Here is a 72,089-nt window from a genome sequence, read left to right as displayed (position 1 = left end):
GGGTCATATAAAAAGTCTCTGCGCTTTTATAGTACATTTTGAACAAATATTTTCTTTATTGAAAATCAATTTTAATCAAGTACATACTGATGATTATTATCTATGATCTTTTGCTATTTTTGGGGTAGCTTCATAATTCCATAGGTATAGGACTCTGCAATTTATCGTCGAAAAACTTGGCCGAGTGATTTTCAGCGGCTCTTTTGTCAGCCAGTTTTTTACCATCAAGAGAGTTTCGCAGAGACCGAAGAAATTGGTAGTCAGACGGTGCAAGGTTCGGGCTAAAGGGTGGATACATCAAAACTTCCCAACCAAGTTCCATCAATTTGTTCTAAGTCATCAAAAATGTGTGTGGCCGCGCATTGTCATGATGGAACACAATTCCCTTTCTTTTCTCCGATTCTGGTCGCTCTTTCTGTATTGCATCGTTCAACCTGTCAAGTTCTGCATGGTACAGGGCCGAATTGATGGTTTCGCCAGGTTCTACCAGCTTGCAATTTGTGTGGCACCCAAACATTGAGCTTCTTTTTGTAACCTGCTCTTTTCAAATGATTGCAAACTGTCATGTGGTTGATGTTTAGTGCCTCTGCTATTTCCTGACAGCTTATGTGCCAGTCTTGCTCCACGAGTTGCAGAATTTCATCGATTTTTTCAGTGACTGGCCAACCAGAGTGAGGTGCATCTTTAATATCGAAATTTCCGGAAAGGAATTGAGCAAACCACTCCTGGGTCCTTCGTTCACTCACAGCATTCTCATCATAAAATTTTTCGGCATGTTTTTGCAGCATCAGTTTGTTATCACCTTTTTTATAGTAAAAAAGCATCACATAACATATTTCTTCAGATATTTCACTCATTTTCAAATCAATATAGCATTTTACACAAGCAACGAATTAGAAAACTATTTTCACAAACAATGGAAGGTGAATGTCACCTTTTAAGCACGTTTGCTTGAGACAATCGGGTGAGTGTTGCCGGATGTATAGACATCAACGCCATCTAATGGTAAAAAAAAGTGACTTTTTATATGACCCAATACAAATATGTATAAATATATAGAAAATTTTAGATTTCATAATTTGTATAAAATTGTTTTCTTTAAATTTAGAAAATGTCAAAACATGAATATTTGTATCATTTAAAACTTTTTTTTTTTTTTTTTTTTTTTTTTCTGGAAGTAACGGTTGTGATCGTAAAGACCGTATAAGGACTTCTGTGATGTACGGTGTATGTAAATAGCATTTAAAATTAGACAAATTTATGTAAATAGCTTATTAACTAGAAAATTTCAGGATGCATTATTTTAAACACTAAAAACAGATTAAAAATAATATAGTAAATTAATTCATGCACCCTCTTCCCCCCCCCGAAGCAGTTTTACGTGGCTCTAAATTATATTTTAGCTATGTGTTTCTTGTAAATATGATACTTAAAGTTTGGAAGACATTGAGATATGCAGAGTTTATGTATGTGACTGTTTTAAATGAATAAGTTGGTCTTTATCACTGTATATTTCTACTAGCTGAAGCATCTGGCACTGCCTTAGCTTCATTTAAGAGGATGGGGGTAGTTTTTTAAAAATCTCAGGTAGGCAGTGATTGTTCTCTTATTTTGCTTTATAATGAATTGTGCAAAATTTTACTAAGCTCAAATAAAATGGTAGAACTAACCATGGTCCTATATAACAGTTTAGTAAGAACTGATGCTTGTTTGTTACCACTTAAACCAGTGCTTAAATTGCTTTGGAGCCCGGCTCTGGTGCTTCTCAATTTTTAAGGTAAATTGCAATTTTAGCCGGAGCACACCGGAGCCCTAAATAAGATGAGAGGGTACTTCTTTTTATAAAACTGAACCACAATTTAAAGGGGAAAAAATTTTTAATTCCTAATGTTTTAGTTTAACAATAAGCAGACCTCACAATATTGTATTTCCCTAGAAATACGAACTCATGAACATGAGACGTTCAAGTAAAGTCCCCTCACTCACATGCGGAAACCTTTCCCTTTAAGAAGAGCAATAAATTTAGGGGAGTTTGTTTAGGAATGCATAAATTTCTTGCCATGCTACTGTATCTAGTGTATTGTTATCAATGCTTACAGTTGGTTATCCTCGCAGGAAGGAAAATTTGTGTTCTTAAATGTGCGTCAAGTGACAGCGAGTACAATAAGAGGGAAATACTGAGATAAACTGCTCAAGCACATCTTGTACATTGTCTTCTCACAGTATCCAATAATGGGGGGGAAGCGTAACCAGCAACTTTATATTCATCCTTAGGAGTCAGATTCAGGACTCATTTTACCCCTGACTCACATCTGCTTGATGGCTATAATTATATCAGCAGAGAGCCATGGTCAAAGAGAGCATTCTCTCTCACCAAGATTCTCCTCATTTTTTGTTTCCACCCACTCATACCCTCTTTCTGTTTTGCCCTGAAATTTTTTTCAGCTATAAAAGAACTTTCCCCCTATGATCAGAGTTTAAATTGGGCCGGATCTCAGCTAAGGTGCTTCTTAATTTTTATAATAAATCATAATTCTAGCCGGAATACACCAGAGAAAGAATACCTGAACAAGAAGGCTGTGGCACTTTAATTACTTCAATCTTTAATTATTTCAATAAATAATAATTATCAATTAAATTTTAATTATATAATAATTATTGATTAAATAACAATTTATAAACATTAATTAAATAGCTATTAATTAATTTTGTAATAATTGACTATTTTAAATTTATTAATGAGTTTAATAGTCATTTTATTTATATATTTACTCTTGTTCCTCTTTGCTAACGTTCTTCCATAGCGCTCTGGCACTTCTAATCTTAGAAATTAAGCCCTGAAATTGTATTTGCCGGCGTATAAGACGCACTTTTTTCCTTCGAAAATAGGTCTAAAAAACGGGGTGCTTCTTATATGTCGATACTACTACTCATTTCACAAGTTTGTGAATGGTTCAAAGTTTCATGGGGATGCTGCGAAAACAGAGGTATGTAAATGGTACATAGGACAATTTGTTGTATGAGAACCCAAATGCTGATTTAAAAGGGGTTTCAAGTGACTCTTCACTTAGCTCTGGAGATGAGTGTCTGGGTTTTGACGGAGGTGAAAAGGTGTTCTGTCCCAGATGAATTGGGTATTGCAGAAAAGATTACTTTATATTTAAAATACAGTACATTTATTATAATGATCAGTAATAAAGTTTTATCCTTCAAAAATGTGTATAAAAAAGGGTGTGCATCTTATACGCCGGGCAAATACGGTATATCTTTTTTCGGGAAATCCACATCAATTTTGGCAGATTTCTTCCCCATTTTCGAAATACCCCACTTATTTAGATATTCGCGAATAGGGAAAAAAACAGTTTTCTGTTCATGTGAATGCGAAACTACTATATCCACGGAGAAGGAAACAAAACGGAAGAATCCGCTAAAAATGGAGGGAAAAAACAGCTGATTCCTTCGCCCGACTCTTTCTGATATTTCCCTCCGTCCTCCACCCCTGCCCTGATTTGGCCTCCGAGTCAAAAGAGGTGGTCACCCGACCAACCGGATCGACTGCCTCACTCTCTCTTTTTCAGTTCAGGATCTTTCAAATTCTTGGTACAGCATATTTGGCAGTTTATCGCTCTTTCATTATTAACTCTCTTGCCGTTTTTAACAGTAAGAAAATGAAGGGAGATAACAAAATTAAATGGAGCCTGCTTTTATATATTATTTAATAATCATTAAGTGCAATATAAAAGTTTCATAAATAATTGTTCTAAGCTAATTATAAAAAAAAGTGTTTTATACATACCCGCAGCCGAAATTTATTACATGTTTTTCATAAAATTGAAGTGCAGGACCTCTTCCGGGGGTTTGTTAAAAATAACCTTAATAGTATTTAAATGACTTGCGCGAAGAATTTTAAAAAATGTTATCATAAAATTATCTATTAGTAAAGGGGGACTTATTAAAAAAATAAATGTTGAGATATAGCTTAAAATTTAAACATTCAGCGTAGAATTTTATATAATTCATGCAATTAAAATACAAATAACTGATGACATTCCATAAATAATTTACACAGTTTTATTAATGTACAATACGTCACGGAAATTTGACTGAAAAAGGAAAACAAAACGATGTCAGTGGTTAAAATTAGGAAATTTCTGATTGTTTTTCTTTTAGTTTCAAAAACAGAACAGCTAGTTCTCTCTAGATTAACTGTTTTTAAATGTGCTTGATTAGCTTCGGGTATTGTCATTAAAAATCTCTATACAGAGGTTTAAAGTACCTAATGCGTCAACTTTTTTTTAAATGCATCGTTCCCCCAGCTATTAAATTAAAATTACTTGTATAGTATAAATAAATAAAATTGAAATAGGGTTATATATATTTAATAAAGAAAAACTTTAAAATTTATTTAATAGGACTTCAAGTAAATTTCTGTGCCATTGCTGCAAAGGTAATATTTAATTTAATATTACGTTTTAGAGAATATAAAGGAAATTCGAAGTGAAGTTTAGAAAGCAAATGTGCACTATTGCGGTTATGCTTTTCTTTTACATTTTAATTGACAATTGCGGTTTTGCAGCTGAGGATGGTGGTTCGGTAAAACCAGCGAAACTAGTCCTGTGAAAATTTGAAAATATAACGCTGATTTTTATTGTTTGACTTCTGAATTAGTATTTGTTCGGCGTGTAATTGTGTCTTAATTCTCTATTACTTTATTAAATTATAATATCTATTTTTTAATTTTAAAACAAAATTATCCCAATCTTATTTTAGCGCAATATGCTGCTGAAAATTAAACAGTTATAGACAAAAGGTAAGAAATTTAGAACCAAATCCACAAAGACTCATAAGAAATTAAATTCAAAATCAGTAAATTTTAAAATTCCCATGAAATATTTAACTAAATCAATCAAAGGTCAGAAGAATTAAAGAAATGTGAAAAACAAATCACAAAAAACATAGGGTGAGGTATTCAATTAAATCTGATACAGCGTTATCAAGAGGAGGTAGATTAGACTCAATTAAATCCCAATAAAAAAAAAAAACCACATTAATGCAATTATCTTCATGATGGGCGATCGCTGTAATTGATTCAGGTACTACAACGAAGGAGTGACTTACAGGTAGACGTGATCATACATACATCACATAATTTTATTTCTTGAGAAGCATAATCAGATTCACAGATTATCATGTGCGTAATGAACACTCTACAGTTTTGGGAAGCTTACATTTTCAGACAATGAACGAGAGACAGCAATTCACCTCAGCGTGGTAGCAGAGCAATGGCAAAGCGGAATGTAAGTACTCGTTTAGCAACAGCAAGATATACTGAGTCGAAACATAATCATGAGAATGAATGGAAATACTCTTATTAAAATTCAAATATTGCAAAGTAAAATAAAAAAAAGCCAATAAAGAAAACTAAGAATTACAATGTGAAGTCTGCATGAATTCCAATTAACGAAGTCGTAATATTTAAAGATTAAAAAAATTTACATTAAAGTTAAAATCAAAATTTAAAGTTTTTGAAAATTTTGAAAGCAACTGAAAAATTTTTTTAAAGTACTTGAAATAGTAAAAGGAAAAGAGACAGATGGAAAAATTGCTCTACAGGCATTGGCTAATAATAGCTGAAATTCATAGAACTGAGAAGGAAAAATTGCTAATAATAATTATAGCCATATATATATATAAACGAAGCTTTAATGAAGAAATCTAATTGTAGTAAATTATTCCTCCTTTTTTACTTTTTAAATTCTAAAAGTCTATCCAAGTGCAAATAATACTACAAAAGCTTTATATGCGTTTTCCAAGGAATGAGCATATAATTAATGATTACTGAAAGGAGTCAAGTTTAAGTTTTCTCTAACATTTCGAGCACAAGGAAAAAAAAAACTTTTTGCAGCCATAAAAACATTAAATTTGGTTAGAAGGATTTTAACTTGGAAAATTATTGAAAATAATTGCTAGTAAATTCTTTATAAATTACTGCATTTTTAGGCTACTTTTATTTATCTTAATCAGGGCTTAATTTCTAAAATCAGAAGTGCCGGAGCCCTACGTTAACCCGTTAGGAATGATATGTAAAAACTGGATGAAAAAAAATAAATAAATAAAACACTAAATTACGAGAAATTAAAGTTAAATATAATATAAAGCATATTATTAATTGCTATTAAATTAATTATAAGTAGATAAATAACTAATTAAATAAGTAATAAATACATTATAAAAATTAAATCAGTCGTGAAACAAATGTGATATGAGAAAATTAAAAATGCGGTAGGTTAAAAAGATAAAAAAAAGTAAATATTGTAAACAATAAATTTCGCACTTTTCGTTATTGTAATATATGCTTTTAATTTTAGTTAATCAATGCTGATCTTTATATCTGAATAAAAATACTTATCCTAAATAATTTTTCGAAAGAAAAGAAAAACTAATAGTTATATTTTGATCATTAAATTTTATCCAAAAAGTTTAATTTTTAGAAATGACCATTTGAAAGTATTCCAAACCTTACGTTTCAAATTACGGAAAAAATATACCGAAGATTAATTAATATATGCACCTGAAATTAAAGGAAAAGTAAAATGAAGTATCCGATAGGCTGAACTATGTTACATACTGTAGAGATCCGTTAAGTAATGTAAAATCTACTTCATATCGTTTCGTACGTATGGAAAGTAACGATAAATTTGATAAATTACTCTCATTTTCCAAAAGCCGAGTAAGAAAAGAAATAAATACACTTTATGTGCATTATAATACACTATTTCAAGGGATCGTAGGTTAAAAAATGTTCTTTTATCAGCACAAAAATTAAATATTGTTACGGATTTTGTATTTATTTAGCTATTTTTAATAGAATTTGTAATTAAAATTGTTCTGTATTTCTCTTCACTGCAGCACGAGACTTATTTGAAGAGAAAGCTACGCCGGAAAAATTTAAATACAGGAGCACGCGCATTTAATAAATAGATATCTCGTAAATTGTACTCGTTTGCTATCCAGAAAAATCGAGAAAATACCGGAATGTTCTCGTTCAGGATCAAAAAGCTTTTAAAAGCCGAAGAAAACATTTCAATTCAGTTGTTTACTTAGTGCTTTTATAGATTGTAGCGAATGCGCGGTGAGATCGGATTAGCTTTCTCAGTGTTTTGAATTGGGCTCTATTCAACGTGTTACTAGTTTAAAATATAACTACTGTGAGAGATTGCGATAATGTACAGATATCTCTGAGAAAATTTCAGCATTTTGTTTTTATTTGTTGTGATAAGTATAAATTTTATTCACTTTTCATCAGACTTGTGCATTCAATTTATTACGAATCCGTACGCACGCAACAATATATGTAAACTATCGCTGATGAGAATACAGATAATGGTAAAAAGAGGGTGTGAGACGCGTTTTGAACGGAAATGACCGGTTAAGAAGTAAGGTAGAGTTGCTGGGGGATCGTGGAGAGAGAAAGAGAACGTTTTCTTTTGACCACGTCCCGCTACTGATATAATTATAGCCATCAAGCGGAATATGTGTCAGGGGCATAAACAGTTCTGAATCTGACTCCTAAGAACGAACATAAAGTTGCTGGTGACACTTTTCGCCCCCCGTATTTGGTTACATTAGTGGATACTGTGAGAAGACGACAGTATAGGGCTTGCTTGATCAGTTCATCTCAGTATTTCACTCTATTATGTCCGTTGTCAATTAACGCATATAAATTTCCCTTCCTGGGAGGATAATGAACAGTAACCGTTTATAAGAAAACACTAGATACGATGGCATGACGAGAAATTAACGCGTTCCCAAGCAAGCTCTCGTAAATTTATTGCGCTTCGTTAACGGAAAAATTTCCACATGTGAGTGAGGGGATTTTCCTTCAATGTCTCATCAGAGTATTGAAAGGTCTTACTTATTGTTTAAGTAAAACATTACGAATTGGAACGGATTTTTTGTTTATTAATTTTGTTATGGTTTAGTTTTATAAAAAGAAGTAACGCAGCTCATCTTACTTAGGACACCGGTGCGCTCCGGCTAGAATTGTAATGTAACTTAGGTCCCAATCACACATTATGTTTCGGCTACGCGGGACTTGACGTCGAAAGGGACAATTCTCAGAACCCGCACAATTCCAGGAAACACACGTAGCTAGGTTACCGTTCTCACTTACTACAAAGACATGAACGCTAAACAGTTATCGATTATCGCTCAAATTGGGATCACGTGATCCTTCAGAAGCAGAACTTTCGTCTGATTGGTTGTCTCTACCCGGGACCCGAGACATTTTCGGTGAGGTTTGAAAATCCCGCGTAGCCGCAACATTATTTCCGTAGCTAGGCGGGATTTCGCTTCCAGCGGGGCTCTTTTTTCTAGGAATCCTCCCATTTAAACCAGTGCTACCAGAACCTAGTTTCTCAGGAAAGTCGCGTCTAGCATGGACAGTAGCCATATATGATAACCTCTTTAGAAACTGAGAAATACCGGCGCAATTTAAGCCCTGTCTTTGAATAAAAGCTTTTTAATTCGATAAATTTTATATTTGGTTTTCATTGACGCGGTTTAGCAAATTCCGTAGCATTCTCCATATTAACAGCTATCATTATTAAACGCTTTTTCATATTATCAGCTATAAAAATATTTTTATGCTAAGTTATTTTTGTATTTAACAATGCATTTCATAACTGTCAAGTCATATGTATACAAGCGGTGCAAGTTCAAGATTATTGCATCCATCAATAGCTTTCTTTCTTTCAAGCGATACCCAGCTGACAGAACTGCCTTTGCTTCAAAAGTTTCTTGATTACAGGCTCCCTGGGATTATTTTGGTTAAGGGTTAAATATACTGATGTATTTCAGTTATTAAAATTATGGGGGGGGGTATCAAGCTGTCTCCTAGGTCTCTAAGTATTGCTACTGCATACTAATATTTTTCTTCTGTTACAGGAGGTTTTGATATTGACCTTCTAAAAGATACGTCTGAAACTGGCCTTGTTTTTCTGTGAATACAGCTGGGATTTTGATAACAGCACTGAATCTTATTTTTAAAAAAATTAATTTAAAACCAGAGTCTAAAAAATTTAAGAAATCTCCATTTAAATGATAAATTTTTCTACAGAATTTGATGCAAACTTTAGTACAGGTGTTCCTAACCCTATGCCCGCGGGCATCATGGCGCCTGCCGATCGTCCAACAGACAACAGCAGAAAGCGAAATATGACCGATCTCTCTCTCTCTCTCTTTTTTTTTTTTTTTTTTTTTTGTGTGTGTGTGTGTGCTGTATCCAACTATAAATTCACCTTGAAAAATTAATTAAATGGTGCCCGCCATCCAATAGATATTCTAGAATGTGCTTTTAGGAACAAAAAGGTTGGAGACGCCTGCTGTAGTATATCAGTTTCTCTCCCGAAAGAATCACAACAGCTGTTAGCTGAGCGTAATGTCTCGGATGATTGGCAAGGTGGAAAAAAACTGTATAGTAAGAGTAAATAAATCTGGCTTTTATTTGTAAAATCAACGATAACTAGAAGGGCCTTCTCTATAGATGAATATAAGTTCAATACTTTCTGTTCAGGTGGGTGCATTATTGTCTATGGAAGAAGAAATGAACTAACTCGGAAGAACTTGGTGCATAAGTTAAATCATTGTGGAGAAAATGTGCTAGTGTAGGAGTGCATGCCTGCATCAAGACATGCACCCCTGCACTAGCACAGGCATAATTTAATTTTTATTGACTATGGAATGGATTATGCAAAATGTATGAATGTTTTAAAAGCAGTTTGTAGAGTTCTAATCTGCTTAAAGTTTTTGAAAACCCTAACTACATTGACAAGTGAGTTATCACTGTGCCTGCGAAAGTGCAAAAGAATCCTAAGAAGGTTTTCAACAAATTTTTTAAATGCAAGGTTAATTAACAGTTGCACAACCTGTGTATACAAATTAAAACTCCGCCACTTGCGGGTATTAGATAACAAAAAGTAGAATTCACAAACTAAATTAATTCGTAATAGGTACAAGCGTAACCAAGGTACAAGGTACAATAGGTACACTGCTCAAAAAAAAAAAAATGGGACAGTGCTATATCTCCCGTTCTACTGGGGCGATTGACAAAATTCAAACTACGTTTTTCATGTCTCGAAAGCGCGACTTAGGATATATATTAGATTTATATATAGTACTATTCTAACATAGGTATTTTGACACAAAATCGGACTTTTTCTGAAATAACATACCAATTTTTTTACATATTTCGATTCTACGACTGAAATTATGCCAGAATACCAAGTTTTGTAAAAATCGTACGATTAGTTTTTAAAATATTAGCTCTCAAAATTTTAGCTCCTCAATGTTAAGTGAATTTGGCAAATATTTATTAATATCTCTTTTTTTATTAAACTTTTTTGATTTTTTCTCTCACATTTCAAAATTTTGGTTCATTCCAAATAAAATTTACCCATTTTTTGCGTTTTATTTTTTAAATTTTTATTTTTAAATAATTTCTATAGATTTTTCGAAAAAAATTTTGAATTATAACCTATAAAATTTTTACCATCATCTTAAAGTAGGTGTATTTTTAAGCATATCTGCAAAAAATTAGACTTTTTTACTCAAAATTTTCTAAGATATACACGAATTTACATAATTTCGCGTTTTGAAATTTGGCACCTTTTTTTTGAGCGATAATAACGCCAAATGTGGTCTATGGATTTTTGTTACACTGAATTGCCACAGCTATTTTTAACCTTATACTTCAAGTAAAATTTTACGGAGAATTAATTATATGACATTTTTTCCCTCAATGATGCGTAATAAATATTTATTAATACTATATGAAAGGCTATTTTTTTAAATTATAGATGATATTATTCAAATTTTTAACTATTTTTTTTTTAAATTTCTCTCGTATCTTTTCTTTTTTTAAAAAGTTTAAAAGTAAGTTTTTGTAAGAGTAAATTTTTACCTTCCGCGTTTTATCGCCTGCTACTTTACTTCGTTTAAATCGAATTGTCTAAAACTGAGAATTTTCGTTTGATATTTATTTGAATTTTATGACATTAACTGCATAATTTATTTCTAAACAAACTGTTGCTTTTGAAGTGGCTGAAAGAGCGGCTGATACTATTATCCATATTTTTAAAGCACAATATATTTTTATAGAAACATAATATTTAGAATAATAATTTTTTATAAAAGTCAAATTATGATATAAACATACAACCCTCTAGAGACTGAATTAATGGAAGTTCAATGGTTATGTAGAAATGATCTGCAGCTACTTAATGGCTGGATAAGTCAGCAGATTCTGTGGACAAGTAAGAATAATTATATAAACGACACCAACATTCTGGATTCAATAAACAACGAGGATACGATGTTTACTAAATGAATTAAGAAGTTTTAAAACAAAAAATCAACTCATTTTTTTCCTAAAATGTATTTTTGTGCGTAGCGTATTTTCATTATATCCTTAAAATTCTAATTTAGAATGTAATTGTCAAGAACTGAATCTTAATCATCAGTAATATAATAAGTAATTATTGCTGTTATTAATAAATCCTTCTTATAAAGTAATTGCAAATATTTCAAAAAACTTTCTGTCTGAATGCAAACATTTTTCTATGCAAATATTTTAAATTTTATATTAATCAAGATTGCACACCATATTACTTATTTCCACTTCAATTCTTACCGTCAGTTCTAGTAGAATTTACAAATCAATTATATTTAATTAAGGATTGAATTGGATTATTTAATTATGGCAAAGCACACTACGGCTATCTGCCTAAGGGGAGGGATGCCTTCCTGGAGGACTTTCTAAGGGAAACTGGCTCGCATACACGTTACACTTGGGGAAAACCACGAAAACGCCCATGCGGCCAGCCCGTTCGCGGGATTCGAAACTCGAACCGAACTACCAGTGTTCAGCGTCTTTACCGCTCGGCTGTTGGTGGGCTATTTAATTAAGGAATGACCATCTAAGTTAAGAAACAGCGTACCGTAACAACATTTCAATTATTGGTTCCGTATCTTTCATGTTACTCCCGATTGGCTAGCTACAGGATTTTTAATGAGTATTCGGATTTTACTAGTAACTTCACTTGGAAATCGCTCTTAAACTAGGTTAGTTGGTTATTTGAACATAGAAAGAACATGGGAGCTATTTGATTAAGATGCTTTCATAGAGAATTTTTGTAAAGAGAACCTAAAAAACTACGAAAACCAACCATGCAGCCTGGGTTAGACTGAGCAGCAAACAATTAGTATTTAACAATATTTTCTTTTTCAAATGCTAGGCAACTGATGAGGCTCCAATTAAATCTCCAATTTAATATTTTATTTGCAAATATTTAAAATATTGTTGTATTCTTTGACACAAAAAGCAGAATTTAAGTTTTGTTAACTCGTTAGTAAACTACCAAGCCGTAGTGCAAATGAATATTCAATTTCTTTGGCAATAATTGTATTCACTTAATATTCTTGGAATATGAGCTAAAGAAGGAACGTTCTCGGAAGATTAAAGAAGTGTTTAAATCCAGTGATATTAGGTTTGTCTTACAAGCTCAGGATCAAAACGATTCTGCAATTGCCCGAGTAGTTGACTTGTAAATGGATGTGAATTAAGCAGATGACTTTTAATCTTACGTTATTCAGCCAGAAAACGTATTCCAAATGTTTTGTATTGCATGACAATGCATCTTTTCATTATTCAATAACCAGTCGGAGAACCGCTTGTGTTCGGAAAATAAGTATGTATATTCAATCGTCCTGCATGTTCTTCAAATTTGTCTTCTTGTGATTTTTTTTTCTTTCTCAAAAACTAAAGTTGCCTCTCAAAGGAAAGTTTTTTGACATTGAAGAGACAAAATTAATATGACATCTACTTTTAGAGGCATGTGAAAAACAGATCTCTACAAACCTTCTCTTCCATTACATGTTGTGCAGTCAGACAAAAAGTTACATCAGCGTAAATTCTATAATCTATTTTTATTACACTCTGATTACTTTATTAACATACAGTGAATATATACTAAATCTTTAACTTTAGCTTAAGTAATTCGGAATTTTTGACGGAATTGTTGTCGGAACTAGGACTTAGAAGATAAGTCAAATTAAATATTTCGATAACCCAGTAAATTCAAGTTCGAAATTTCAATATTTTATTTTCGGAGGGAGGGGAAATGTTTTTAGTTTTGATCCATTATACTAAGTATATTTGCTTCGATTTTTTATTTTTCCATAAAAGCGAAAATTTTACGCATGGTATACATATAACGCATTGCTTCAAATTAAAATTTAATAATATACAGAGTGGTTATAATTAAAGTTCCACATTGAAACGGTCATAAAACTACTGGATCAAATGTTATCAAACTTGGAAATCGTGTAAAGGAGGTCATGGGAATTTATTTTCCGCGAAAAAAAGGAAGTTCGAAACCTCACCACCAGGGAGGGAAATGGCGCTGTATGCAATATTGTTAAACGAAATATGGGTCGGAATCTAACTTAACCTTTTGTTAAACGGGTTTAATATGTTGTATACCCTTAAGAAACTTTGAAGTAGGCAAATTATTATTTAAAGACGTTAAATTCGATAAATGTCGAGTGCGCAATCTCTGTAAGTGAGAATTTCGTCCGTGAAAACCACGAATTAGCGATTAGAAAATGTAAGATCGCAAATCACTCTCACAAGTGCGTACAATCTGGAAATCGTTTTCTTACAGATCGCTAATTTGTAATTTTTTAAGCCTGAATTCGGCACTAAAACATGAAGATACTGATTCAAAATGCTTTTAATCGATTTGGGCCAAAGAAATCTCTCATGTTATCTATCTAGTTCCATTGCATTCTCCTACTGCATTCGATTGCATAACAGTCATTTCACACCGTTTACTCTTGAATGACAGCTAGTTTTATAACTGAACCATTTTTTTCTGAAGAGCAGTCGACAGCTGGACCACTGCGATTGCAGTTCCTTAGAGCCAATATTAAAATGTTTCGTGATACATGAACTGCAGTAACGTGGCATTTTAGATACTACAATTTTTATGCAGGGCTGGGCACCACCTCAAGAGTGTCGCATCGTTACTTAGGCAACATTTCACAAATGAACGTCTTATAGGCCAACACTTTCCCTCTTCCCACCAGACCTCAACCTCTGTGACTTTTGTATATGAGGTTATCTCAAAAGCACTGTTTATGGTGATAATCTAAACAATTTGGCAGAAATGAAAAATGTGATACACTGATAACATTCCTCCTGATATGCTATGTGTAACGTGTATACGAGCCAGTTTCCCTTAAAAAGTCCTCCACGAAGGCATCCCTTCCTTAAGGCAGATAGCCCTCGAGTGCTTTGCCGTAATCTAATAAACCAAACCAAAACCAAACCTGATATGCTAAGAGCTGCTGTTGAGAATGCAGTAACATGATTTAACTTGCTTTCGGAAAATGCTGGACGCTACATTGAACATGCTTTGTAACACGTTTCGGAAAATATTAAACACATTTTAAACAGATGTTTTCGTGTCTTATTTCATTTAACAATATTGTATACAGCGCCATTTTTCCCCTGATGGTGAGTTTTTGAACTCTTTTTTTTTTCCGCCGAAAATAAATTCTCATAACCTCCTTTACACGATTCCCAAGTTTGATAACATTTGGTCCGGTAGTTTTCCTTTTATGACCATTTCAAAGTGGAACTTTAATAATAACCACCATGTAAAATAAGCTTTAAAAGTCTGACAGTTTGGTTCAAGTCCCAACTTTAAAAAATATATATATAAATATAAATTTTTATATTAATTCTCTTAGAAAGCATGTTTTAAGAAGCTAATTTTTTCTCTCGCGTTATAGATTGTATAAAAAAACATGATCTTTAATATGATTTAGATTGTTTCAGCCGATATAAGAATCGGGTTACTCTGTGGTACAGAATAAACCCTGCTGGACTGTTTTATTTCTTTGTCATTTAGCAAAAATATTTTAATTAAATTATTTATCCTTTGGACTTCGCTTTAAACTTTATTTATAGCTAAAATGACTAAAAAATGAAAAGCTTTATGAAGACAGCTAAAGACATTTTAAAAGAAAATGTCTTTAGCTGAAACGCAATTCATATAATTGATATTTTAAAAAATTGACAAGAATGCAAAATGTATGGAAGTCTAGCAGTCGAAAAATCTTAATTTTCTTGTGTGAGCACTGAAAATAACTGTAGAAGGAAAGAAGAAAAGTAAGCAAAAATTTGCAGGGAAATTTGTCTGTCAGACGTACCAAGATGTTCAAAAAGTTGGACGCTTTCGAATATACGTTCAGGATACTTCAAAGAATTTAGGTGTTCAAAGAGAAAACTCTTGGACGAGTACACCAGCAAATACCATCAATTGAGGGCCCACCAGCGGCCGAGCGGTAAAGTCGCTGAACGCTGGTAGTTCGGTCCGAGGTTCGAATCCCGCGAACGGGCTGGCTGCATGGGTGTTTTCGTGGTTTTCCCCATGTGTAACGTGTATACGAGCCAGTTTCCCTTAGAAAGTCCTCCACGAAAGGCATCCCTCTTCTTAGGCAGATAGCCCTAGTGTGCTTTGCCGTAATTAAATACACACACACACACTATTCCATCAATTGAGCTTGTGTTAACAGAAAAGACAAAAAGATATCATTGCAGATTAAAGTGAAGATCGACTGGTTTTAAACTATATGGTTGTATAAATTACGTTATAGAACATCATATCGTATCATAAATGGTGAATCCCATGGTTTCCTCAGTCGAATTATTTGAAGATTCAGGAGTTTATCCAGTGATGTATGTGGATGTCACTTAAAGATGTTTTTTTCCCTTCCTGATGAACTAGCGGCCGAGCGGTAAAGTCGCTGAACACTGGTAGTTCGGTCCGAGGTTCGAATCCCGCGAACGGGCTGGCTGCATGGGCGTTTTCGTGGTTTTCCCCAAGTGTAACGTGTATGCGAGCCAGTTTCCCTTAGAAAGTCCTCCAGGAAGGCATCCCTCCCCTTAGGCAGATAGCCGTAGTGTGCTTTGTCATAATAAAATAAACCAAAACCTTTTGATGAAACCAGTCTTTCCTTTCATCTCATAGCTTCAAAATGTTTAGCCTCTAAAGACTGATAAAGGCTCTGACGAAATACTTCGTGAAGAACTTTCTAAGGGAAACCAGCTGTCATACGCGGTACACATGAGAAAATCCACGAAAACGCCCATGCAACCAGCCCGTTTACCGGGGTTCGAACCCCGGAGTGAACTACCAGTGTTCAACAACTTTACCGCTCGGCCGTTTGTGGGCCTTTATGAAATGGAAGGCGATAACTTTATTTAAAATGATTGTCAGAAATACCAAAATGTTTCGAAAAGTTGGATACTTTTCAATATACTTTCAGAATGCTTAAAGAAACAGAGAAGAAAAATAAATTTTTTCGTAAAATTTAGTATTCGTATTTTTTTAAATTTAAAACTTTTCAATCTTATGATATTTGATTCTTGCGATTTCAAAAATAAAATATTTGACTATAATATGAATAACATTTTAAGAAACCAAATGTAGGATAAAATTGTGTAAAGCAATGGGCACAATGATAAAACTGTTTAAAGCAGTGTATGTAAGTCATCCTAAGTTAAAATATCGGTTATACATCTCTCTTATTTATATATATTTTTTCTGAACGGAACATTGAAAGGCGTGTAAAACTGTGCTTTACTGTATTTTCTCTTTTAATATAGTATGCAGTTTTCAAACGCATCGTAGTCTGGGTTACAAAGTATTCTTCTGAAAAAAACGCAGTTCAAATAAATAAAATCAAATTCTGGAAAATTGATATTAATAAATATATTTAAAATGCTCAGTTCGAAGGAATAAATAGAAAATTTTAAAACAATTATCTGAAGAGACAATGCAACACAAACAATTAAAATAAAAGTATAAAAATTTAAAAATTACCTAAAATAATAGCTATGACGAAAAATATATATAAAGAAAACTATTTGAAAAAAAAAAAAATAAGTAAACGCTGCACCTTTATTTACGCAGTTCGAATAGGTAAATAGAAATTTTTAAAACAGTTATTCGAAAAAAAAAAAAAAAAAAAAAAAAAAAGTGCAACTTAAACAATTAAAATGAAATTCGAAAAGAAAAAATTACTTAAAATAATAAGTTATAATGAAAAATATAATATAAAGAATATTATTTGGAGAAAAGGAACGATGGTGACTTTTTTTCCTAAGGAAACTAGGTTGCCATATATTAAGAAGTTCGCCAAGTAAAGTATTCTTGGCGCAAACTGACAAAAAAGTGCCAACATAAATTTGTGAATTTCTCCGTAAATTTCGCTCCAAATTTTACAAAATTTCATATTTAGGCGTAATTTGAGTCGTAGAATCGAAATATGTAAAAAAATTGGTATGTTATTTCAGAAAAAGTCCGATTTTGTGTCAAAATACCTATGTTAGAATAGTGCTATATATAAATCTAATATATATCCTAAGTCGCGCTTTCGAAACATGAAGAACGTAATTTGAATTTTGTCAATCGGCCCTGTAGATCGGGAGATATAGGACTGTCCCATTTTTTTTTTTTTTGAGCAGTGTACAAGCAGAATTTCACCATTGGTCACATAGGTATAGTTCCGCCCATTAACTCTTAAGCCTCCGTTTCAATTTCTAAAGAGAAATACCCGGTGGGGGTCTAGGGGTGTCTCATCCCTCTCCCCCTATCACCAACCTCTGAGAGAATCAAGGAAGTTTGTGTTTACGGAGTACTTTGTATGGAGGCACGAAGCGTTTACCTTCACATCATCTAGTAATTAAAATTATCATTAAATATGGTAAAAATTTGGAAAAGCCGAAAATAAAGCTTTATAGAAAAAATGTTTTCGCATTGAGGAAAAAGGGTAAAAACTCAGAAGGTCTTAATAGTTAAAATTCTGCGACTTTCTACTTGTCGCATATTTTGAGTATCCCCTTGCTGCGCAGACACCATAGCTTACAAACATCCGTGTCTTCTCTGGGATTCGAAGCCAGACCTATGGGTACAGCAGTCAGCATTATTAACCACTATACAGGTGGGCGGTAATCAAATGTCCTAAATGTCCGTTGGCTAAAATTCTAATCGCGAGATTTAACTGCGTCGAACAGAATGACTAATGCCGACTAATTAACGCAGTAGAGATGGACGAGAGAAAAGTGCAACTTCGAGCATCGCTACCGAAACCTCTATCTCTGAAACTTAAAAAAAAATTCGACTTAAATATGTTTAAGTCGTTTTCATCGTAGTGAGAGTTAACGAAAAGAAGAAGTGATAGGACAGATCTGAATTATGCGAAAAATGGGTTAATTAACATAAACTCTACAGGTTGAAGACATTAGCATGAAATTTGGGTATCGAAAATAAATTTGCATTGTATGAAGAGAGTGACTCTGAGCATATCGTCTTAAGTGTTCATTTTTTGTTTTTATACGGCTCCTCATGTTATAAAACTTGCCAAAACATTTCCCCAATCTACTGATTTAAATTCAGTAAAATATTGTAGAGACATTCGGTATTTTTTTGAAGCCAGAGAGATGAAAAATTAGCAATCGCCTTCGCCGGGAATCGAACTATGGACCTCTGGAATAACGGCCCAGAGTGCAGAACCACTACACCACAAAGGCACGCTAGGTAGGCGGAAGAAATATCTTACAATATATTTGGAGCTAACTGGAAGAACAAATCGGGAAACATAGCATTTCATCCAAAGCAGAATTAAAAACCGTGATGAAACAGGACTGGAAGAATTTTACCGCAGAATTTATGAAAATGTTAGTTCACTCAATACTAAAACATTTGCAATATGTAGGAAAAGCAGTTTTTCAGTTCTTTCGGTGCTTACGACAATTTTTTATTGTCCCAAGACTTGTGAAGTTTTCTTGCGGTGCTGTCTAATTTTATAACTCATTATTTTTATAATCTATTTCTTCCGCCTTTTTAGCATGCCTTCGTAGTGTAATGGTCTGCGCGCCGAAGGCGTATTCGAGAGGTCCGTGGTTTGAATCCCGGCGAGAGCATAGTTCATTTTTCACGTCCCCCGCTTCCAAATAACCTAATGTCTCTACAGTGGCACCAAACCTAAAAAAGGTAGTGGTTGATGATTCTCCACCACCTGGATTGGGTCCCCTAAAACCCCAGTCGCCCTTTAAAAGGAGGAGTATATAAAGCATTTCTCCCGTCTTCTAAGCATGCCTTCGTGATGTAATGATCAGCACGCTCGACGCATAACTTTAGAATCTCCGATACACAGTCTCGCGCGCTGGAGATAATTGCCCCCCCTCCCTCCGTACAGTGTTGCCATTGCTCGCTTTGAAATCGTTGAGTTTCTTAATCAAAAACGCATAAATGCTTTACAAAATATTAAGCCCAGATGCTCACATTCGGTGGAGACGTACGTTATTCAAAATTGGAGGGCTCTAGGTACCTTTGTTTTATCACAGTGCGAGAAGAATACATACATTTAAGCAGATTCTTCATTATTTCATTTCTTTAAATATAATACTGGGCGATGACATTTGGTGGCAACAATTTGAAAAGTGAAACGTCATTTGTAGTGAAGCGCCACACAATGCCCGAACAAAATTAATAGCCTTTATAGGCTAACGCTCTTTCGGCTAATAATAAAATTAACATCACTTGTTAAAAGTAGCTGTTCTCAATTAATTGTGAGAAGGCTTGCGAGTGGATCTTTTTAGTTTTAATTAGAATATGGCAATAAAATATAATATTTTATTTGATGTCTGATAAAAGAAACTGCAAACTAACTCCACTAGACTCAGAACGGAATTCATAAACAGTAATTTCCCAAGATCCAAGTTTCTTAAAGCAATGTATTATTAAAAAAAAAAGAATATGATTTCAAGTGCTTTAAAAACTGTTATTCCTAATGTTATTTGTTTAGAAGAATACATGTTGTTTAAAATGATGAGATTGAAATAAGCATTGCAATTTTTAAAAGAAATGTATTCTTTGTATTGCAAAAAACAGTCTCTCCATCATTGTTTTTCCGATGCAATGATTCGCTTGAACGAGTTTGACATTTTTGCTTTACCCCGGAGGTCCCATTTCCTACTAGATCCGTAAAATAAGCTGCATTAACATGGGCTTGCTTGTTTTAGTTTCCGTAAGCAAATAAATACTGATTTTCTTGGCGAGTGCAACCGTTTTTGATTACGGCAACCCTTCCGTGGCACGAAGAACTTGTTGAATCTTGCTTCCCACGATAACTTGCACTTGTTGACGAGCACGCATCGTCCCGATCTGGTTCTTACACTTAACTGGACACTTGCCTTACGGTCAGTTACCAATCCGTTATTCGCTTTCTAGTGTGAAATGTCTGTCCCGAAAAATGATTTAAGACTCAATATCGCCGAAAATAAGTGAAAAGTGTACTCTCAGTGGAGCTTCTATCAACTTTTGCGGGTGAAATTAAATAAAAATATTTCTTCTCAAAACTGCGGTCAAGGACCTGATGTGAAAGAAATGCTGTGTTTTGAAGATTCTTTTGTTACCCACGCAGCTCATGTTAACGTTATCTGAAATTAGTAAGTAAAAGAAAGAGAATACAGTGCGGTTTCGTCTTCAAAAGTTCCAAGTGAGTTTTAATTTCCTATACTTAGTTTCCATTATCGAATAAACTAAAGTTTCTGATGTAAAATGTGGCAACAAAAATGTTTTCTTGCATATATCTTGAACTAATAAATGAAGGCGCAAATTTTTTTAATTAAAAGCTGACTTTACATTGATATAATCACCGAATTTTAAAATTCAAAAGCAAAAGTGAATACCAAAATTTAGAAGAAATACACATACACATTTGTGTGTGTTGGATGGCTATAGCTTTTAAAAATTAAATAAAAATATTTTAATTAAAATATCAGTATCACCAAATAACGAAATGTGCGCTATTTATTATATAAAAAATTATTTGTCATAAAAAATTGTTCCAGAGTAAACAAATTTTATTTCATACTTGATCGTTTCATTTAGCTTAAATTCTTGTGCATTAAATTATCTTAATTATATATAGAAACAAGCATATTTATTTATTTATTTTTAAATATTCACTATAAAAACGCCTGCCAAATAAATAAACCGAATACAAAATAACAGTCATTTTTGCAGAACATTTCTGTATTTTCTTATTTAAATCAGATAGCATATCTAAAAATAGAAGTGTTGGTTCAGAGTCTTATCTCCGTATTTCATTTGCTGTTTTGATTTAATTTTTGATCAATTCTTTTTCAAAAGCGTTGATTCATTGTTTTTATTATTCCTTTCGCGAATATTAAGAATAGCCGAATTCAAAGAAAACAATTACAATTAAAATCACTGCTGGAATTTAAAAATTTAATTAGAGAGAAGTATTTACAGTGTCTCACAAAAGTGATGGGACACTTGTGCTTTACGAAAGGAAACTGTAGTAAAATAAATTAAAAAAACATGTAAAAATTTTTTGTGGGTGTGTTTCATACTTAAATTTAGTAACAATTATTACATAACATACATTTTCTCAAAATATTAAAATAGTAATTTAATAAAAATACAATTGTTTAGAAGAGCAAAAAATGGCTCACGTAAGTGATGGGACACTTACTTTTCCATCAAATATTTATCCAAAAATTTTACTTCTTAAAGAATCTACTTCAATTTTTGTCCTGAAGATTTCAAATTTTGATTTAAAATGTCAATATACACACATTTTTTAGACCATTGTACTGATCCATTATACTGTCAATAAAAACAAGATTACCAACTCCAGCGGACGACGTACACCCCCATATCATAACTCCTCCTCCACCATGTTTTACTGTTGGCAGCAAGTTCTGTTTGTGAAATTCTTTCCTGGGTTTTCTCTACACCAAGATTCTACCGTCAGAACCAAATATATTAAATTTACTCTCATCAGCAAATATAACTTCATTCCAGTAATCAGAGTTCTTATTTATGTTGGATTTTGCGAAAGCCAATGAGTTTTCTATTCTTTCACTTATGAAGAATTTTTTCCTGTCTGCTCTACCGTGATATCCAGTAGATCGAATTACTCTTCTAATAGTCTCAGAATTAACAATTCCTCCATATAATGCTTTTAAATCAGCAGCAATTTTAGGAGCACTCATTCTTGGATTTTTTTTAAATATTTCGAACGATAATTCGCTTTATTCCATTGGATAGCTTTGATGGTCGGCCAGGTCTTCTTTTATCCTGAATCATATGATTCTTTTTATATCGTTTAATGATATTGAAAACTGTTGAATGACTGAAGTTAACTGTTTCAGTAGTTTCTCTAATAGATTTTTCACGTTCAATATGCAAATAACTAATTTTCGAATTTCAGGCAAAGTTTCTTTTCGTTTAGCATTCATGGCTGCACAGAGCTAAAAAACACAAAAATTCCAAAACAAACTGGAGAGAAAGACTGCAGACGATTTTATAAATTATTGCTAATTGCTTTTGAGTAAAAATAAAAACCCAAAAAAATATTTTTATTGTAGTACGTAGTAGTATCTAATGGTGTCCCATCACTTATGTGAGCCATTTTTTGCTCTGTTCTAAACAATTGTATTTTTATTAAATTATTATTTTAATATTTTGAGAAAATGTATGTTATGTAATAATTGTTACTAAATTTAAGTATGAAACACACCCACAAACAATTTTTACATGTTTTTTTAATTTATTTTATTACAGTTTCCTTTTGTAAAGCACAAGTGTCCCATCACTTTTGTGAGACACTGTATCTTGAATCATTTGAAAATTCTTTAAATAACATCGCTTTTATGGATGCATGTTAAAAATAGTTTTGAATTTAAAGAAATACGTATTTCAAAAATCTAATTATAAAGTTGCCGTTCTAAACGAAATAGCTAAACATGGAACAAATAAATGAAATTAATTGTGTTGAAGAAATTAAAGAATGCATTCATTTATCAAAGAACAGGAAAAAAGTTTGCATTCAAGTACCTTATTAAAAATTAGTTGAATGTATTATTTTAATGAGGTTGGATTTAACTATAAGACAGTTAAAACTTAAGATATTAAAAATATGAAATGTCAAAGGCAATGGCTTCGGAAAAGTACGCTTAAATTCTCCTAACTTTACAGGTATTTACAAATATTTGAAGTTTATTAACTTGTACTGGGGGCCTTTATTATTTAAATATTTATAAAAGCTATTTTAAGATGTGCTTAGTTGAAGATTGCGGCCGTAACGTTCTAATATTGAATTATTGCTTAGTTTAGGCCTTCTGCTTTCTTTCCAGGGGAACTTCTCGAATTAAAACTGCAACTTCTCTAAGCATTAGAATCACGATCTTCTCCAAGCATAAGCCAAAGAATATGACGTCCTTTGGCCTTATCCCATCAGACTGAAAAATGTTTGTGAATCATATTTTTTGCACCGTTATTAGAGAAGGATTACAGAGATATCGTTCTCTCTATCATCAAACCATATTTGCACATCCAAATTAATTCAAATATGAAGTTTGCAACTTTTGGTTATGTAATCTTAAACAAGTGCGTAAATAGCCGGTTACACATTAGCAACCGTTGTTATTTGTGTTGTGACTATATCACTTGTCTGACAGTAACATCAGAACAAGCTCACGAGATTCATCATGGCTAGGACTGCGACATTGGGCCTGTCGTCGCGCTTGAGAACCATTCAGATGACAGTATGAATTCGTTCATTCCGCCCCCCCCCAATTCTGATGGAGAGCACCCAGGGGGACGGTTCCGAGTCTCCCACACTTCTTCTTCAACTACCAACATCTCTAGAGAACTTACGACTCGCCGTATATGTAGAATGCTCCCATACCATAAGAACAATATACATTTACAAACATCCATGCCTTCTTCGGGATTCGAACCGCAGTAAGCTCCCCTAACGACTATACCCTGTTATTTGCATGGGCGGTTATTGGCTATACCGTGGGTGGTCGTGTTATTTGTTATGATGCATTCAGTTTTCTGTTTATATCTTACTGGAATACGAGGATATTTTCGTGCCATGAATGCACTCAATTTCTATTGGCTTTTCCCGAAAGCATTGCTCTTAAGCCAGCCACTGTGTATTAACTGCGATAAATAACCTAATCTCAAAGAAGAAACAAATGCTTCAAAATATAAATAACTCCATTTGGTTTTTCTCTTTAGATATATATTTTTATAAATTTATAATTGCTAAGAATAATGTATTTTTCCTCTTTTGTTATTATAAAAAAACGAGGGAGGGAATTTTATTATTTTCATAAAGATTATATAGTTAAAAAAAGTATTTCCGTAAAATAAAATGCAAAATAAAAATTCTACAGAGGCTGTTCACACATTTTTTAGACGATGTATATTGTATTCACAAAACTAAATTGCATAAAATTCTTGTGTTTTAAATGTTCTATTTGACATCCCTTATTCTGAACTATCTTTCGACACCGCAATTTCCAGGATAATAATGCCTTTTGAAGTGGTAGAAGAGATATTCTATCCCATTCCTCCCGAACAGCTTTCCAGAGTCCTGTTAGGGTTTTGGGACAACGTTTGGATAATGCAGTTTTTAATAGTCCGAAAGTACAAAAATCCACAGGTACATTGAGAGATTTAGTAGGGATATCAGTGAAGGGTATGTCCTTGATACCAGTTTTTTTTTTTTTTTTTTTTTTTTTTTTTTGTTTCATTTCTTTTAGGAAATTTACAGTGGATTTTCATGTGTGACTGCTAGCTTTGTCCTGATGGAGTCTCACAGATTGATGGCACTGTGGATAAAGCGATGGTATTTCATTCAGAAAAATTAGCGATAAAATATGTTCCTGATAGTATTTGGAGTTAATCTTGACATTTTTTTGCACTCTCTTTATTTTTAATTTGCCATTATAAGAAAAACCAGCAACAATCATGGATCCCTTAGAAAAACTTTCTTTCGATTCTTTGAACCATGTACTTAATTTTTTTTCTCCGCTTTTATGATAATGGCTCTTTTTTTGTTACAATCATTTAAATACAGCCATGCTTCAACTATTGTGACAATTGTTTTCCATTTTTCTTTAGATAAGTGTTTCTCATATAGAATTATGCAGCGTGTCCTGCGTTGAGCGATATGCTTTGGAAGAAGATGCACATTGCGTTTTTTGCCTTTCTTAAGATTTAAATCAACGTTTATCATTTTGCTTACAGTGGACACCGAACATTTTAATGATTTTGCAACTGTCCTTTGACTAGGGGGATTTTCTTTTAACATTAAACAACGTACCCTTGCAACAGTCGAAGATGTCCGTTTTTTCCTTGGATGCTTGGTTGGAATTTTTGTCCCACTTGAGGCTCAGGCTCCAATTTGACGTTTTTTCCCTTTCTTGTTGATGATATTACCTATCGACGCTTTAGATATCACAAAACCGTGACTCTCACATCGTTTTTGGATAACGGAGTATGCATATTTCTCTTCGGAAAGAGCGTAAATGCAGCCTTCGAACCACTGCTTTGTTAAATTCGCCATTTTGAATAAAAACAAAACTTTCAATCCACAGACGATAATTTTGACTTTTAAAAACATAATGCAATTGCAATTACTTCTTTCGCAGCAAACGATTTTTTTATTACCGCTTACCAAAATCGTCAAAAAAATGTGCGAACAGCCTCTGTAAGACAAAAAAATAATGAAATTAATTTTTTTCCAAGCACAAGCATTTCTATTTAAACTAACTTCAAAGAATGAAATTAATTCTCGTTCTCGTCCTAACATTAAACATACAATCTTGTATTTATTTTTACTGTATTAATAAATTAAATAAAGAAATTATTTTTCATTTATGTGAAAAAATGCGTAACCTTTTTATAGTCAAATAAAATAAAACTTGTTTAAAATTGACATTTTTTTAATTAACACAAAATAATAAAAGTATTGCTTACGCAATTAAATTATAAAACTGCTTTTTCATTAATGTTTTAGGCTACATATTTGTCGAATATTGTAGGCCAATATATATATCGTTCACATTCATTTAAATTATTTTAATAGATTTTTAAAAATAGATATTTAATGAAGTTTTTAAACAATTTGATCTTTTCGGCCGATTTTTTTTTTTTTTTTTTTTTTTTTTTTTTTTTTTTTGTTTGTTCGTTTAAATTTTCATTGCCGAGGCACATAAACAAGAATAAAAACAAGTAATAGAAACAAAGGGGAAAAAGAAATAATTTTGAGCGAACATCAACTTCTTTAAAAATCATATAGCACTTGTAGAGTAATTAGGGTATACCGATGCCTTTCCCTGAATTCGAACTTTAAATAAAAATAGTTTTCACCCGGCCGCCGAGATATTTCTAGTACTTTCTGCTTCTCGAATTTACTGGAAGGCAAGAATGAAGGTCGATTGACGGTTACAGCTAATACAGTGATCAGCTACATTTATTCAATTACAATGCCTATTATAACGATACAGGGCCGGACCCAAATGTCGCCAAGTTTGACAACTTTTTGTGATTTTTCGCCAAATTTGTCGACAAAATACTCAGTGTTAAACGGACTTGCCCCTATATTATTACTCTTCCTACATAGCTTTCCTCTCTGAATTTTTCATGCTACATTACGCAGCAGAATACAACAATTTCACACATAATTGCACTAAAATCATCTACTTATCTACAGAATTCGTAACAACATGAAAATTTTGTTTTCTTCAATAAGAAAGTTACAAATATTGTTTCGTACAGCTTTCATTTTTATGTATTTTGAATAAAAAATTATTTAATGGCATTTTTTCATTATTTTTTTAAATAACTTTTGTATTTTTGAGGAATGAACATCTTTTAAATAAAAACCTTATCATGACTTTTTTCAATGCTTTGCCTAAAGAGAGTTTGTCGTTCCATATCATGCCTAGGTAATATATAAATGTATAATAATTTTCGTGTTTCATACTTCGCCTAAAAACTGCAGGCATTCTATAAATGCCTAAGAATTCTAGAAAATGATTAGGTATTCTATAGAATGCAGGCGTTTTTCATACTTTGCCGGTAATATATAAATTTACATTTTACAAAAATCAAAAGACTTCTTTCTCTGGTTGATTGTTTTTCCTAGTATTCTGAGGACAGCTGATAACAGCACACGTGTAAATTCAGTAACTCATAACGTTGTTTTGACCGGATAAGGAAACAAAAATAACCTACACTGCTTCGCAAGCATTATTTGGGCGTATAATCCGAGGTTGCATCAACTGTCCACTTTGTTGCTCTTTATTAGCATTCGAATAGCTGCCTACATAATAAAGCGGAGGATTTTATTTGTTTGTTGGTAACGCAGAACGTGATCTTAACATTTATTTTATTTATTTATTTTTGTAGGAGGTCATAAAGGAAGTGCACATCCACACTCGTTTCAGCTTTCTTCTAAATTTCCTTCATTTTTCTTATTTTCTCTTTCAATAAAATTTCCTCCTTCCTGTACTCGATTATTTTCATGCAAAATTAATAAAAATATTAACAGCTTATGTCATTCGACTGTTAGTCCAAAGGGGCAATTTGTCCAGAAGGACTATTAATTTCGTTTCGGCATTTTGCGTTGGTTCCCTATAAAGGATGTCGGTTCACTTTTCAAATTGTTGCCACCAAATATTGGAGAACTGTATTATATTGAAAGAAATTAAATAATGAAGAATCTGCATAAATATATGTATGTTTCTCGCATTGTGATAAAACAACGGTGCCTAGAGCCGTCAAATTTTGAATAACGTAATTCTTCTCCAAATATGAACGTCTGAAAGCCTTAATTTGGAATTTATTTTATTATTGATTTCATATTTTGTAGCACTTTAACGAATTCGTAATTAAGAAACTCAACGATTTCAAAGCGAGCAATAGCAGCATTGTACAAAAAAAAAAAAAAAAAAAAAAAGTCTCCAAAGCGAGAGACTGCGTATCGGAAATGCTAAAGGTATGCTCATCTTAAAATTGTTTTGCGATATTGCTGTTGAATTGAATTTTATGGTTTAAGTGCGAAGAACATGATATTTAATAAATAAAGGTAACACACAAAACGTTAAAAAAACGCCCCTTTGGACGTAATTTAAAATCTGAAACTCCCTTCAGATTTTTGTTTTGTCTATTCTTTTTCCCCTAATGTGGATCTTGCTTTCATGAATCTGGTAAAAATCTGTTATTTTAAATTCATATGACGACCAGGGACTGCAGATTTTCCAATCTTGCAGAACTGTTTTGTTTAATTTTATCAAACATTATTTATCTAAAAATAAGTTTTTCAAAGCGTGACCGAAAACAAATTTTTCTCGAATTGCTTGTAACGGAACAGGTGAAACCAGAATGTCACGCCCCGAAGGGATAATTTTTCTTCTTTCATCTTGAAGTAATTTAAGTTCGCAGAAGAGCATTCGACGATTTATTTTGCTTCTAAAGAAAACGTGGTGCTGCTTTCAATGTTATTCAACGCACATCTGAACTGAGGAAGTGCTCAGACTGAAGAAAATGAAGTGAACTCTTATCTTGTCTTATTCTTGCATCTGCTTATAAAACGCTCGTATACATCTTTATAATTCCTTCATTAAATAAATTGATTTTTGAACGATTTTATTACAGTATTTTTTTAAAGATGCTTTTGAAAATTATTTTAAAAATTTTAGTTCTGCCGCTTCATCTCTTGTATTTCTTTCAACAATGTAACGAAATAAAATTGTGACATGTTATTCGCAAGAGAAAAGTCATAGCTACAGCAAACTAAACTACAATAAAAAAAATTTTTAGTCAGTAATTATTATTTTAATGTTTCTATAGAGAAATAAAATTAATTTTGTTATAATAAGATATTTTTTCGAAGTTTTCTTTAAAAAAATCAAAGAAAGAAGAAGAAAAAAGAAATGTTTTATAAGGCTGTTGGTATCCGACCACGTTCGAAGCACTTTTTTTCAAAAAAGCAGTATAGGTATACTATAAACACATTTTCTCATTTATTATCTACAGAGATTAATTATGGAATATCAAAAATTTAATATATTCTATTATTATCCTGCGAAAAATATTAAATTTACGTGAAATTTTAAGCAAATTTTAAAACAATTTGAAACATTCTATATGAGAAAATATTAAAGTTATGTTAAAAAAAGTCATATAATAATAAATTACATGCTTTTATCTAGGGAATGACGTAGGATTTTAAAGATATCTCGAATAGTAAAAAAATTTCAGAATTTTGAAAATTTTTTATGATTTTCGATAAATTCACAGTCTCATTATTTAAATAACAGACCACAATTTCAAAAATATTTAATATATAAATATTCTGGTATGTCATTCCCTAGATAACTATATATAGATTAAGCATACAAAGTTTCATAAAAATTAAGTAATAATAATTTGATTTATCGTGCACCAAGTGAGCCAGTTTTTAGAAAAAATAGATTTTGAGAAAAATGCATTTAAAGTTTAAAATGCTTTATTTTTATTATTAAATCTTAACCCAAATACCTAAAACTCCCCATATCTATAGCTTATATCTTCCGTTTGTTCAACTTTATCTGTTTTTCTGTTTATATTCAGCCTATTTGTTTTTTGAGCCAATTTTTACTCTGGGTAGTGAGTGATATTTTGATTTCCTTAATTGTTCCATGTCGAGCTTACTAAATCTCTCAACTACACATTCACCATGTTGCATACCTATATAAATTAAAATATATAGTAAGCCTAAAAGCCCTCTGTTAAAGTGTATAACAGCTATATATGCCCCCAATTTAAGAGTTTGTAATTCCACAATGGCAACCGTCGGTATAAATTTCCAAAAAATGTCATTAAAATTTTGTTTGCATTTCGGGTCTTTTTTATAAGCACTTTTAAAAGAGCTTCTGCTCACATAGTTTTATATACACTCTGAAGAATATTAATTACATTCTTTGGCCCAGTCCTTTGGATTTGTTTGTGTACACTCTTCTAACTGATACAGCTCGCTGATATTTACAAAAAATGTCTGGTCCATCTGGGCACTGACCATTACAAGTAGTTTTGCGCGAGAGAAAGTGTGAAAAAATGGAGCAATTACAGCACTTTCCATTCATTGTTCCTGATTCTAATTCCATTTTAAAGTTTGTCAATAAAGACATTAGATTAGTGAGCGCCGTTGACCCCTCCATCAAGATATTTTTGTTTTCCCTTCATATTTTTGTTTTTCCCCTTTTGTTTTTCCTTCTGGAACGGGGCTTCTGAATATGACTTACACATTCATATTTAGTGACACTATTTAAGTATAAATATTTACGTCACAAATCACTTTCAAAAATATCTCCTGCCGATGAGATTTTATTTTTAGTTCACTCGATGGAAATTGCTTTATTAATATTATTCTCTATTTCCTTCGCAACACGTTTCATAAATTTGTTCCTTACGCATTTTCGCTTACAAACACACGACTTAGATTTTTTTATGACCTTTTATTATGCTTTTAAGTAGAATATTTTTAAAAATAATCAAAGACTAAGATAAATCTAATTGCAGTATGCAATGTGTCGAATCCAATCAAACTCATATGCTAGCGAGGACATAACGCTTTCCACAGATAATTAATAATAAAATATTGCATTTTATTAGAAATAATTTCATGTTGCTGAACAGACTACAGATAAGATTCTATAAATTCCCTCTCTTTAAAAGTCTTTACATTACATTTCAAAGACAACAAATTATTATTATGTCCATTTCTAGCTCTTTTCAACCCTTTGAATGGCACTTTCGGTGATTTAAATGCCCATTTCCGGTTTTTGCGTCTTTATCAAATCCTTAATATCTTGGTTTCTAATTATCGTATAAACAAAAGCATACCAGTTTTGGAAAGCTAAATAAACAGTCTATCCAATGAACGAATAAAAGAAAATTGCCATTTTTTTGCCAAAATTGGCCTTTTCAATGTGTTCGGATACCTTATGATTCAGTTTCATATAAGCATATAATATAAAGTAGAAATGAATGATTCGGTGAAATCTAGCATAATAATCGCAATGGCAGTTCATATACCAATGAAAGCAGAATACAACGAAAAATATGTTCAAGAATGTGGTACTTACGTATTAACGCAACCAGGCCAAAATTCGCATAAATTGCGAAATTTGGCGACCCTACTTACGGCAACCCTACGTGTTATACGTAGTTTTGTAAAAAGAGCATGTGGAGATTCACAAAATTTTCCTGCATTTTCGTGCAAATTTTTGTAATTTATGAGAAAATAGCAGTGTACATGGATAAAGTCAAGAGTGTGTGCAATGCCATTTTTGTACAATTCTGGGATTTTTTTTAAGTAAAAATAAGTCGACGTGTACATGGTTATGGCGAATACGGTTTTCAATCAGTCCTAAAAGCAATAGCCAAAAGATTTCCGCCGAAAAAATAATTCTGCAACTTATTCAAATTCGAAACCGGAAGGGTTTAATTGCTATTTTATATTTTAAAACAAAATAATATAAAAAACTGTATTAAAAATTATCTGTAATTAATAAATGTACCTTTTCTTTCTATTCATACTTTTTTACTCAAACTTACAAATAGCGCCAACCTGATTGCGATAATACGTAAGTACCAAGAATGTAACCAAAATAACATAAATAATATAACTAACTATACAACTAATAATAGGGGTGAACGTCTGCTTGCACTTAACCCTTTCCGGCATGCTACCTTTTAAAGTCGGAGTTTTGATATGTATATGTTACGGTGAAACACCGAAATCTGGAGAATGTCGACTTTTACCGGTGAATGTCAGCATTCACATAGTCGCTTGGTGTATGTCTGAAATATTTTCCAAATACTCTTATTTCTGACTTACACCGGTCAATGTCGACATTTACCATGTACTAATGGTGAATGTTGAACATATGAGAATATTATATTTTCTTCTCCGTAATTCAGTGGCGAAACAACGCACTTGAGACTTAAAATAAGAACTTAAAACATATAGTACATTCACAATGAGAAAGGAAAATAATAGAAGTTAAAAACTTACTCAATGATACAGTACGTTCTAAATGAGAAAATAAAATAATAGTAATAAAAAAATTACTAAATTATGTGGTTCAAATCTTATTTATTGCAACAATTTATACTATTATGACACTTTGAATTGCACAAGACGCCCTTGCTTTTACATCTGCATTTATTTGTGGAACACTTCCTTTTGCAATGACAACGTGTACAGCCTTGCGCACCGCTTCTCGAATTAGCTGCAGCTGCTTCTCTCAGCGACATTTCTTGTAAATAAATCTCATCTATGGAAAGTAACTTTTCTTTACAAATTACGAACTGATTACGTGTGTAAAGCTACTTGAGAGTACCGTTTTCGTTTGCAAGTTTATAGAAGTTTGTATAGTCTTCTATTCCAACAACAACCGCTAACACATTTCGGTTATTTGTACGACCACGGTCGACATCAGGGACTTGTATTCTTACAGTATCACCAATTTGAGTCAATCTTTTGGACCTACACCATTGTCGTGATTGTGATTGTCGACATACACCGGTGAACGTCCGAATGTACAAGAATGTAATGCAATATTCGATCTTTCACCGACGTATTTGGTGAATGTTGACATTCTCCGGTGAAAGTCGACATTCTCCAATTTCGGTCTTTCACGGTAACGTATATAAAGGTAGGCAGTCTAATTAGGCCTAGAGGAGTACACAAGTAAAATTTTGTGAAGATAGCACTTATCGTTTTAATTCTGTGGGTGTGGCCAAAGTGGCACACTGATTGAATAGAGCTTCGAAAAGAGAGCTGAAACGAGCATTGTTGTCAATGAACTGACCGATGAGATGTGGACAAACAAGGAATACAGACTCTCAGTTGTCCTAGATTATCGGTGAGCCCGGTCTGGGCACGCCTAGGGTTCGCCGTTTGATTTTAGGCAAGATTTCAAGGTAAAAATTTAAAACTAATATTGAATAAGGAGATTAGCATACAGCCAAAAAAACAACATAGAAATTTCTTTTCAAACGATTCTTTTTATACCCTAAAAAAAATCTGGAAAATTTCTTTGAAAAATGAGGGTCTTAGAAAACTAAACATGGCTAAAAATATATGGACTGGTTTGTGTTGATCTGCCATCTACTATAAATAAAGAAGGTTCATAGTAACCTATAAATCCTTTATCATTCAGTTCTTTTGTGCGTACATAAAGAAATTTTTAGGTGTGTCCAAACCGGACACACTGTGCCGCAAAGGGTTAATACTGTTGCATTGCCTTCTAAACCTTGAGCTAAGCTCATCTCCTACATAACTCCGATTAGAGAGGCATAGCTATTTTTTAGCATCAGTAGTGCTATTAGTCTCAATATTTATTACTACTTTAACGCTGCCAGACTGTTGCCATTCGGCAAAATGTAAGATATTTATTTATCTTTCATTTTTAATCCATAAATTCGGCTATTCGAAAGCAATGTATTGCAACTGTCTCAAATACAATATGTATTATCTCCACGTTTCAAAGTATTGCTATTCAATAAAATTTAAGATATTTAACTTTCAAATTTAATATATCTGATACTGAGTAGAAAACCAAATAAAATCCATTTATATCTTGACTTTTGAAATCTAAACAATGCAGTGTAACAAAGTTTGTATTTTATATGTATTCGTGTCTTTTGGGGAATGTCATGTATATCTTAGAAATTTTTTTATAAAAAACTCTATTTTTTTGCAGGTGTGCATAAAAATACTTCTACTTCAAGAAGGATGTTAAAAATTTTATAATACATTTTTTCGAATAATTTATAAAAAAATATTTAAAAATACAAATTTTAAAAATAAATCATAAAAAATGTGCAAATTATATTTGGATTAAGCCTAAATTTTGAATGCTGGAAGAAGGAATCAAGTACACTTAATAAAAAGAGATATTAATAAATAATATCTAATTCAATTAACATTGAGGAGCTAAAACTTTGAGATCCAATTTTTTAACAACTCGGGCGATTTTTACGAAACTTGGCAGTTTGGCATAATTTAAGTCGTAGAGTAGTAATATGGAAAAAAATTGGCATGTCATTTCAGAAAAAGTTGGGTTTTATGTCCAAATACCATATTAAAACAACGCTGTATATAATTCTAATGCCGCGCGTTCGAGACATTAAAAATGCAAGTTGAATTTCGTCAATCGGCCCAGTAGAACGGTGTTTCCCATTTTTCGCGATTCCTGTTTCCGCGGTTGTCAAAAAAGAAATAAACGAAAAATATTTACGGTCTCAGATATTTGCATGAATGAAGCTAATACTGTATTTAAAAGGAAAGAGAGAGATGTTTAAATTCTGCGATGATTTTTTGACAATGAACTAAAAGATCGTTTCCTAAAGTGAAAAATATTATTCTTCTGAAATTCTGCACAAAGGGAGCTATAATAAAATTTTTCAGAGTAAATATTCGTTCTAAAACGACGTTCTTCCTTCTAAAACGACTTCTGCTTTGGTCTTAATTGCGCCTTTGCAGCTTTTAGTTATTTCATTTATACAAATATCCAATAAACTACATTTTCCTTATTTCTATTCCGAATTCGATATTGATAAACTTTATAAATGGCTAAAGATTTTTTTTTTTTTTTTTTTTTTTTTTTAAAGTTTCAATAATGTCAAAAACGAATTGATTATAACATAAGATATGAAAATAACAGCTAATATTGTAGCAGAATTACAAATAGAATGAAACTACAGATCTCGAGAACAGGCTAAACTAAAGACACGTTTTCAATCTAACGAAGACTAAACTTATTCACAAAGAAACTTCCCAACTCTTCTTAATGACTCATCGTGACATCTCCTGAGGAGCTGTAGACTCTACCGTCCGATTTCGCGGTAACAGGAAGAATTTTGAAAAACGCGGAAAGAGGAATAGCGGAAACAGAACTAATTCCAGTAGAACGGGAGATATAGAACTGTTCTCTTCCCCCCCCCTCCGCAGTGTACCATTCAAAAGCTATTTTATTTTCGAAAGGTTATAGTAAAGCTTGTAGTGCAGGGATGTCCAAAATCCACGTTGCGGTATCGAACTGAAAATGAGTCTAATACGAGGTATGATCCTCTCTCACAGACAGACAGGCAGCGCGACGGCATGAGCGTTGTCGTCCATTAACAGGAACCCAGGACCAACTAGGCCCCTGAAAAGTCGACAATAGGCCTCTTAAGATCTTCTCTCTGTACCACACAGCAGTTAGGGAACTTTTGTCAAAGAGATACAAGGGTGTGCTGCAGTCTAATATAATATAGTGCGTCCGTAAAGTCATGGTACACTTTAAATCGGGCACAGGAAAGCAACAAAACAAGATAGAAATGGGAAATCTTCACCAAACAAAAGAAAACCTCTTAAAGTTTTATACCTATTCAGTGCAGTTCGATGTGGGCTCCATCCATGCCGTCACAGTCTACTCCGCAACGAAAAATGGTTCTATCACTTTATCATGAATCAGGTCACACCACACGTTCACTTTAGGGCGGTTACGTTCGTACTTTAAATAGGTATGAGGATTTTCAGCAGCCCATATTCGGATGTTGTGGCGATGAAAATGTCCAGTAACAATGAATGCCGCCTCATTACTAAACACAATCGTATGCAGAAATCGGTTATCATTGTCGATCTCATGATGCATATCTGTAGCAAACCGCGAATCCTTTGGGTCTATTCGTCGGTTTGATAGCATGCAACAGCTGCAGTTTGTAAGGGCTTCTTAGGTAACTCTTCCATATAGCCTCTACAGACTCGTCATTGACCGGTGGCCTGCCAAAACGGGGTTTGTCCAACAAAACTGCCGGTATCCTTCAACTGCTGATCCCACCGATTAACGCTATTCCTATGAGGTGGCGGTTGTACACGCGACGATATTCACGTTGCACTTTGGTCACGGATTCGAATTTGCCAAGCCACAGAACTCACTGAACTTTTCTCTGTACGGTCCACATCTCAACTGGCGTGTGCCTGGATGGGCTGATCTGCTGCTTCGCATTTCGCGGTGTTGCGTCATCACCTGTGTGCGCACATGCTTACAGATCATACTACGGAAACTTGAAGAGTTTTCCTTTTGTTTGGTGAAGATTTCACATTTCTATCCTGTTTTGTTGCTCTACTGTGACAGATCAAAAGTGCACCATGACTTTACGGACGTACTGTATATGCCTAAACCATTGCAAATAAAAACCCGTAATGATCCTTGTCCTTGATGAAGGAGCGATGGTATCGTGTTCCAGGCTTTCTCCAGTTACAGGTACGCCGTGAATCAGTGTCCATGCTGAATCCTGACTCATCGGAAAAAAGCACGGTGCTCCTCTAAAGTCTGGTCCAAGGCGCATATTGTCTGCACCATGCTCAATTCGCTCTCTTGTGTGCTGCAGTGAGCGGTAGCTGGTGGTCTTCTGGCATATAGCCGCCTCTATCTTATAGAACCTTTGGGCAACTGTAGACTGTGGTACTCGGGTTCCAGGGACAGCATACAGCTTACGTGAGAGCTTTGAAACTGCAGCAGTCCTGTGTCGCCGCGCCGAAAGTGCCAAATAACGATCCTCATTAGACTTAGAAAATCTCTTCGCTATAACTCTAAGTAGAGATGGAGCCTCTCAGGCTATGGAATGGCGTGCAATCATAAAGCATAATGCCTGTCCAGACAATGCTATCTCTACTGGCTTTTCAGTGATACTGAACGTCCGTATTAGTGTCCAAAATATGATAAAAAAAAACTCATTAAATGCATGCAAACTGTTTTAGATAAAAACGGGAAAGATGTCACCATGTGGCATTTGTGTCTTAAGAGAGTGGAATTTCATTTGTCCTTACACTACATAATATAACTAATAAAGTATGAGAAATATTTAGATACTTTGGCACATTATGTTACTGTAAAATCTGCAACATTTCATCATTAAATTATTTAAGAAAAGAAGCTATCTTCAGTCTGGTAGCATTCTGAAAATTTAAAGAGGTCATAAAGATGAATTTTGTGTCTACCCTTTCACTCTTTTTTTTTTTTTTTTTCCAAAATGACTTTAAAATAATCGAGAGCTTAAAGGAAAATAATTATGTAACACTATTAAATTTTCTGTAGGTTTATAAAGGAATGCTGGTAATTTCTCATCTACCATCTAATTCAACGATGATGTAAGATGTTATTTTGTTTATTAATTGAACAATGTTATTTGTTTATTAGTTGTAATGAACAGTTTGAAATTAAAAAAAAAAAAAAAAAAAAGTACAGAAAACTGTCGAAAACCTAAATTTCTGAGAGCTTAAGAACTAGTGTTATTAAACTAAATACATCATTTAAGCTGTTGCATTTTCGAGATGAAGATAATTCCAGACTTTTAGATATTCCGTTAACACGTAGGAAGAGGAACCATCAACAAAACCATCAGAGGAGAACGAAAAAGGTTTCGAAAACGAAACTGTTTATCATTATGAAAAGCATTAAACTGGGCTCGTGTTAAAAGATAGCCGCAAGAAACCAACCGTGAAAACAAGTAGACCTAAAATAAGACAAATAGAAAAAATAATAATAAGGAGATGGAAAATACAACGGAAGACTGGCTGTGGCTAAAGAAATGGGAAAGAAGAAACAGTGAATTAAAAAAGCGCCTTTGCTAGGATGTTGTGTTCAAGTTTCTTTTTTTTGCACATTCTTCGTTCTTTTAATGACGAGAAAAATTATCGCCTGGAGAGAGAGAGAGCTCTGTGACCATAATGGTGTTTGTAATGTTGGAACGCAATCCAGATGTGAAATCGAATCCGAGAAGGGATAAGAAAAAATAGGCAAGTTAAAAAAATAATTAAAAAATAAATTTCCCATCTACTCTCCGCAATGATGCGCTTGTGCTTTGCTCTCACCAGTTTCGGACGTCGTTAATGAAAATCCATCTTCAGCCAACAATGTAGCGCTGCAATGGTACTGGCCCAATGAATATTCGAGCTTAGTCAGCAACAAGTTATTAAGTGAGAAAAGAACTTTGATATTTAAAGTATTTTCTTTTATATAAAACTTAATAATAGACGGTGAGAATTTAAACATTAATTTTAAGTTTTATCTGATATCGGACCCGGCTATTGTGGTAATACGTGTATTTAACGGAACACAATTCAACCAAACCCATTTAGCTACTCACACACACACACAATAATAATAATAATAATAATAATAATATGAAAGGTTTTAGATTTTAAATTACGTAGCCCACCAGCGGTAACGTCGCTGAACACTGGTAGTTCGGTCCGAGGTTCGAATCCCGCGAACGGGCTAGCTGCATGGGTGTTTTCGTGATTTTCCCCATGTGTAACGTTTATACGAGCCAGTTTTTCTTAAAAAGTCCTCCACGAAGGCATCCGTCCCTTAAGGCAGATAGCCCTCGAGTGCTTTGCGTAATCTACACTCATGTCCATAAATTAAGGATAATTCGGAGTCATGCGGAAATCGAACTCTAAAATAAATATATCACCTGTAAAATCAATACACACATCTTCAAGAATCATATGCAAATTTCAGGAAGCAACCAGATGACACCGGTGGTACGTCACAATGACGAGAGTGTAAGAGAGTGATGTATAAGGAATACAGGCAAAGAAGTAAAATTGTTCCCTGGCGCTTTATAAGCATTTCAGTGCAATAACCGAATAGTTATGACACAAAGGACGCATTTGGATGATTTTTTACGTGGTAGAATTATCGGCCGTCTGGAATGTGGGCGTACCCAACTGGAAGTTTTAGACGAACTTGGAATTGCCCAGAGTGTCATCTCCAGGCTTTGGCAACGATTCCAATATGATGGTAATGTGAGTAGACGTTACAGCACAGGTCGCCCCAGTGTTACAATGCCGAATGACGACCGGTGTTTGGCAGTTACTGCCAAAAGAAACAGACGAGCACAGCCTCAGACCTGTCTCGTCAGCACTCTTCAGCCATTGGTACGACAATTTCAAGGCAGACCATGTACAGACGCTTAGGGCAGATTGGTCTATATGCTCGTAGACCTGTCAGATGCGTTCTACTTACTGCAACTCACTGTCGCCTGCGGTTAGCCTGGAGTAGAGAGCATGCATTGTGGACACCGCAACAGTGGGCTTGTGTGATGTTTTCCGACGAGTCCAGGTTTAGCTTGCAGTCTGATTCTCGCCAGACTTTCATATGGAGAGCTCCAGGTACCCGTTACCACCAAGAAAACATCGTTGAACGACACTGTTACGGTGGTGCAGGAGTGCTCGTATGCTCGTTATTCTGGGTTCCAGAACTTACCTGCATGTTCAAATTGGAACCATGACAAGCCAAATCTATCGGGACGTCATTCGGGAACAACATGTATGTTTGTTTCGGGGCGCCATAGGCGCACAATTTGTGTTTATGGATGACAACGCCCGTCCTCACCGTGCAAACATCGTAAGCGAATGCCTTCAATCGGAGGATATCATCCGTATGGACTGGCCAGCATTCTCACCGGACTTGAATCCAGCAGAGTACGTGTGGGGACATGCTTGGCCGACGAGTTGCAGCCCGTCAACCTCCTCCTACATGTCTACCGGAACTTCGGAGAGCATTGCTTTTTGAGTGGTTAATATACCCCAAAATCAGATCGATAATTTGATACTCAGCATGCCTAGGCGTTGTACGGACTGTATTGCATCGTCTGGGAGACATACAATGTATTAACAATCATACCAATCATGTAATATTGGTTTTTTGTAAATAGGTGTTTTTTGTAATTTGCTCCAGGGGGGAAAAATCGCTAATTTTTTAAATAAAATCAAACATATAGCATCCTTTTTTGCTCTTTACCTTTTGTTTAATAAATAAGCTTTACAAATAAGTCAAATTTGTTTTGCTTCTAACTCTTCCTTTGCCTGATTTTGCATTATCCTTAATTTATGGACATGAGTGTAATAAACCTAAACCTAAACCTTAAATTACGTAAAAAAGGAGCGTTTTTTTTAACATCTTGTCTGTTACCTTTATTTATTAAATGTCACGTTCTTCGCGCTTTAACCATAAAATTCAGTTCAAGAGCAATATCGCAAAAGAGTTTTAAATTGAGCATATCTTTAGAATTTCCGATACAGAGTCTCGCGCGGTGGAGATAAAAATTTTCTCTTTACAACGTTGCCATGGCTCGCTTTGAAATTCTCGAGTTTGTTAATCAAAAATTCGTTAAAGTTTTACAAAATATGAAATCAATAATAAAACAAATTCCAAATTTAAAATTTGGGCTTCCACATGCCCATATTCGCAGTAGGATTACGTCATTCGAAATTGGATGGCTCTAGGTACCGGTGTTTTATCACAATGCGAGATACACACATTCATTTATGCAGATTCTTCATTATTTAATTTCTTCAAATATAATTCAGGGTTATAGTATTTGGTGGCAACGATTTGAAAAGTGATACAGCGTTTTAAAGTTTCCTACGCAAAATCGCAAAACGAAAACAATAGTCCTTCAGGGATAAAGCCCCTTTGGACTAAAAAATATTAACTGCTTCAGTTAAGTTAAATTTAGTTAGTGTAAAGGTTTTGGAACGGGAAATTTTATTTCTTGCAGACGATTAACTGCTTCTCGTTTGACTTTCAGACCAATTGCTCATTCGACTAAGGGGGGGGGGGGAAACCCTCACTTTCTTAAGATATTCTTTATACCATTGTAATTGTAATCGAGACCTTTTCTTAATGATTAATATCCAAACATCTGTTGATCTCGCAATAAAATTCCATTCATATAAAATGACATCTGGTCTTGACTACATGCATAAGGTGGTCAAACTTATTTCTGTGTAATTCATCAATTATTTTAACCTTTGATTTGATTTCAAACTTCAACTGAAAATCATATTGTTACGAATTTTGTATAATGCAACATGAAAAGTGAAGAAACGAAGCTTTGCAGAAAATATAAGATTACAGGAGTAAGTCTTATTTAACATTGAGTAAACGGCAATTTCGCTAAATTGGCGAGATATCGCCACGCTGGCGAAGGTTTTGGCGAAGTAATTTTTATTGTCAAAAGTCACCAAACTTCGCAACCATTTGGGGATATTTTGGTCCTGTCTCTGCATAACTATAAGTGGTAACTGAATAGCTGTAATTGATCCCTATGTGTAACTGTAACCGTATCCGGCTCTTATATGTAACTTTAACGTATCTGCCTTCCAATGATTTAGAGAAATGGAAAATACCAGAGATTTCTCGGCGGCCGGGGTCCACCTATATCAGACCGGGGAGAGAATCAGTTTTCAGTAACAGCCTCATCGCACGGAAATCCAAACTTAATATTGCAGTTAAAAGAATGCTTTACCTAACTCTAATAAGGCCTGTTTTACTCTACGCCGCCTCGTCCTGGGCTACTGCACTTAAAATAGAGAGAGCAAAATTTGGAATTCTTCAAAACAAAATACTTCGTGCCATCACAGACGCTCCATGGTTTGTAAGGAATTCTCTACTTCATGAAGAACTCAAGATCAACCCGATTCAAACCCAAATTCTCATAGATTCACATAATTTCTTTATGAAAATTGAAAACTCACATTATGCAGCAATTAAAGCCTTAGCGGACTATGATCCTACAATAGAATATACCGTCAAAAGACCGAGAACAATACATCGTAACCCGAAGTGGTAATCCTCTTCACTTAACCTAATAGCATCACTTCAATGTTTCTTCATTCAACTGTATTTACTCATCATCACCTTAGTACTTAATTTTGGCTCTGCAGAGAGATTGTACTTTGATTGTGTTTTTCTGGACTTTGCATGATTAAGCATTTCTGAAAAAGTCCTTGAACTCGTATTTAACCAAGAAAAAGAATTTTTTTCCCACCCTATCTCATTTATCCAAGAATTTCACCAAAATCGACTTTGTGTAAATATTGTAGGAACTCGATTGAACACCGCGAGTGGACTCTTACAAACTTTTCGAATGTCTCGAAAATTATTCAAACTCATCATCATCACCTCAACTGTAGTTACTCATCGATATTATTGTTTTTAACCAAAGAATCATCTCTTGTGCCTCACAAACCTGATCTTACATGCATTGACTATGTTTTTACTTTGGACTTCAATCGGATCTCAGAAGGAAAACTCTGTCACCTATGAGTCACGTGACTTCAACAAGCTTCACGATTCGCTCATCCCGTAATGATACATTTTGATTTTTCCTTAATTATTACTTTTATCATAATTCCTTTATTTTTATATCATTATTGTTTATCATCCCTTTAATTCACATGTAAAATTTGCATTGTAAATAATCACTTACAAGCAAAACGAACACTTTTAAAGTGATGCCCTAACACCATTGGTTGTCGGCAGCCACCTGATTTAAGTTGGACTCCACCCGCACCTGTGCCGAGAGCTATCTAAAGTTTATTTTTATAAACTTTTCTAATTCCCAACTTAAAAAGCTTGCTTTATTGCACTAATTTACATAGTCGTAACTACGATTCATATATTTTAGTGTTTTAAATACTTATAACAACTACTTGCTCCGAACCTTGGCTTGCCATGTTTTGTGTTTTTGTTTTTCGACTAACGGCGAGGTGTTTCACCCGTTTTTTTTATTTACAACTGCAAATGCCTTAGGGCATAATTAAAATGTATTGGCAATAGCTCATTAGTAGCTCAAGCCAGTTTGCAAAGAAACGATCCTGATCCCAGTTCTCAGTTTTCCAGTTCAGATTTCGACTTCGGAGTAACAAGTTAGTAGTTCTTCTACACTCTTAGTAGTCCGAAGTGTCAGTACCGATTGTGCTCTGTGATACTGAGAAGAGCAGTAGGATTATTTTTGTGGAATTATCGTTTTTCCGAGTTTTTAATTAATATCGCTGATTTTAGCTACATTTTTTTGGAGAAAAAGTGGACGTCGACCTTTTCCAGCACCCAGAAAAGAATCGTAGAATGTTTGGCGACAATGGCTATAGTAGTGACTGAGTTATTAGAGGATAAACTCACAGACTTTATTCTTTATATATATATATAGAGAGAGAGAGAGATCTTGAAAATAAAGGACTCCTTTAATATGCATAAACTCTGTCCATTTTCAAGCTTGGAATCACGGAAGCGTGGAAATTCGTTGTTTGGTCTAATCCTATGGCATTTCCTATTATTCTGGAAAAATTAGCAAAATAACCATCTTTATTTTTTATAACCCTAAACTAGCTCGCGATTAACATAAAATTATGATTTGTTTATTCGCCATAAATGATTGCAATAATGTAGCTTGCAGTAATCTGCAAATAATGTGTGGGTTTAAAGGAAGTAGTGATAAGACAAAGGACACCACAACTAGTTTAAAAATTCTTGTTTCTAATTGTGATTCTAGCCACATATTCCATTCCTATTCCATTTATTAGGATTGTGTATATATTTCTTCATTCATTCACTTGAGAAATTAAGGATTAGAACTCGGTGTTTCACTGTTAAAATATAACAGAGGCTGCATTAAAAAGATTATAAGTTGATTTACATTCTAAAATATTTATTTCCGTTTCGAGATCATCTATTTCCATGAATTTTCCTTTCCATGTGGTAATCATGAAACATTTTCCCTATCATGTGTTATCTTGAACTGTTAGGACAGGCTATTCAAATATATCAAAGCACACAACGGCCATCTGCCTAAGTGAAGGGATTCCTTCATTGCAGTCTTTCTGATGGAAACGGGTCAGTATTCACGTTACACATGGTGTAAAACTACGAAAACCATCCATGCAAGTCAGTCCATCCGCCTGGATTCGAAACCGGGTCAAATGACCGACATTCAGCGATTTTAACCACTCGGCCATTGAGGGAACTTTTTGAACTATTGACCAGTCATTAATTTATTGATAAACTTTGATAATCATTTCTAAAGGAAATAATTTATAAAAAAATTGATTAAAAATATTTTCTATATGTTGTAGCACCAGGAGACCAGTAGAAATGGTGAATTTGTTATCATCTTCATATTTACTAGCCACAGTCTAAAGATAAAAATGGTTAGAATTATGTATTTTTTCAAATCAAATTTAAAAAAAAAATTAACTCAAAATAAAATTTTAAATTAATAAACTGAAAAAAAAATCAGTATTGTATGCTTATTTTTTATAGGAGGGAGAGAAGGAAAAGTAGATTTTTACATTTAGTAGTCTTCAAATGAAAGGAGCCAAGCCTACTAGTGGCCAAGTGGCAAAGTCGCTGAACACTGGTAGTTCGGTCCGAGGTAACGAATCCCTTGAACGGGCTGGCTGCACTAGCGTTTCCGTGGTTTTCCTCATGTGAAAGGTGTATGCGAGCCAGTTTCCTTTAGAAAGTCCTCCACGAAGGCTTCCTTCCCCTTAGGCAGATAGCCCTTGAGGGCTTTTCCTTAATCAAATAAACGAACCCAAATGAAAATACACCTGCATTCTTTTGAATTAATTATTGCAAAAAATTACCTTATATACCTATGTATATTGTAGAAATTTCAAGTGATAAAACATTTTATTGAACTACATTTCCTCCTGGAAAACAGAAATTGCAAAATATGACAATTTTGAAGTCATATGATTAGATTGTGCGCAAAAGGAGATTGTTCTTAGCAGACAATTTTTTTTTTTTTTTTTTTAATTGCGGGTGCTAGCCATTTTAGGCTTTGGCCACTACTAAGGCCAGAAACGATGGTCATTTTATTATGGAGGAACCTATGAGGGACAGTAGATTTACATCCATGCCTTCTCCGGTATTCGAACCTGGGGCCTTCGGTAGGGTAGTAAGAACTTTCCCGTCTGGGCGGCCAGATGTGTTAAGTAGGATGAGTTAGAAACATCGCTTAATTATTACAATAATAATGCAAATGTTAACAAAAGTATCAGATGAGTGCATTCTCGAATTAAGTGTCACAAATTATATCATTTAGAGATATTATTAAAAATAAAATTAATATAATATTAATTAGTGTACGTACGTTTCTTTTAAATCATTCGGTTAGTTAAGCAATTTTAATGAACCTTTAAATGCAAAATAAATTGCGAGAATGATAAATAAAAGATGTTACGCATTATGGAATGGCAACATTTGTAGGCCACGCTGATAATGAATGCGCTAAGGACATTAAGTGCCTCTGTTCTTTTTTTTATACTAATTTAATATACATATGTCTGAAGCGAGTAACATGACTCAGAAAATGTGCATACGAGATCGCCGCTAGAGGCACTGCTAATCAAAATGGCGCCGTCCATGCAAGAAGAATACTGTGTTTTGTGATACGGCAAAACTTCATCGTCATTATCGCACGAAATTTGATAATGAACCACCCTATCGTCAAAACGTCGAACGGTGAGTGAAGCAGTTTCAAGACACGGGCTGCTTGTGCAAGAAAACCAGCCTAGGACAAACAGCAGCCAGAACAGAATTGGTTGAAAAATTCGTGGAACATTTTTAACGAAGTCTCACAAATTCAACGCATCGTGCAAGTTTTGAACTCCATGTGTCTCATGTAACGATGTGGCGTGTGTTACGGAAAAGTCTACATTTCCGGCCATACGTCTTTCAGATGCATGACGTGCGATTCCAGCATCACAGTCCTGGTCCTAATTTCGAACACATTCTTTGATAATGATCGGTCTCTTTTTATGTTGTCCTTACTTTGTTTTTGTTGTACTTCTAATAATAAAATGTTTTCTTACTCTGTTCGTGTCCTTTCTTTCTTGACTTTTGTGTCGTTACTACCGCTCCAGGAGAGCGTTTTCGACCATGCAATCCTATGTGATTTCCTATCGTCTAAGTGTGCTCTAGCTCTCCTGAAAGTTTGTCAACGTTGAACTGACACACCCTGTATATAATGTAACATAAGTAAATTTGATTTTAATCAAATTCAAAGGATAGCCTGCAATGTTTCGACAAGTGAAACATAGTGCATATATTTTCTTGACTTAATGCTATCTATAGGAAGAAAAGAATTCTTAAAATCAATACGGAAACGTCTACAATTCCAGCCATACGCCTTTCAGATGTCGTTCAAAGAGGCACGAAATTTGGTAGAGAACCATCGCATCGTCACAATATGGAGGGTGAAGCAGTTTCAGGACATGGGCTGCTTGTGTAAGAAAACTAGCCTAGAACGAAGAACAGCCAGAACCGAAGTGGTTGAAAAAATTCATGAAACATTTTTACGAAGTCCCACAAACTCAATGCATCGTGCGAGTTCTGTCTATGTGTCTTATGTAACGGTGTGTTGCGGAAACGTCTACAATTCCGGCCATACGCCTTTCAGATGGTGCAGTCACTAAAATCTTCCAAGAAACCGTTACGTAAAGCTTTCTGTCAGAATTTGCAAGACAAGCTGGAAGTAGATGGTTCTTGAACAGACTTGTGCTTACGGTCGAAGCCACTTTTTACGTTTCTGGCAAAGTTAGTCGCCATAAATTAGGATTTGAGGGCACGTAAAATCAACATGATATGCAATGGAACGTGAGCGCGATTCGGCAAAGGTGAACGTTTTCTGCGCATTTCTGTCTCGTTTTGCCTTCGAGCATCAGAAGAATTAGTTATGGAAATGAGTGTAATCAGTTATTCAATGAAACATCTCGTTACAACACAAACAGTTTATTTATAAATCTAAGTAACAACTGTAGTTTCAACATGTCAAAACAATACTCAAAAATTTAAATGAAATAAGATAATACTCATCAATTATCAAAGACTAGCAAAATGCAACTCGAAGCCATTTTCTTCTTTTCTCATAAAAAGAACGAGTTCAAAACGAAAATGTAAACAATCTCCACTGTTGCCATACGTAATTTTCTAAATTAGTCAAACAAAGATAATATTAGGTAGAGGTTCAACTTGGGGGGACAATTTCCAATAGTTGTGTTTTTGGTCCTTGCTTCTCTGTGAAAAAAATCGATTAAAGGGAGAATTTACCAAGATATGATATCAGAGTGTTTGTTCCTTCATTTGGAGGAGCAAGCGGTTCCCGCCATCAAGCAAGCCGATGCTCCAGCACATTGACATAAAAACGTACGGCAGTATCTGAACAGAATAGTCTACCCCATCGGATTGATTTGCTATGCGGGGTCAAACGTTATACCATTGCTTTGTTTACTACTGAGATCCTAGATCTAACTCCTTGTGATTTTTTCATATGAGGCCTTTGTTAAAGACAAAGTGTTCATGCCTCTATTTTCCCAGGACAGACAGCAACTGAAGCAGCAGATAGCTGAAGTGGTAGGATCATTAAGAAAGGATATTCTATTACGCGTGTTTGCAGCAACTGGAACACCGCATAGATATTTGCCATGTCACTGGAGGGGCACACATAGAACATCTGCATAAATTTCGATAACTATAGTCTCACAGTAAATTTGATTTACCTATATAAAGTAATTACAGTGTTCACAAGTATGCTTTCAGTATCATACACCCTGTACTTGCGAGTACTGTTATTTAGATTGATAAGTTTGACTTTCAAATACTCAAATGCATTAAGGGGGAGAATATTAAACACAGTGAATGGGAGATGAGAAGAAAGGGCAGTGTACCCTAAGTCCGGTGTCAGCGGAAAACATCACAGATGGAAACGTGGCGGAGAAAACAACGCAAGGCGAAAACGTCGTGGGACAAAACATCGTGGGAGAAAATAAAACAAACAAAAGACATCGTGGTGCAAAATATCGTCGTCGAAAATAAAGCGATTCAAAAACTTCGCAGTTTAAAAACATCGTCGTCGAAAATATCGTGGTAAAATATAAAGTACCTACAAATCATCGCATGGCGATAACATCGCAGATTGCGTTTTTCAGGCTTTAATAATTGTAAATGGATATTCCCATAATGATTTGTGAGCGCAAGATAGAAAGGATGTTTTGTGCCACGACGTTTTCGCCTGGCGTTGCTTTCTCCGCGACGTTTCGTCCACGATGTTTTTGCCGTGATGTTTTCGGCTGTAACCCTAAGTCCGCTTAAGAAAGAGAGGTTTGCTCTATTAAAAGTGCAGCAGAAGCTGGAAAATCTGCGAAATAACCGTACATGGTATTCCAATCAACATTTTGAATAAGGAAGGAAAAACATATCATGTGGAACAGTTTGTTGTCGAGTCCATATTTCATGGAATAATGGTTGCCAGAGCCTCAAGGAGGTATGTGGAATAGTTTTACCGGTTAATGCTTAAAATAAAAGACATCGACGTTAAAATGAAGGTGGGACCTTTTTTAGATCAGAGTTTGTGAACAACTTTCGAAGGGCATGGGGAAACTCAGATCTAGGAATCGAATTAAAGCTTTCGAAATCTTAACAATGTTTTGTTAACATTCTGACAAATGAAAGCAAAAGAAAACGTTGTCTTGCTATAAACCAACTAAATCATAAAACAGCGAGGAGGGCTTTTACTGTTATATATAAACAAAAGTGTAATTCTTGCAAACCTATTCCACAATACTGTAAAATTCTTACACACTCTAAAATTATGTGGTTGAATTGATAAATAATCACTGGCGTCGCAGTTCTTTGACTTATCAAAGTTAAACATTATTTTTCTTCCAAAAATTAAAAAAGCAGGTAAAGGACTCTTTTGTTTCCATTTCAATAAACAAACCTGCATCTCTTGTTTCGGAAATCCCTTGAAAAATGTAAATTGTTTTGATCACCTATTCACGAAGTAGAATTACTGCGCACATTACAAGGGATCGTGATTCGACGAGAAATGAGGTCAAAATTCTTTTCTTCTGAAAAAACCTTCGCCTAGAAAACTAGATTTCCACACACCAAAAAATCAAATTTAATTCGTGAAAGCAGAGTCAATCATATTGTGTTTCATCATACGATAAGAAGTGTTTAGAGTCTTTACCCCCCCCTTTTTCCCCCCTTTAATTCAGAACTAGTTTACCCATTTTGTGGATATTCCATCGTGCATAGTAATCGTTTTAGTGAACTTTTTTTAAAATTTTTTATGTTCTTTAAAAAATGGGTTTGGTAAAGCAGAAGCTGTCAATTTGTGATATGTCTTCGTATTAACCAAGAAAACAAAATGCAATGGTACCTCCGTATACGCCCGCTTAGAAATCCGTCCAACTTGGTGTTTGGACGCGAAAAATATTTGTTTGGTATACTGCATTTATTTCGAATACGATTAGAATTGGATGAGTCACGACTGTGCGCAGTACATTTGTTTACCTGTTTCGAAACGATACCCATGAACACTGCCCATGAACGTCAATATGCCTGCTGCTACTATTCAGTGCACAACCCGCGCTATAACTCTGAATTTTCAAGTGATTTTGAGTTTTTCCGAGTAAAGTTTCTGCAAGTTTACTAGCAATGAATTGTAGAAACGTTAACGAGAAGATCCAAGCAATAAAGAAAATGGTTAGGATCACCATGAAGTTGAAATAAAGAATTTGTTGAAACTTACGAAATGCCATACGTTGTCGGAACTTAGCTACAGCATATCGTGCGTACTATTTTGTAAAACAAAGACGCTATTAAATAGGGTAGGTTTCCGAAGGGGGATGAGATACATTACGAAATAAAGATCAGAGAGATGTTAGAGCATACTGAAAAATTGTTTTTGATTTGGATAGCAGAAAAACATTTATCAAGTGCACTATCAAATTCATTTATGGAAGAATATATATTTAACCCACTGCCTTCGTATTTTAGTATTAAACAGTGTTATGCTGCCCAACCAGGATAGTGGCTAGCGACTCTTGACTAACGTACCGAAGGGCCCGGGCAATGTATAGTGTCTATGCGTACAGTGTTGAAAATGTATAGTGTCTGTGCGACATGGCGGCACTATGAATATACGGCGAGTCAAAAATCTTCTCCAGGGGTTTGTGGTAGGGTAAGAGGAGTGGAAGACCCTCATACCCGTCCCCACCGGGAAGCTGTCCTTCATAATTGAGGGCGGAACGTACCGAAGGGCCCGGGCAATGTATAGTGTCTATGCGTACAGTGTTGAAAATGTATAGTGTCTGTGCGACATGGCGGCACTATGAATATACGGCGAGTCAAAAATCTTTTCCAGGGGTTTGTGGTAGGGTAAGAGGAGTGGAAGACCCTCATACCCGTCCCCACCGGGAAGCTGTCCTTCATAATTGAGGGCGGAACGGAGCAAAGTCGTACTGTCACTTTTATGGATTATTGCAAGAAACTCGAGGCCTATCTTCTTAAGGGAATCGATACCTTCGTGGAGGGCTTTCTAACGAAAACTGGCTAGCATACAAGTTACACACAGGGAAAGACAATAGATTAGACAAAGACAAAGGGGATAGATTAAACATGCGCCACTACAAGGGCCGGAAGTGGTGGCCATTTTATTATGAAAGCACCTATTAGGTGGCCACGTTGCCTCCTATGAAGGCACGGACAGTTACAATCATGCCTTCTCCGTGAGATTCGAATCTGGGCCCATTGTTATAGCGGTCAGGACCACTAACCACTATACCGTCTGGGCGACACAAATAAAAAGTAACATCATATATTTGTTTTCGCATGGGCATCATGATTATGGCTGGTACTCTGCAAAACATTTATATTTTCTCTCCATAAAATTCTCTTCAGCAAGATATGCTTTTCATAACAAAATACTATATCAACGTGAAAAATATTTGCGTGATAAAAGATTATCATGTTTCTTAAAATAGCAGAAATATGTGATCGATCTAATCCTTGAACCTTTTATGTATCTTAGAAACAGAAACACAAAATGATTAAGGCATTAAATCTATGTTAAATTTTAGCATTTTTGTATTACATTTAGAATCATTAATTCTGTTATTGGGTTTTATACATAAAACCAGCATTATTTAAATCTCAGTAGAAAAATGCATTGTTTTCCCTTCATTAATACAGAAATTCGAAAGAAGTGTGAAATGGAATGATTAGATAGCATTTAATAAACACGATAAATAAAAAAGTATTTAATAAAATTATTATTAATCCTTTCTTACATCACCATGATTGTTTCAAAAACAGAAACAAAATGTTAAATATTTGTCATTTTATATGGAACAGCTGTTGAGAAAAGTGCATGTTTAAAACCTTAAAAACAAAAATTTGATGGACATATAAGTAGCGTGTAAATGCAAGGTGACAGGAAACTCAAATAATAATAAACACTACAGATGTAAAAAAACCTTTCCATTAATAAAAATTATGAACAATTTTGAGAAAACGAAAGTAGCTAGGTAATAAAGTTCCGACAACCAGAAAACATTAAACTCTGTTACGTTACAGCTTTGTGGATTTCCTGATTACCCTTTTTATATACTAGAATAAAAATAATTTTATCAGGGTAATAAAATAAGAATGAAAAAAAAAAAAAAGAAAAAAAGAAAAAAAAAAGGCGGAAGCTTTTTCATATATTATATTACATCCAAAGGGGCGTTTTTTAATGTTTTGTGTGTTACTTATTAAATATTACGTTCTTTTCACTTAAACCATAAAATTAAATTCAATAGCAATATCACAAAACATTTAAAAGAGTATACAGTCAAAAGTCGTTAATCCGGACTCGTCGGGACTTCGGCGATTCCGGATTATCGATTTTTCCGGATTACAGATCATCAGTTTAAATCTGGTAAGATGGCATGCAGAAATTACAAAATTAAAAATATGAAACCGTAATTTATGAAATAAAGAACAATTATGATCTAAAGGGTATCAAAATTTACAAAAAGAAAAAGCTTAATATTTATTTGTTTACTTTATTAAACATTTCCTTCAATGTAAGTTGCTTCGTTTCATGTGATAATACTTTCTCTTTAATTCTATTAAACAGACATAATTTCTTGTTTAGTTACAAAGTTCCGCTGTTCAAGTCCTATAATTGCTGTGTTGAGAATACCGACTAATTTGTCAATTGAAATGTTTTCGTTTTCAATAACCTCTGGGTCACTTTCTTCACTATCGGAAGCGAATTATAATGACGAGGAACTTGATTTAAATCATATGAAAGACAGAATGAAATACTACACTTAGTATGGAATTATAAACCAAATAAAATAAAAACATCTGCCCTGAAGATAAGGATAGTGCTGACAGATCAACTTCCAATCCGCTGCGTGAAATTGATAAACAGATTTCGGATCTCAAAACATACTTTCGCTTTGTAGATACAAATTACATATTAGTAAATATATATCGGAACTTCTATTTGACATAATCTTTCTAATCTATCATAATCTAATAATGACGTTTCTGCCCCCCCCTCTGATGCAGAGCAGCGTGAAATTGATAAACAGATTTCGGATTTCAAAACAAACTTTCGCTTTGTAGTAAATATACATCGGAAATTCTATTTGACATAATCGAAAGTTCAAGCTTACTTTTATAAAATTGCTCTAACAGTCTGCAAAAAATAATAAGCCGGATCCAATTCGAAGATTAAGGAACAACGCAATCGGCAACATTAACTGAATTAGATAACTTTAGCTTAGCGTATAACTCCGTTACAATTTAAACGCGCATGCGCACAAAGATATTCGCAGCCGTAAGGGTCTTACGCGCTCTCGTAAACGCCTGTGCGCATGCGTAAACGCGACGCATGCGCAGAAAGTTTGTAGCTTTGAGGTCCGGATTATAGATCATTCCGGATTATGGGTGTCCGAATTAACGACTTTTGACTGTATCTTTAGAATTTCCGATACACAATCTCGCGCGCTGGAGATAACCCCCCCCGCTCACAGTGTTGCCATTGCTCGCTTTGAAATCGTTGAGTTCGTTAATCAAAAAAATTTTAATGCTTGAAAAAAGTTTAAATAGATAATAAAAATAAAATAAAAATCTGAAAGGTTTCCTATTTTAAATTACGTTCAAAGGGGCATTTTTTTAACGTTTTGTGTGCTACGTATATTTATTAAATATCATGTTCTTCGCACTTAAACCATAAAATTCAGTTCAAGAGCAATAACGCAAAATAATTTTAAATTGAGCATATCTTTAAAATTTCCGATACGCAGTCTCACGCGCTGGAGATAAAAATGATTTTTCCGTAAAATGTTGCCATTTCTCGCTTTGAAATCCTTGAATTTGTTAATCAAAATTTCGTTAAAGTTTTACAAAATACCAAAACGATAATAAAACAAATTCCAGATTTCAAATTTGGGCTTTCAGATGCCCATATTCTCAGTAGGATTACGTCATTCAAAAAATTGGATGGCTCTAGGTACTGTTGCTTTATCAGAATGCGAGAACGAGAAACATACATACATTTATGCCGATTCTTCGTTATTTAATTTCTTCAAATATAATACAGGGCGATAATATTTGGTGGCAACAGTTTGAAAAGTGATACAGCCATTTATAGTGTTTCGACGCAAAATCGCAAAACGAAAACAATAATCCCTAAGGGACAAAGCCCGTTTGATCTGAAAATTCGTTAAAGTTTTACAAAATATGAAATAGATAATAAAAAAAAAAAAATTCCAAATTTGGCTTCCAGATGCCCATATTCGCAGGAGGATTACGTTATTCAAAATTGGACGGCTCTAGGTACCGTTGTTTTATCGCAATGTGGGAAACATATCTACATTTATGCAGATTCTTAATTATTTAATTTCTTTAATATACTAATACAGAGCGATAATATTTGGTGGCAAAAACTTGAAAAGTGAATCGGATATTTATAGTGATCCAACGCAAAATGCCAAAACGAAAATAATAGTCCTTCAGGGAAAATTGCGCTTTTGGACTAATAAATCATTTCTAAATATCTAAGAAAAGCATTTCTAATTATTTGTATTATGTATTTCGGTCCAAGTTTATTCACGATAACGTTCTTCGTCCATAGTTATCTCTTTAATATTGTATGATTAATTGTTTAAGGCAGAATATGCGAAGGCTACTTGCCTAAGAGAAGTAGTGCTTTCGTGAAGAATTTTCTTAGGAAAACTGGTTCATATTTACGTTACCCAGGGAAATGCCAAGAAAGCTCTACTTTATCAACTTATCTGCCAGGATCTGAATTCAAATCGAACTATTAATATTCAACTGTCTTATTCATTAAACCAGGGTTTCTTAAACTTTTTTCAGTCGCGACCCCTTTTCATCATTGAGACTTTTTCGCGACCCCTAGGACCTCATAATATTTACGAAAATTTTGTGGGACCCCATAAATATTGCGCAAATTCGACACACGCGGAAGTGAAACTGTCAATTTTTTCATTTGTACTGTAATATAGTATTGCAGTTTTAGGTCATTAACTTTAATTTCTAATTTTAAGACATAGAACAATGTGAAAATTCTACATAAGTAACAGACGAAATGAGAGCAAAGCAAGGAAAATGAACGTTTCTATTATAAAAAGAATGCGTCGAAACATTTTCCTTTTTTCTCTGTCTGTATTGTCTTATCTTTATCTATTTTCAGAAACATTGTGTAAAAATATTTGGTAATTGTAAAATTATTGTCATAAGTTAAAGAAATATCAAAACTGCTAAAATTTTTGCTATCCTTTGCTGCAGGTCCCGTCGCGACCCGCAGTTTAAGAAATCCTGCATTAAACAATTTTTATTTCTGAGGCTATGTCAACTTCAGAATGTTGATATATTTTAGAGTCCAAAGTCTATTATCACGTGTTTGCAAAATTTAGATTTATTACAACTGCCAAATTTCAAAACTATGTTCAATCTTTTCAAAACTACAGTGTCTCGCAAAAGTGATGGGACACTTGTGCTTTACAAAAGGAAACTGTAATAAAATAAATTAAAAAACATGTAAAAATTTTTTGTGGGTGTGTTTCATACTTAAATTTAGTAACAATTATTACATAACATACATTTTCTCAAAATATTAAAATATTAATTTAATAAAAATACAATTGTTTAGAACGGAGCAAAAAATGGCTCACATAAGTGATGGGATACCATTAGATACTACTACGTGCTACAATAAAATATTTTTGGGGTTTTATTTTTACTCAAAAGCAATTGGCAATAATTTATAAAATCGTCTGCAGTATTTCTCTCCAGTTTGTTTTAGAATTTTTGTGTTTTTTTAGCTCTGTGCAGCCATGAATGCTAAACGAAAAGAAACTTTGCCTGAAATTCGAAAATTAGTTATTAATTGGCATATTGAGCATGGAAAATCTATTAGAGAAACTGCTGAAACAGTTAACTTGAGTTATTCAACAATCTTCAATATCATTAAATGACATAAAAAGAATCATATGATTCAGAATAAAAGAAGACCTGGCCGACCATCAGAGCTATCCAATGGAATAAAGCGAATTATCGTTCGAAATATTAAAAAAAAATCCAAGAATGAGTGCTCCTAAAGTTGCTGCTGATTTACAAGCATTATATGGAGTAATTGTTAATCCTGAGACTATTAGAAGAGTAATTCGATCTGCTGGATGTCACGGTAGAGCAGACAGGAAAAAATTCTTCGTAAGTGAAAAGAATAGAAAACTCAGACTGGCTTTCGCAAAATCCAGCATAAATAGGAATTCTGATTACTGGAATGAAGTTATATTTGCTGATGAGAGTAAATTTAATATATTTGGTTCTGACGGTAGAATCTTGGTGTAGAGAAAACCCAGGGAAGAATTTCGCAAGGAGGAGTTATGGTATGGGGGTGTATATCGTCCGCTGAAGTTGGTAATCTTGTTTTTATTGACAGTATAATGGATCAGTACAAGTATATTGGCATTTTAAATCAAAATTTGAAATCTTCAGCACGAAAATTGAACCTTCATAACGATTTTAAATTCTGCCAAGACAATGACCCCAAGCACACTGCTTTTGAACGTTAGACTCTGGCTGCTGTATAACTATCATGAAATAATAAAAACACCACCACAATCTCCAGACTTAAATCTCATAGAGAATATTTGGCAAGAATTGGAATCAAGAATTCGCAAACACACCATTTCTTCAAAACAACAATTAAAATCGGTGCTTCAAGAAGAATGGAGTAAAATCACTCCAGAAATCACAAAAAAATTAGTCGAATCCATCCCAAGAAGATTAAATCCTGTTTTAAAAGTAAAATGAAATCCAACAAAATATTAAAACCTTTTAAAAAGTAAAATTTTTTGATAAATATTTGATGGAAAAGTAAATGTCCCAGCACTTATGTGAGCGATTTTTTGCTCCGTTCTAAACAATTGTATTTTTATTAAATTAATATTTTAATATTTTGAGAAAATGTATGTTATGTAATAATTGTTACTAAATTTAAGTATGAAACACACCCACAAAAAATTCTTACATGTTATTTTAATTTATTTAACTACAGTTTCCTTTTGTAAAGCACAAGTGTCCCATTACTTTTGTGAGACACTGTATATTTGCATTAGTTTAAATAAAATGGTGTTTACAAACTATTATTGTATTAATTACTATTTTTACATAAATATTGAACTGATTTTGGCAGATTTCATGCATTTCAAGCATGGATTCAGACAGCTTGCATTTAAATATAGATCTGAAACGTGCAGACATTCTTATATCATATCTATTATTAAAAATTGTTTATAAATTCGTAAAGAGATTTGATCAATTAAATTTGAATTCTTGACTTTTAATACGCAATTCCCATATCTCTAGCACTTACAATTATTCGGATTTTTTAGGCATTTTGATGATGAAATATTGTAGTTAATCTGTAGTATTTATTTTCTTACAACGTTTATTTCAACGAAAACGATTTGACAAATGCGATTTTTTATCACTGTGTAATTTAATTAATCAGTAGATAAAATTCCTGTTGTTTTTTAGTTCCTTTTATTTTTCCGATTAGAAAAGTTTCTCTAATTTGCTTAGTGTTTGATAAGCTTTCTTAGGTCAAAGATCAAAGAAATGGCTCTTTATAAACATTTTCTTAATTTGTTTCTTTGGAAACACCATAGATTGTTTTATGCAGACGAAAATTCGTTCAGAATTGGCAAATTGTGGGTAAAGTGGACTTTGGTGAGTTTATTTTCTTTGTGATATTATGGGGAATTTTGGATAATTTATATTAGTAGAGAAAAGCACTTAATATTTGTCTCAATTCGTCATCAGTGTAAAAGCTTTCTTATTAGACAATTAATTCTCATTAAGGAAATTTTCTTCTATAATCAGTTTTTTAGATACATTATATAAGAAAGCTTTAGTGGTGAGTTTGGTCCCAAGAGGTGTTATATGTAATATATGTTATATATTATATAATTATGCTGTACCAAAATAGAAATAAATTTGCAGTATTATTCAGAAGTCTTAATTTCTGACACTACGCTTAATTTATTAAAAACACTGTATATAATAAAAAAATTAAGTAAAACTGGATATTACAGTCTAGTTTGGTGCATTTAAAAAAAATTGCCAAGTCGCCAAATCAGTTGTTTTTGCGCGTTTTAGAAAATCGCTAACTTATCATATCGCCTTATTAGATGGTTGCGAATTTGAATTAATTCTGTAAACATGGAAAAAAAAAAAAAAAAAAAAAAAAAAGATCATGCAAACTTGCAAAAATATCTAAACCATCTGTAAACATGCAAAAGTATCTAAAACAGGACTCATCCACTGCTTGGCGCGTTTTTAAGAATTGCACATAATTAAGACATTAATTGCACATACTCAGTTCCATGTACACATCGACCTATTTTCACTTAAAAAAACATCCCAGAATTGCACAAAAAGGGCAATGTGCACTCCCTTTATCCATGTACACATCGACTTATTTTTGACTTGTATAAACATCGACTTATTTTTACCTAAAAAGTCAAAGAAAATTTAGCGTTTTATCACGAAATTTAAGAAAATGTAATAAGAAGTAAATGAGCAATAAATGATCGGAAAGCATTGATTCGTATTTAAGCCAAGAGGTTACCAGATGTGGTGCAATTTCGCTTCACTTGGCGACTGGACCGTAATCTCCAGACTAGCCAAAAATTATGATTTAGGGATTGCCTGCTTATAAACCTAAAGTGTCTGCTTTGAATTCAAATAGCAAACTGGAAATCTGCTATTTTAAAGTTTTCCGATTACTTGAATATAAAACTGAAAATTCTTTTTTAAATATTTCGCTGTTTCTAAAAATTATGTAATGAGACTTGAGATCCATTGATTGGCGACCAAGTTTTCTCATGATCAGACATTATTGATTTCCCCCTTGTTATTTATATTATTCGACCAAAGGCCGTTAGCTCAGAAGGGCTATTAATTTTGTTTTGGCATTTTGCTTCGAAAAATTTAAACGTCTGAATCACTGTTGCCACCAAATATTATCGTCCTGTGTTATATTTAAAGAAAAATGAAGAATCTGCATAATTGTGTGTATGTTTCTCGTTTTTGGATAAAACAACTGTACTAGAACCTTCAAATTTTGAATAACGTAATCTTCCATGGGCATCTGGTAGCATAAATTTGGAATTTGTTTTATTATCAATTTCATATTTTGTAAAGCATTTATGAGTTTTTGATTAAGAAACTGAGCCTTTCAAAGCGAGTAATGGCAGCACTGTTAAGGGGGGAAAAACTTTTTTATCTCCAGCGCGCGAGACTGTGTCTAGGAAATTCTAAAGATATGCTCTTTTTAAATTATTTTGCGATACTGCTGTTGAATTGAATTTTATGTTTTAAGTTTGAAGGTAACATACAAAACATAGGTAACATAGGTGTGATTATTTAATAAATAAAGGTAACATACAAAACGTTAAAAATAAAACTCTTCTTTGTGCGTAATATAAAATATGAAAGCTTTCATTTTTTTTGTATCATTCTGCCGTCTAATTAATATCAGTATTTTTGTATAATTCTGCATTTTGTATCATTGGGACTCTGACTGCCATGATATAAGGACTTTTATGGAATCTTAAGAATTGAATTATATTTAATTTACGAAATTGAAATGTATGTTGGTTGATATATTTTTTAAATAAAGGAATCTAATTTTGGTCAAATACATGAAAGTGCTGAAAAGGGACGGTTTCTACAGGGTTGCAGTTCTCAGAAAGGTATCTGACAGCAAAAGAATTTTTCTAGTTTTCCGCATGCTTAATTAGAGCTAAAAGCAAATATTAGCTCTTTTTGACAGTTGATATTAATTAGTCTCTGTTTTTAATTTCCGACTAAAATATTTTGTAAAATAATTTGCCTTATGTTAAGTATTTAATTTTCTGGTAAAATCCTGGTATACGGTGCAGCCTTCGCGCAATTTTGAAAATTATCGCCAACACCAAAAATGACCCAAAGAACGTCTATGTATATATACTATACACTATATACATAGTATAAACTATGTATAACTATATATATTTTTTGAATGACCAGTTTGCTACTCATCGTATATGTCCCGTTTTTACTGCTCATCATAAAGTCGCCAAAAGTAGCCAAATCCCGTGTGCACCGGGTAGGGTACGAACTGCGCCAAATTTCATCGAAAATCCCCGTCCCCCTCTTTTTTAATCCACGAACTGCGCGACGTTTCCTGTCCCCCATTTTCTTTCCAAGAAGATTGGGTGCTACAAGAAGTCGTTTATCGCCATTAATGGGACATTCTATTGAGACTGCAAGCCTTTATTTTCGTTTATCAATATTGTAAAAACTGTGTATGTAAAACAAATATTAAAGTCTGGCGTGTGCTAAAAAATAAATTTCTTTTACACTCATTTTAAAGTTTTATGATGCTTAAAGGAATGATGAGCCAGATCTTTTTTATTCTCTATAAGAATTAAAAACTTTCCAAATTGTAGATTTTAGTCGCTGATATATATATATCAGTTTTGAATAGTAAAATTGATAGATTAATGACATACACAAAACTGATACATAATCAACGTATCAAATATCGGATTTGTAGCTCACCTTAAATAAGTTTCTTGTCTAGATAAATATTAACAAATCTTCTTAGACAGCAGAATGGTTTTAACTTTCAAATTTACCATTTTAAGTAAACAGTTCTAATTTAATTATAAAAATTATCTTTATTAAATCTAAAAATTGGACTTCTTAAGTCGTTCTAAATTCACACTAATATTATTGCAATATATTCCTGTATTAAGATTTCCATTTTTAATAATTGAAGTTATTTTAAGGTTATTTGTTACGAATTCCATATTTTAATACTAGAAACGAACTTTATTATATTCAACTTTATTATATTTAATACTAGAAACGAACTTTTAACAAATTCCATATTCTAATACTAGAAAATATTTATTTTGTTTTCCACCAGATGTACTTTGGCATACATTTAATTTCTAATACACATTTAATTAATAAATTGATAATTATGAGCGTCATCAGAATTTTTATAATTAACAAAAAAAAAAAAAAAAAAAAAAATTCAAACTCCCTTATATTCATATCCTGGGATTTTCAGTCTCCCTTTTAATCCATTCCTTTTTCACATACTGTTGCACTGTACTCAAGTTTTCATGTATGTAAAATTTAAATAATTTGTATTGTATTTATGCCAATTTATATTTAAATGATAATTTTTACAAATTCTTGCTTCATAACTCTAGTTAACAGAAGATGTTTCTAACACCTTGGCAAAGCTTAATCTTCAGCATGTAGCTTATTTTCTAAGTTTCAGGCTGACTTATTTGTAAAATTAGTTACTTGAAATTATTTGTTAACAAAGATGGTCGCTAAATCACGCTAATAATATTTCTAACTTTTGTAATTTATAATGCAACGAGTTCGTACGATTTATAATATAATTCATTTATAATTTTTTCAGCAGTATTGAAATTAATAGCAGATACTGATAATGTTATACATTTAGATTAGAATGATTTAGTTGCCATTGTCTTCTTCACTCATGCTTTTATGCTACTTCCTAATATTTCATAATGGCATACAGGTAAGTTTAACTTATTCATTAAAAATGTAAATCTCTAATTCAGCCCCACTTTTGTTCTTACGTGTGCTGTATCTTCTATTTTCTTTAATATACTGTGCAGCCTAATTTCAAAAGGTCTTATGATCAAGCGGAAAAGTCACTAAACATAGGTAGTTCGACCCGAGTTTCTAGTCCCAGTGATCCCCTAACTCTTTCTTTTTTTGTACTTATTTACTGTGTAAAAATGTATAGTAAAAATTTCAGTTCATAAAGTAAAAATACTTTTAAAATTTATTCTTTAAAAATATTGCAAAATTTTTCACCTTAGCGTGTCTTTTTACGAATCCCTCTGATAAGAAAAAATAAGGAAAGAAATTAACTTGGTTTCGGTGATTGATACCTCAGTGCAAATTATGTGTAACTTTTTCCAAAAGCATAGAGTTTATATGGATATCAATAAATTATGGATTATTTCTCATCTAATTTTCTTAACATTTTTATTCCAGAATTTTCCTTTCACACTGTAGTGTTTAACTTTATGCGTTTTCTATAATAATTTACATTTGTTTATAATTTTACGCGAATGAAAGTGTTTATTTAATTGTATAAGCTTTGCTGAAAGATAAACGAGAAAACAAAATTCTATCACTTGCGGTCAAGAGAGTGTTTGATGTAATAATTATTATATATTTTCTTTGATATATATCAGTTTTGAATAGTATATATCAGTTTTTATTTAATTTCTTTCATTTATGCATTACTACATAGTTCTTTTCAAAAAATATTTTTCTGTGCCGCTATGTCCGTATTTCAGTTTCAAGGAGTGCGTGCTCCATGTAGGGTATATAATGCTAAATAAACTTATGATATGAAGAGATCTAAATTCTCTTCTCATTTCTGCTGTATTTTTTAAATTTCAACCCCTAAGAAATTTACTCTAGAAATCTTAAACACTTATTTCCTGGAATAAATTCCAGAAAGGATTAAGCATGACTTAATTCACAATAATAATAAAAGAAGGCGTTATCTTTGTTGTTGCCGAAGCTTAGTTTCTCTAGATTGACAACTAATCCACTATTCATTTATAAAAAATATATTTCTTTATTTTTATTTTCCTCTTGGCTACAGTTGGCTTCGAAAAATAAAATTGTAACCCTGTGGCCAACGGGGGAAAGAAATTTTGATCGGCGCAGTTGGATTATCTCAGGACGAGGGGGGGGGGGGTTTCATCAGAGCAGTTGGAGTACACCCGTGCACCGGATACTAGTATTAAACCAATTTTCTATTACTTCAATGTAGTGTTCCACCAGTGACCGAGTGGTTAAGATTGCTGAACACCCATGAGTTATTATTATTTTTTTTATTTTTTTTTACGTACAGTGTAAATGTCAGTCAGTTGAGCTGAGAGAGTCAGCAAACCTCATTCAAATAACTTATGTTGCACTTTAAAGAGTAGTGAAGATCATACAGTGTCTATAGAAAACTTCATATACGATAAATTCTAAGTTCTACGTTCTAAAATTCAATGAAAAAGGTTTCACTTACATTTGTTCCTTTCAAAGTGTTGCCCGGATTTGAGCTTGCCGACTCCTATTTTCGGAAACCTGACCAATAAATTATACATCTTAAGAAGAAGAAAAAAACTTTTAATTTCATAATAATTCAACGTTAAGATATACAGAAACACTACAGCCGAACGTCTCACATCTCATCTGTCTACAAAACCGTCTGTTTATTCTCGTTGCCAAAAGTTAATAACAAAAAATAAAGTCATAACATTTTGTAACGCGCCATCTAATGACTGTTTATTAATGAACCTGGAAATGAATTCGAATATAAAGCCCAAATATTTTTTCATATCATCTTCACTTAACTTTGAACAAAACCAAACTTTTTAATTTTTAATACTGACTTATTTTCTTTTTTCTAAAATTGAAAATGTAAAGAGGCATAAATAAAATACCCCACAAAACTGATCTTATTCCGAAATATTTTCGTAAAATTTCATAAATACAATTACCGGCTACCACTTTTTTTTTTATTTTTGAATTTTGGTGACGTTAAAAAATTGTTTGGCTTTATTTTTTGCTTGCTTGCTTTGTTATATTTTATTTAATGTTTAGCGATGGCTCGTAGTCGTAAGGAAACAACGAACAGCATTTGAAAATTGATCATTTTTTATCATAAGGGTGGAATTTCGATTCGGGATATCGCTGAATTAGTAAATTTATCAAAATGCTTTAAAGATGAAAATCGGATCGAAAATAAAAAAAAGGTTGTCTGGCAAAGAGAACTCGATGTAACTCAACGTGATCAGAGATTTATAGTTAGAAAATCTGTGAAAAATCCACGTTTGAGTGTTTTAAAGACTTCTGCAGAATTTACTGACGAATTTTCTACTTCAGTTTCACTTAAAACTGTTCGAAGAGTACTCAGATTAGGTGGACTATATGACAGCTCTCCTCGAAGAAAATTTTTTGGAAGTGCAAAGAATGGAAAGCTTAGGTTTTGCTTCTCAAAATCAATGGTAAAAAAGTCCAAAGCGTGTTAGAATCATGTCTTATTTGGAGACGAAAGCAAATTTAACATTTTTTTATTCCGATGGCCATATAATTGTAGGAAGAAACAAAAATCTGATGTGTACACCGCATGACTTCCTTGCACGGAATATTAAATTATACGACTCCCATGTTAGAATGGAGGACTATGTTATTCAAAATTTGATGGTTTTAAGTACTTTAGCTTTTTCCCAATGCGAGAAACATACATACATTCACGCGAATTCTTCATTATTTAATTGTATTATAAGGCATTTCTCCCGGCTTCCTAGCGTGCCTTCGTGGTGTAGTGGTTCTGCGCGCTGCGCCGGTATTTCAGAGATCCGTGGTCCGGTTCCCGTCGAAGGCGATTGCTAATATTTCATCTCTCCGGCTTTCCAAAAATCCTAATGTCTCTACAGTGGCGCCCGAACTAAAAAGAGTGTTGGATAATAATTCTCCTCACCCAGGATTTGGCGACTGGGTCCCCTAAAAACCCCAGTCGCTTTATTTTATGGAATATTGCGATTGCTTAATTTGTGTAAGCCTTCTTCGTAATCCTGCACAGTATAAATAGTTACTGCTAATCACTGAACTTGTGTCACCACCTTAATCAATACTAGTCTCGGATAGCACATGTGAGTTCAGAAAGACATCTAGAACAAACAGCTTCGCACTTCACCGACCGCTCGGAAATGATGAAAATTTAGTTTTCCTTACTCGCGGAGCCATGCAGGTTTTAGATAATCATCTAACCGTTACCAGAGTTTCATTTCCGTGACTCCAACCGTAACTGCACAACCTTAAAAAAAACAATGAACGGACGATTGACTTTCTTAATCGTCTAGTGCCGTCTCTTCATGTTGAATTTAGATCATCCGTGATATTTGGTACAGATAACTGTGAACATCTATATTTGAATCATATCTCTACAATATACATATTTAAAGAAAGGTAATTTCTTTAAATATGTATATTGTTTTGAACTTATACTCTTCGCCCTGCCGGGAGTCATTTTCATGGAAGAGATGCGTTGTGTTTTTTCATCATAATAAGCAAAAATGAAATAGAAAATAGATATAGAATATTCATACTGTCTTTTTTAAAAAAATAAAATTGTTAGTATTTTCGTGAATAGTGATTTTTTCCCCCGTTACAGATAATGGTAAATAAGCATTTAGACTTTTATTTGGTATTATTCATATTGGAATACTAACCGCTAAGCGGCTAGCCTTTGTCTGGCTAAATGTACCGTAAAAATGGCTAAAGGGAACACCAACATTACATTAAAAAACCTGCACAGAATTTTACTCTGCAGAACAACTTTATCAAAAAAAAAAAAAAAAAAAAATTCAATAAAAATGTACCACATGTTAAAATAATTACAATGAAATAAGAAATATCCCTTAATACAAATGTTAATTATCCTAATAAATAAATTAACCAACTTCCTGCTGCAAAATTTTAAGAATTCAAGTGATATAAATGTTCTTCTTTTGAGATGTTTGAATTTTGTGGAGATGTTCAGCGATTATTGTATCAAATTTTGCTATGGTTTCAACCAACTTCAAAAAATTTCCATTATCACTATGATACAACTTTTTCGAAGAACCTTTAAATGCAAGGCATTGCCGGGCTAAATATTGAATTAAATAAATAAGCCGTTCAATAACCGATCGCCAGTAAACCTTTTCTGCATCATAAAGTCTTTGTTGAGCTTCATCAATAGTATACGTAAATTACGCAAAGACATTTTGAGTTCACTGCATTTTTAACTATGTTTAATGTGACTGCTTTCATGTATTTTCAAAATGTGGGTGGGTTAAATGTGCCCAATCATTACATCCATCCTTAATAAGCTGTTAATACTTCTCACTGAATAGTTTACATGGGAAGCAAAAAACTGCGTTTCGGGAATTTGAATGTATTAAATAATTTCTAAATAGTTTTTTCTCCATTCGGTAATGTTCTATAATAGAACGATTCTGAAAACTTTCTGCCAGAATTATCTCTTAGTAAATGTTTGGTTATCAAGCGGGGAGGGCCATTTTCAATTAAATAATCTCCAATTTTTATAGAAATTGTATCAGGCCAGGTAGCTGGATGGTTTAAATTCAAAGTCAAAATCTTAGTTTTGAGATATTACCCGGCAAATTTTCTACATCAACATCTAAGTTTTCTATTGGTACGAATCGTGGCTTCTTCTTGATCATATTCTGATGAATTTACATTTTGAGATAAATTTTCATCATGAAATTCCAAACCAGATGTTGATGTTGACGGTCCTAGTTTAATTGCTTGTACGTCTAATCCAGGGGCGTAACTAAGGTTTTAAGCACCCGGGGACACCTAAACATTTTGCTCCCCTTTCTGTGTCCCAAGAATGGAAAACATTTCATTCTGAAATGTGTATCATCAAATTTGGCGCCCAATGCTGCGCCCGGGGAAGGATGTCCTCCCCTTGCCCCACCCTAGCTACACAACTGGTCTAATCCTATTGTTTATTTAGAGATCCCGCCAGTTTCTGATTAGCTTCCTCTCGTTGCAATTTCCTTTTTCTATTTTGTGCTCCAGACCTTTTCTTTTTTGTCTTTTTCTTTTTCTTTCTTTTTTTTTTTTTTTTTTTTTTTTTTTTTTGAGAACATTCTTTTAGAACAGTTTCTGGAAAGCAAAAGAGTAGAATTACGGTCACAGCTAACACAGTAGTCAATTACATTTATTCAGTTTTAATATAAACTACCAGATATCTATTTATTAAATGCGCGTGCTCCAATTTTTACTTTTTCGGGGTAGCTTCTCTTAAAACTTGTCACGCGCTGCATTGCACGGGGAAATAAAACGATTTTAATTACAATTCTATTAAAAATTGCTAAATAAATACAAAATCGGAACATTATATTCGTTATTCTCTCCAGATCTAGGTGTCATATATTATTGTGTTGTCTTATTCATCTGTATTATAGCTCTTATGTATTGCTGAGCTATTTCCTTACTTCTGCAACCCTCATGACCTATCTGGTGGAACAAGCGAGGTTTTGCATTTCTTTTCTTGAATAACAATAACAACAATAAACTAATAATGGTTATAAAAAGGAGGAGTGCATCCAAGAGCAGGCAGATAAACCGCGAGCTCAGCGGTAACAGAACAAAAAACCTTAACAAACTCTCTGATGCGAAATTACAATCTAAATCCTTTCAGACTTTTTCTTCTCCATTTTTTTCAAAAGAACGTTCTTGTTTTGAGTGCTATGTTATTTTGCATAGCCAAATAATCTTGTCTACAAATTAAATTGCTTAAAATATATTTAAAATATTAACTGTCAGTTTTTATTTATTATAACACATTTTATTCTTCTTTCCTGCAATTTTAATTGTATAATTGTATTTGCGATAACCGTCAATGGACTAAACCGCGAGTGTGTTTTGGTAGATCTTCAATTGCTGTAGCTGCTTTTATATTACCAGTCATGATACAGATGTCAAACATTTTTGCTTCGGAAACAGTAGTCAACCTGGCAGGCCATTATGTATTATTTCAAAATAATACATAATGGCCTGCTAAATTGTAAAATATTTCAAACACATGACATCAGTTGCCCCCAGAAGAATATTCTCTCATAAATTTCACGCTAAAAATATTGAATGAAATAAACCTCCAAAGGCAGATGCCAAATCTCCGTTCTCTTCTCCAAAGGCAGATGCGATATTTATCATTTAAATGTTACAATATTATCTTTACAACTACAACATTATTCTTTACAATTATAAAATGGCGGGCCGCGGGCGGCACGTGGGAAGATGGCTGGTAGCACGTGGTGGCGCTATGGCACGTGGGCCCCGAAGCAAAATTATTCAGCCCACGAATATATGTTTCGTCTTACTGCTCTTCCTGTTGCTCCTCTTTCTGCTGCTTCTCCTCCTCATGTTCCTCCTGTTACTCCTCCTCATGCTGCTCCTCCTCTTGCTGCTCCTCCTCTTACTCCTCCTCATACTGCTCATCTTACTCCTCCTGCTTCTCCTCATGCTCCTCCTCATGTTGCTGCTCCTCATACTGCTGCTTCTCCTCTTGCTGTTCCTCCTCATGCTGTTCCTCCTCATTCTGCTGCTCCTTCTCCACTGAGGAGCAGCAAGAGGAGGTGCAGCAGGAAGGGGAGCAGCAAGAGGGGGAGCAGCATGAGGTACAGCAGCAGTATGAGGAGCAGCAAGAGAAGGATTAATCATTAACCTAAGATCAGATTTTTACTCATCTTGAATACGACTTAAGAGCAGATGTTCATTTATCCAGAATACTACCGAAGGTCAAATATCTTTGTATGTCAAATGTTTTTCACTTACTTAAAATACTTTTTAAATTTCTTAACTTCAGAACTTCTGTCTACATTTTTCTTTATTTATTTCAGGTTGCCAGCTGCAATAGAATAGAAGAAGATGGAACGTAATATTCCTGATGTAAGAGACATTTTCGGCCGTTATACTGCTGATTCTTCAAATAAAGCGAAGCAGGAATTACGGTCTTATGACTATTCTCCTCGTAGTTGCAGACGATATGACTATATGGAAGATTATGAAAACCATACATCAAACCATAGCTATCACGTTCCTGAAAATCGACCAAACATTAGTAGCGGCAATAAGAAGAACAGCAGAAATCGACCTTCTAATTTTGAAGATTTTTCCGAACCACTAAAGCAAAATAAAAAAACAGACGACAATCAGAAGAATGCTAATTCCAAGAGCAAAGATTCAGCCCATTACTCCAACAGAACCCTAACTGAGAGAGATATTCGACACCTCGAACGCCATTTGTCTATGAAGAAGACTATTCGAAAGCAGATTAGTCGCAATTTAGCCCAAGCCTTTGTAGATGATCCAGAATTGGTGCTTAAAGATTCGACTAATCCTGCCACAAAGAATATTAATAAAGTATCGAATGATCGTACGTTTACACTCACGCGTGCGAAAGTGTCAAAATCTGAGCAGAATGTTCTCGATCTCCTCAAGGACAATGAACCTGACTCGGGACACTGTAGCACAGACAATCCTAATAGTTCCGACGATGATACGCAAGAGCAAACGAAGCAGCACCATCACATAAAAACTCCTGACATACAATGTGGCAACAGCAGAGCAGTGCCACCCGAGAATAGGAGTAAAATGGAACAACCGTGCAAGGATGAAGGAAAATTTTCTTTTTGGAAGATGTTTTCGGTTAAAAACCGGAGCAAACGATGATTAAATTATTTTATTTCGAATGCCTGATGGATGATGAACGCAGATTGAGCACATTTGCCAAACGTGATGCTTTATAAATAGTTACTAAACTTTACGTTATCTGTGATAATCCATGAAAAGAATTTTGGTGCATTTTGATTGTGGATCATGTATGGAATTATACTGCTCTGCAAAAATATGAGTATACCTTCGCTTTTCGTACCATATATTGGAAATTAAGTATATTTTTAACACTAATATGACTAACACTCTTCCTTTAAATAATATCCAGATCAATTCTTAACAAAAGAGACTTTGCATAAGAAGTAGTTGCAGTCACATCACATTTACCCTATTATCGGTTACGAGTACGTATTCAAAAACATCTAATAAAAATTTCCAAATACACATGTATTTTCTTTGTAATGCGCAGATTGTCTTTAGCTGCCATGATATTGATTAGGGTAGGACACGTAATATAAATACAATCGCATTTATCTTGCTTATTTATTAAATTCATGCTAACGAACTTCATAAACTTCAATACTTCAATTTTGCTGTAATTAAAAAAAGTACTCAGGAGTAAGTTGTAAAGATAAAATGTTTTCGTCTTGAACTATTAAATAAATAATATGAACAATTGAAATATTAACAATAATAAAACGGTTTCATTAGAGAGTTTCTCAAGCAAATGCGAACACACTAAAATACACTGTATATCAAGGCTCTGTGTATTAGGGCTTGGTATGCAATGCATTAATCTCTTTCATTTTTTATTTACTTATTTTTTTTTTAGCCCAAAGGGACAATTTGCCCAGAAGGGCTATTAATTTCGTTTTGACATTTTGCATTGGTTCACTATAAACGGTGTTTCACTTTCCGCCGTGTATTATATATAAAGAAATTAAATGAAAATCTGTGTGAATGTATGTATGTATGTTTCTCGCACTGTGAAAAAGCAGCGGTACCTAGAGACATCAAATTTTCAATAACATAGTCCTCCACTCGAATATGGGCATCAAGAAGCCCAAATTTGGAATTTGTTTAATATTTTCTAAAACTTTAACGAATTTTTGATTTACAAACGCAACGATTTCAAAGCGAACAATGGCAACATTGTACGGGGGAAAACATTATCTTCAGTGACCGAGACTATGTATCGGAAATTCTAAAGTTAAGCTCTTTTGAAATTATTTTGTGGTACTGCTGATGAATTCAATTTTATGGTTTAAGTGCGAAGAACGTGATATTTAATAAGTAAAGGTAACACACAAAACGTTAAAAAAACGCCCTTTTGGGTGTAATGCCAAATATGAAAGATTCCAGATTTTTTTTAAAGCATTTTTTTTCCCTCACATGTATTTGTTCATATAATAGGCTAAAGTTCTTCATTAATTTGCCTTTTAACTTTCCTATTAAATAATAATATATATCATGGCGCACAATTATGCGTGTTTCGTATATAATTTTGTGCTTAAAAATTGCCTATTTAAAAGAGAGCTCAATCACTGAAAGCCATTAAAATGTACTATATTTTACGTTACAGCAAGGTATACTCTGAAAGTTATTAATTTATTTTCGATTGATACAAAAATGCGCAGCGCAATGGAATAAAAGGATTTTGTTACAGACTTGCTGGAATTCTGATTTTAATTGTGAAAAATAAATTCAAGACTTTGATTTTATGAAGAAGACGTAATTTTGCTTAGTAGTCTAGGTTTTTATGAATTATGAAATGTTTTTGTTATCTGTAGTCGACTCAATGTAAGATTATTGTCATCATTTATTTTATTAAAGTTTAATAGTGAATTAAATAATACTAATTTAAGGATATAAGTGTTTATGTATTCATTTGATAGGTTTACTTTATTTTAATTGTGTATGCTTTTATAGAAAATAAATTAAATAATTTTTAATTTGAGTGTTTCCTTCTTGTTGAGTGTAACAAAAAAGAAATGCTAAAGAATTTAAGAAGGTATCAAGATAAAAAACTAAATAATAAAACTGTCAGTTTTTAAATCTCCATAAATGCACTTATGTGAGAGGAAATGAAAATATTGTCAGAATATTATAAGTACATATGTTACCAGCAAAGTATTAAACTCCGGCATTCTATAGAATGCCTAGGCACTGTGTATAATGCCGGACGATTTTAGAAAAGTATGAAATAAAGAGAATTATTATATACTTTACCTAGGCATTGTATGTAATACCTGGGCATTCTATAGAATGACAAATGCTCTTTAGGCAAAGTATATATATAAAAAAAGGTTATGATAAGGCTATTATTTAAAAGACGTTCATTCCTCTAAAATACAAACGTTATAGTGAAACATTAATGAAAGAGTGCCATTAAAAACTGTTCTTCAAAATATGTATAAAAAATAGGTGATCTTGATACAGCGTAATAAATTTGTATTTTCTATCTGGCTGAGACTGGGAATCGGTAAGATCTACCTGACAACGGAAGTCAAAGTCAGAAACAATCATAAATTTTACAATCAGTGCCCTTTTTAATATTTTTTTGTTTTTTATGGCAGGGCTTACAAAGGTGGTTGTTACAGATCAATATCATTACGTGTAACGTATTTGTAATTGGTTGAAAGTTCTTTCGATATTCTCTCCCGTCATTCCTGTGCAGTACTCAAATGAGTTTTCACGAAATACGGAAAATAACTCAGCGTCCGTGACGCAATACTGCATAGTACTGACGCTTTCTTTAACAGGACAAATGAATGTACTTTTGTTTTCCACAAACATCACAACCTAGCGGTTCGGCGGCCAGTAGTCCCGTGGTTCCTTCTTAGTAGTCATTTTTTACATCATTTATTAACTTTTGGTAAGTAGTTTCAGTTCTTCGAAACGAATCGCAAATGTATTTTATACTTTGCCGGATTGTCATTTGGCATTCTATAGAATGCCTAGGAAATGTGTTAAATATGAATCGTTTCATACATTGCCGGCTAGTTTTTAGGCATTATATACAATGCCTACGCATTCTATAGAATGCCGGACTTTCTATACTTTGCCGGTACGGAAGCATCCATTCCTTCAGACAGATAGTCCTCGTGTGGCTTGCCTTCTTCAAATAACCTAACTTCAGGTATAATTTCATCAAAAATGGAATGGAGTCAAAATTTAAAAATGTAAGTGGGATGTTCTATTTCATTAATAAATTTATAAAACTGCTCTTATATGCATTTCCAAGTTCGAACTGCGTATAAAATGCTGATATATTAAGTTCTAGCTTTATTATGCAAATAAATGCATAAATATAGTCCTTTTGTCAATATCAAGCGCGCTATTCTGCGTAACTAAAAGGTTCGAAATGCGAAGGGAAATTGCATGAAAAAAAGGAAAATTTTTTAACATTTTTAAAGCAATTCATGCCAGCTTATTTAATCGGAATAAATAGAAACTTGAATATTTAAAATAAAAATGTCCACCATTTTGTAAAACTCACTTTAAAAGTATATAGCTGGTTTGCAAAATGTTGTAAAAAAAAAAAAAAAAACGAAATCTAGAATTGAAAATCATTGTTGTTTTCATTCAAATGTCATAAAATAATGGCGGGAGAAAATCAGCTTAAAGGCTA

At 33.5% G+C, this 72,089-nt stretch overlaps 1 protein-coding gene across 1 annotated transcript; it reads left to right on the top strand.

Annotated features, from left to right (window-relative positions):
* Nucleotides 1–20,248: 20,248 nt before the first annotated feature.
* LOC118201327 (uncharacterized) lies at nt 20,249–70,415 on the top strand. The gene is made up of 2 exons (XM_035373419.2): nt 20,249–20,628; nt 67,684–70,415. The coding sequence occupies exon 2, from the start codon at nt 67,712–67,714 to the stop codon at nt 68,513–68,515; it is 804 nt and encodes a 267-aa protein (XP_035229310.2). The 5' UTR covers nt 20,249–20,628; nt 67,684–67,711; the 3' UTR covers nt 68,516–70,415.
* Nucleotides 70,416–72,089: the final 1,674 nt, after the last annotated feature.

Source organism: Stegodyphus dumicola, chromosome 4 (genome assembly GCF_044657685.1).
Source record: "Stegodyphus dumicola isolate Sdum_Otavi_A_Nest chromosome 4, ASM4465768v1".
NCBI classification, from domain to species: Eukaryota; Metazoa; Arthropoda; class Arachnida; order Araneae; family Eresidae; genus Stegodyphus; species Stegodyphus dumicola.
The sequence above is the reverse complement of the archived record's forward strand: the minus strand, read 5'-3'. Positions and strand labels throughout refer to the sequence as shown.

Bases quoted from the DNA above. Each gene is read 5' to 3' on its own strand.
- LOC118201327 (XM_035373419.2), top strand. From the start codon at position 67,712: ATGGAACGTAATATTCCTGATGTAAGAGACATTTTCGGCCGTTATACT.